Here is a 65248-nt window from a genome sequence, read left to right as displayed (position 1 = left end):
GGGCGCCGCGGCGCTGGCTCTTGCTAGGCTCAAAAGCTCAATAAAATAATAAAATTGCAGCAGTTACAAAGGGGCAGCAACCATCCAAGTAGAAGGAAGTGATTTTGTTTTAAGATTACCTGAGCTAGGAAAAGAAATGTCAATCATTTAGCTACTGTTAGAATCACTATCTTCTCTGGAACTATTCGCCCTAAGAATGTACACCTGAAAAGAAATTATGGGAAAAAGAATATGATATCTCTATGAATTCGTGGGGTGGGGGTGAAGCTTGTTTAGCCGCTCCCACAAAAAGATGTGGATCATACACTAGTTATTACCATTTAAAAGAAAAAATCAAATAAAACTTTAATCCTTATATTTTTAGCTTTTGAATCATTTTAGCCAGTATACTTTTAAAATATTCATTTTGTCCTTATTACTTTCAACTTTCGTTCATTTTAGTCTTTGAACTTAAAAAAATAGTGACCATTTTGGTCCCTTAAAAATGAAAATAGAGTATAAGGATCAAATTGAACATTTTGAAAGTAAACGACTAAAATGAACTAAAGTTAAAAATACATGGACTAAAATAAACATATTTGAAAATATAAGGACCAAAATGAACCAAAACAAATAATAGGAATACCAAAAGGGAAATTATTTTATCATTTGTATATAATAAATGTCATAGTCATATTAATAATAGACGCTAATAGATGTCTATCAGTGTTTATCAATAAATGATAGTAGTCTATCGGTGTATATCATAGTAACATTTTACTATATTTGTAAATATTTTGGTTATTTTATTTTACTATATTTGAAAAGAACCCATTCGAAAATAGTATTTTTTTTAAATTAAAAAAAATGAATGATGAACTTCCAAAGAACCAAAGAAACAACTTTTAAAACCAAAACGTGCTTGGATTGGATAAGTTTTCATTAAGACTTAGTAACCAATATCCTTTTGTGATGTAATCTACCATAAAAAATAAATTAATTAATTAATTAAAAAAAAATCAAAATCCAAGACTTAAAGTTTAGGTAAAACATGAAAAATAGATTTTGAAAATGAGACAGATAAATGGTGAACAGCCACAACCTTATTTTTTTAATGAGAATCGAAGTGACAGTGAACAAAGAATGTGCATTTATACATTAAAGGTACGCACAGAGACGGCAGACAATCAAGATATGGTGGTTCAAAGGACCTTGAAACCAGCAAAGAGATGAAAGGAAAATTACCTTGCATGTTGTAGGTTTAATGAATTGAAAAATCACAGCATCCCCATCTGCCAACTTATGAGCAACTGAAAAACCCTTCCATCCGCCACTAAGTCCTGTTTTTCGTGCTAAATATATTGTTGGATACTCGTCACCATCTTCATCTATTAAAGTCATTACTCCATCACGATTTGGAAGGTGAATCTTGCAGAAATGAGAAGGAAGGCCCTGTGTTTTCAAGTATTTTTCGATTAGATATTATCTTACAGAAGAAGAAACTGTAATTATCCTCTCATTCTATTATAGCCTTTACATATTAATCAAATACTCATACAAGCTTTAGAAAATCAGCCTTCTTTATTGATCTAATATACTAATATTCCACATCCAGTTCAACAAGCTTAACACACAGAGAGATATCGAGAAGGAGGTCATATACTTAAAAAATAATCCTCACAAGCTTACCAGCCAAAATCCACCACTAACATGAGACTGAAGCATTGACTTGATAAAGTTGGGATAATTCGGATCCAACCCAGATTGAAGTTGTTCAGCTCTTTCAAAAGCATTTTTTCTTGCGTCATCCGATGCATAAACCCGATTTGAAAAATCTCTAAATTTAGAAGTCCTACAATCCCCCAAAATGAAAATGAGTGACAATACTACATGATTCTACAAAATGAGAAGTCATTGATTTTCATTTTAAGTTCCTTTCGCGTATATAGATACCTTCTAGGAATCACCACGCGATTTACAACAACCTGCCAGATTAATTAAACAGAAATGAAAACCGAATCAATGAAAAATGAATTTTGAGGATTAAAACCTCTCTCCACATAAAGCAGCAGAAAACTGTAATCCATCATCCAAGTGCGTGCAAAATAGACAAAATGACTCACTTCGGCGTAAACAGGAGCTGACTGTTTCGCTACACGACTGGACCTCCTCACTACCACAAGTTGTTTCTGAGTCACGCGAGGCTTGGTGAGCTTACTCTGCGGATAGATCAAATAGCAAAATAAGCACAATACAAGAATCCATTGAGAAAAAGAGCGTAATAGGAGACAAAGAAACAGAAAACAAAAAACGAAATGAAATTACAGGTGAGGACTTGGAAGGGGAAGAATCGATGAGAGCTTGAGAAAGCAAGGGCAAATTTAGGGCTTCCATTCGCTTCTTGTTTTCTTCGACCCTCTTGCGACGACATTCCTCATATGAAAGGTTTGCGATCCCCATATCTTCTTCTTCTTCTTCTTCTTCTTCTTCCTCGGTTCGTAGGGTTTGGTCTCTGTGCGAAATGGAAATAGGGAGAAGATGAATAGCAGAGAGGACGGAGCTTCGTTATATTTGGGGGAAATTATTATTTCGTACCGAAAATTGATTCGAACGAGTCGACCGTTAACTTTCCACTATTTTTGAAAACCGAGTCGGCGCTCAACTTTTATTTTATTTTAGATCAAGTATAAAAATAAGGGTGGGGTGTACAAACAACAATTATGCCCAAAATAATAAAAGATGTAGTACAATAATAAATATATTAGGGATATGACCCAAATTCGCATCAAATATCATTGATAGCAGCTATCAATGATAGTCATATTGATAAACGACTAAAAAGCCTACATGTAGCCCACCATTTTGCGCTTCTTCTTCCAATTTTCTTAAATTGAAAGCTACACTGATAGCAAACATTGGTGACAGCTACTGATAGCTACTATAAGTGGCTATCACCGATAGCTGCTATCAGTGATAGTTTTCAATTTGAAAAATATTAATACAACCTTGAAATAATAACATTTGACATATTAGCTTTCAATTTGCTATCAGTTATCATTGGCTATCATTGATACACTTTTATCAATCGGAATCAAACTTGAAATATTAACACTTAAGACTATCAGTGATTATCAATGATAGACTTTTATAAATAGTTACCAACTTCGAAAAGAGACTATCAACTTTCAAAGAGATGAACATTGATGTCTATCAATGAGAAGTCTATAAATGACAATCACTGATGCCTACCCAAGTTATAGCACCGATATCATTAATATCATTCATTTAATTGATATATACCTAAGTCATATCACTAATATACAAATATCATTGGTAGCTTCTATTAGTGGCTATCACTAATAGTTTCTATCAGTGGCTATCACCAATAACTTTTAGCAGCGGTTATCAATGATAGACTTTTCATCAAATTGAATCAACTTTTTATATATTTGATATCATCGATATATAGATATCACCTAAGTTTTGTCACCGATATCACTAATGTCACTTATATCGTGGTTACTGATGATAGCTTCTATCGCTGATAACATATCATCATAGATAATCTCTATTGTTCCTTTTTACCATTAAATAACTTGTTGTTATTGTTGATGTATAAAATGTTATTAGTGGTAACTTCTATGCATCTCACTTACATTTTAGTTCAAGATTCAACTTTATTAATTAATTAAATTCACTAAATTGACTATCAAAAATAGACTTCTATAAGTGGCTATTAACTGTGAAAGAAAATCACCAAAGATTAACCTATTAATGACAGAAAATATTAGTAGCAATCACTAATAGACTTTCATTAGTGACTTATCAATTTTGAAGATTAACATTCAAAGCTATGAATGGCCATTATTGAGAAACTTTTATCATGATTATCAATAACAGACTTTTATTAGTAATAAACTTCTATCACTGATATCTATTTAAGTTTGATATCATTAGTACATGAATATGACGGATATCTATCTAAGTTCTATTGCTAATATTATTAATAATTGATATTGGCAATACACAAATATTACAATACGCAAGTACACAAATATTTAAATTTGTGCACTTCATTTTGAGCTTTCTTTGCCATTTTTCTAAATTTATTGCTGATAGACTTTATACTCTTAGGGGTTGTTTGTTTCGTGCGAATCCAATATTCCCATGGGATGGGCATCTAAATTACTGTGTTTGTTTTGCGGTAATGTCATATGCCTAGGCATATTGAGATTCCCCGGCATCTTAGGATGCCCTTAAGAAGTATCTTGAGAATTTTGGATGCCTTCCTAAAATATGGGTTTTCAGATTCCCTGAAGGCATTTAAAAAAAAAATTAGCCCTTTATATATATATATATATATATATATATATAAATATCGCTCTTCTTTATTTTTCATTTTATAATTTAAAAAATATTATGACCTATGTATTTCACTATGTTTTAGAAATATATTCAAATTCAAATTAATTATTTATTTAAAAAATATATTAATGATATAAATAATTTTGTTGAGAAAACCAACAAATAAAATAATAAAACTATATTAATTCAAAATAAAATCAAATTAATGAAAAAAAATATGTTATATAAGTTCAAATTATATTAAGTTAATTATAAATTAATGAATAATTGTAAGGAAATTCTTGGATTTTCTGTAAATTTAAGATATTTCAGAGTAAAAATTCTACAAAACAAACACAGTTATTGAAGGAAATCGAACACGAGGATTTCCATGAGCATCGGAATAGATCATTCCAAATTACAATCATGTATGAACATTACAATTACAGTCGTAAACACAAACATACGGTTATGCAATCAAATGATCAAGAAAAAATCTCTAAACACATTTGCAGACTCGTCTCCACGCTCCTTGATCATGAACGCTTGAACACAACAACCTCGAACGCTCGAACAACACGACCGCTATGCAGCATGAACACCGCAAACTCAAACTTAGCGATCGCCTCGGTCATGAACACCCCAACAGCATGAATGACCTCCACATAACCTCGATGAGTTGAGTATAACACCACCAAGAAGGCTACCTTGGTATTCTCGGTGTGAGAATCCAGAGGGTGATCTCTGTGTGGACTTGGTTTGAGGGAGAAGATGAAGGGTACAACAATCATGTAAACAATTGTGCAAGTGGGAGATGGCTAAAACCTATCGTATAGGTCGATGCCCAATTGTTTAACAAAAGCTAAGCAATCGTTTAGCTCATCGCTTAGTTCTGTGTCTGTCGCTTACAAAACACTACACGATCGTTTACCTTAGTCAAGCTGTTGCTTTGTAAATCTTATTTATTGGCAACTTTCATGAGATTCTTTTTCTGAGAGAGAATTCTCAAAATCAATTTTGCCAAAAACTTACTAAAATTAGGAAAATAATTTTACTTTTATCTCACGGTTACCATGAAACCATCAATACCTCCCACTCAATTAGTTTTAGAGAAAAATATTTAATCCAATAATTAATATTATTATAAATATAATTGATAACCAACTTATCATACTATTTATAACCTATAGTTTTAGTATTTCATCTCATGAAACATATAAACCATAGCTCTTTTTCTATTCCATGACACTTAATGTAAATCTCATTTACATCAATCCTCTACTAGATATATCTCATACATCATACCGATCATATCACATATAATCGAATTACCTCTTGTCAATTTAAATATTTCAAGTCAATACCAAGAACCGATCTTCAACTGAATCCATTGAGCTACCAAGGGGACCTTATGGACCTGTAGCTCGAAGCTCCAATGGTACATGAGTAACTGACTAAACTCTTTAGTCACAGGATCTACCATTCGTTAACTGTCAGGCACTCCACTAAAGACCGATAGTTGAACTCTTCTTACCACAGATATATTATGTGTCCATCTTAACCAATCAGAAGTGCGACAACCCTTCACAGATCGCTTGTAAGTACAGCTGGGCCAATAACAGTTATACCCTTGTAGTTATATCTAACTTCTTAAGTACCACTGATCCCTCTAAAGAACATAAATCATAGTTCTACTATGACTGAGTCATCTTTTCCAAAGAGAAGTTGTGGCCACTATGTTTAAGCCCCGGAATCAGCCCTTAAGGCAGCAATCTCTCTACTTATTCCTGCTTTGGAAAAGGAGTAAATTCCATCTTGTAGATTGAGTTTCCAGCTCCCAGATCAGACAAGTCCCCAAAAAGGTGGGCATGTTGAGTTGTGGCCACTCTCACCCATACTAATCAAAAGACCGCCCTAAAAAACAGGAGTTCCCAAAACACTCAGGATTGAGGTCGTGTCATCTATGATCGTTTAGGTGAGATGTAAGTCTCTAGTATCAACGACGTTATTTACAGAGCTTAGTCATCTTATGATCTGGTCTTATACAAACTCTTTGTATAGGACACCCCCACTCACACGTCTCCACATGAATGGTCAACATCTACCATCTGTAGTAGTTTACAATACTTGTAAATCTCTACAAAGTGGGTCGTATCCGTAGTGTCAACAGGATCAGGTATCCCACCTTAATCCTTATACTATAGACCTATTTAGATTATCACTTAAGGCATGATCCACTTATATATTACATATACATGCTTAAGTTCACATAAAATAACCAAGGAGATTTGTTTATTGGATATGAGTAAATGTCATAATGAAATAACATTTATTTTATTCATCAAACAATGTGTATCATTACAAACAACGAGACTCCATGAGAATTAGGACACTAATCCCAACAATTATCTAGGTATTCAGATATTTTAAAAAATATTTTTACAAAACAAACATGGTTATCGATAGATATCGAACATTTGTAATTTTGGGCATATATAATGTCGGGTATCTAAAGATTTCCAGTATCTACATTCCCAAAAAAAAAGGCCCCTTAAAGTCCTATAAAAAGAAAAAAAAAAAACTATTGGCCTTCTTGATAACATTCTTATTTCTCATTTTTTAGAAATAAACTTGTTTAACGTTTCTTATTTCAAACTTTTAAGAAATGTTTCCAAAAATGGTGCAAATTTGATGACTAAAAAAAGAAGTTTCTTTCAAATCCATCTTCATTTGCTATTGAATCATCAAACTTGATGATTGGTTTGTTGGTATTAAGTCACTTATGAATTATGCACTTTCAAGTCTTGGGATTGAAACTTAGTCTTATAATCCTTTTTTTAATGTAGATGAGGGAGAGAGGGAAAAATGAAAGAAAAAACCAGAGAAATGAAAGAAAATTTAAAAAAAAAAACAAAAAAACAAAAAAACAAAAAAACTGGAGAAGATGTGTAACAAAACAAGAGAGGGTAAAATTGAAAATTTAAAAAATTCAAAAGTTGACTGGTCAACACCTTTATCCTTTACCCTAAACCCCTTTCTCAATTGTCGATGGTTGCTTGCCTTCCTCGTTTGCCATTCGTCATCGATTGTCACTGTCGATAAGCTTCATCAACGAGTTTTTGTCTCTCTCCCTCTCCCTAAACTCTTAGTTATGGTTATCAATTTTAGATTTCCAATTTAGGGGTCAAAGATTCATTCTGGGTTTTTTCCTTTTGTTTTTTTTTTTTTTTTCAATTTCTTCATACATACCCAGACATATCATGCAGAATTGCATGCAGTCGTCTTGTGGAGGAGGAAAATTCTTGGTGGAAGACTCATCCCCATGTGGGTATTCATTCTTCGTTTTGTTTTCTCTTCTCTTTTGAGAAGGACCCTTGATTTTGTTATGATTTTTCTCATAATTTTTCTTGTATTTTTTAGGGTTTTATTGTGAAATTGGAGACAATGCCTGATGGGGATGTGTGTGTTTTATATTGGGGTTTTAATTTATGGGTTGATTATTGTTATGGATATATTGCAGTTGATGCCTAATTGTGACATGGACTCTTCCATGTTCTGAATCTTACAATAAGAGATTAACATTCAATCAACAATTTATTTTTTAAGTAAACAATTCAATAATAATAGGCATAATCGACAATCAATGTCAGATAATAATCAAACAACAATCAATTAGTAAACAAACAACAATCATATGGTAATTGATATCATAGACGATCAAATAACTATTAATATCAAATAGCAATCAGACAACAATCATATAACAAATTAGTATCATTAGCAATCAAGATAAGATAACGAGCAGATGACAATCAATATCAAATAGTGATAATATAGCAACCGTTATCAAATTGTATTTGTAACATTAAGAATTAGTATCAAATTGAAATCAAATTACTATCAGTATCATTGGCTAATTATGAGACAGTAGTTAGATAACAATCATATAACAATCATAGCAATCACTTAACAATCAAATTTTAGTTAGAAGTCACTAAATCAGTGAGAACATTTTTACCTTTTCATTTTAATGTCTAATTTAAAACTACTAACTATATGACAAAAAATAGAGGACAATTAAAAGGCAACTAGAAACTACTAACTAATTGACAAGAAAAAATTAATCAATTACAATACACTACAAGAAAAACCACTTTTCTTGAAGTTTGCAATTTTAAATACTTTGTTTTTATGAAAAAAAATGTCAAGAAATAGGTGATTTTAAAGAAAAAAGTCAAGAATTGTTTTAAAAAAGTGGAGGTTTTCGAAAAATATTGAAAAATAGCGTTGCAACACTACGGATTTTGACCAAAAAATGAAAAAAAACACGCGCCTCACGCAAACTGTGTTGCAACACTCTCAATAGCATTGCAACGCTATGAGTTTTGACGGAAAAATAGCGCGCCTCGCAAACAATGTTGCAACGCTATAAGACAGATTTAAAAGAAATTTTTCAGTCAAACTGCTCATTTTTTCTTTCTTCTCCTCACAAAATTTCTGCAATTCTTGTTGGTTTTTCACTTCCCTTTGATGCATCTTTGTTATTCCATCAATCTTGAAGAGATTCTTCATTGAGGTAAGTAGATTTAGTTTAGATTGGGTTTAATTCTTGATTTTCTTGGTTTGAGGCATAAACTTTCAAAGTTAGGGTTTGATTTTTTTGGTTTGAGGCTTGAACTTTCAACGTTAGGGTTTAATCTCTCATGCATATTCTTGAATCTCATAATAAAACCTTCTTTCATATTGTTCTTGGTTTGAGGTATGAACTTTCAAAGTTAGGGCTTGATTTTATTCCATCAATCTTGAAGAGATTCTTCATTGAGGTAAATAGATTTAGTTTAGATTAGGTTTAATTCTTGATTTTCTTGGTTTGAGGCAAGAACTTTCAAAGTTAAGGCTTGATTTTCTTGGTTTGAGGCTTGAACTTTCAAAATTAGGGCTTAATTTCTCATGTATATTCTTGAATCTACATGTGATATTATAACTTCTAAAGTTATTGACATTGTATTATGGTGCATATGGCAGGACATGCCGATTTAACTGAGAAATTTGATTTGAAGACATTATGTGCTATTGGTATGTTGCATTTCTTCCATTTTTCATTACCTCTAGTCATACATTTTGTCTAGAAAATCACACATTTAAATCTGGCTTGATTACCATTTCAAAAGTTGATTACCTCCTTGGTTTAAATGCAACTTTGGCTGAGCACCTATCTAAAATTAGAGGGAGCAAGGGAAACGGGAATAAAAAAAAAAAGGTAAAATGAAGATTTTTGCTTGCATATTTTTAAATTATTATTTTGATCTTTCTTTTTTATTTGAAGTCGTTTGCACTTTCCCTTTTGTATTGTAGTTGAGTGGCAGCAACTTGCAAGTGTAGTTTTTTTTTTTAATTTTTTATAGAAATAAACTTTTTCCTATGCCGAAAGTCATTCTTTTTGTTGTAACTTGTTACATAGTTACATTTATATTGGATATATTTGTTTGAAGCTCTGTGTCTACAATATTTGTAGGATATTTTACATTGATGTGTTGAGTAAAGTTGGGGATATTTATTTGAAACTTTGTGGACGTTTGAGTTATGAAAAAAGTTCTAGCTTCGTAAAAAGTAATTCGTTTGAGCTGGTGGGCTTTATTTTATTATGTCTAGTTGCTTTTCCTTCAAGAGGTATGATATAAAATTATGATGTAGCTCTCTTGTCCTGAGTTATATACATTCGACAAGTTTCATAGTTAGGTACCATAATACAATGTCAAAGGTAGTTTTGGATTGCTACATGTGATAGTTGTTATGTGGGTAGATGGATAGTTTTGATTGAAGTTTTGGAAATGTATTTTTTGAAACTATTCATATTTGGTTGACTGTAAGAATTATGTTCCTTATATTGTTTTAGAAATGCCCATATGAGTCTGTCCATATTCTTCTAATTAACTTATAAATCCTTCATGGAGTTGTAAAGTTTTATAGGACTTTGTAGGTTGTGATGCTTAAGTTTAGTAATTTTAAGTTGTTTCAATCTATATGTTGTAGTTTTGGTATATTTCTTCTAATTAACTTACAAAATCCTTCATGGAGTTGTTAAAGTTTTATAGGACTTTGTAGGTTTTGGTGTTTAAGTTTAGTAATTTTAAGTTGCTTCAATCTATATATTGTAGTTTTGGTATATTATTTCATTGATATAGGTGCTCAAAGCGACGAGTTCAAGGTGGGCTACATTATTCTTGTGGAGACAGGAGCATAGTGAGCAAGATTCTAATTTTTTTTAATTGTTCTTAGAGGGGATGGGGTTGTTGATCGTACAATAGGAAATGTATTCATATGGGGTTGATAGTTCTTATACTTTTGAAATTGTTCATATGAGGTTGACTATAATGTTGGAATTGTTCATATGGGGTTTATCATATTTTTTTAACTTAGAAATACTTTATGAGGTTGTAATATTGACAATGATAAAAAAAGTGAATTTTTATAAAGAGATATTGGTAGAAATTTGATTGATATATAACATTGAAAATGCGTATATTATTTATTTGATTGGTGAATGTATGTCATATATATTCCAAATGTGGTTGTTGAATCAAAATACATAAGCAATTATAGGTAAAAATGTCAACATTATAGATTTTGCTAAAAAAATCACAGGTAAATTTCTTGACGTTTTTCCTTGTCAAGATTATAGATATTCTTGACATGTTTAACAGGTCAAGAACTCTCATATTCTTGACATTTCTAACATATCAAGTGTCAGTGTTTCCATTTTTTAAATACCACATGTCACTTTTCTTGACGTTTTTAAAACATCAAGAAAATCGATATTATTGACACTGGCTTCCTTGACGGAAGTAATCAAATGGCAATCAAATAGCAATTAAATTCTATGCATAATTCGTGAATTAGTGAGGGGATTTTTTTACTTTTCAGTTTCAATGCCTCATTTAAATTGGTTGGGTTGATCGATATTGCTATTTTTGTTAAATTTATATTGTATGGATATGGGTCTAATTTTTATAACTTATTTTAACATGCTTACAAGTGCCCATTTAAAAAATTATTTACAAAAAAACAAGTGGTCTAGAAAGTATTTGCAAAAAAATGTGATTTTTTTTGTCCTTGCTCATTTAGGTCTTTCATATAGACTAAAATTATACAAATTCAGTCTTCTTTAGAAATTGAATACTAGGAGTGGTCATTCAAACCGTAAAAACCGAATCGTTTCTAAAAATCAAACTGAATCGAACTGAAAACACAAAGAAACCGAAAAATGCGGTTTGGTCTAGTTTGAAGGAATTTTGAAATCGAATTAATTCGATTATATATGTATATATATATATATGTATGTATATATGTATGTATATATGTATGTATATATGTATATATGTATGTATATATATATATATATAATATATATATATATGTATATATTTATATATTTTTAAAAAAAGTAAAACCGAATTTAAAATCGAACCGTTTTTTAATTAAAAAAATTAACATAGATTTTTTTAAAGGTACCAAAACTGAATTTGAAATCTGCGATTCAATTCGATTTAGTTTCACATATTAGAAAATTCGGTTCAGTTCAATTTGATATCTAAATCGAACCGAACTGAACCATTTTCACCCGTACTGAATACTGATACAGTGGACATGTCAACAAATCTTAACAAATACCTCAGCAATACGTGGATAAAATCTCAGACGATTCACGATGTTTTATTTTAATATATATTTTTTAAATTTTTGTCACTTTTAAAGATAATTAATTTTGTATACAATTTGAATTAAATTGGGGAAGTATTCAAGTTGAATTGAATTGGACCATAAGATTAATATTTGAATTTAGTCTTGAATTTATGAATTCAATCTTTTGTAAAAAATGTTGACCCGGTCAACAATCAACAAATCTTAACAAACACCTGAGTGATATGTGGATAAAATCTCAAATTTTTTTTTAAAATAATATATTTTTTAATATATAATGACAAAAATAGGGTAGGAGTGAAAGTATTCTCAAAAATAGGTTTTTAAATCTCGTACCCGGCACACGATTAGCACTAAATCGTGTACCGAATACATGAGTTCCTATCGATCTGGCATGCACAGTCTACCGTGGCAGTTATGTAGCTTTGACTGAGGTAATCGTGTACCGGTACACGATTACCTCAAATCGTGTACCCGATACGCGACTTCCTTCTCCATTAAACCGTGTCGCACCTCTTCTTCTTCCTCATCCGAGTGCTTCTGCCTTTTCCTCCGTCCAGTGTTTGTTTCGTCTTCTCCGTCCAAAATCATCCAAAATCTTCCTCATTTTGCTTCCGTCTTGTGCATCCAAACGTATCATTTTGCCTCCATTTGTTCATCCGTACAAAATTGTCCAAAATCGTCCTCCATTTGTTCGTCTGAACGCTTCTATGGTAAAATTCTTTCTCTATGTTATTTTTCAATATATAATCTTCCTATATATATCATTTTGTTTGCATTTGGGTTGAACTTAATGTGTAGTTTATGGATGCATCATTTATTTGTTAGGTTGAATCTAGAAATATATGTATATATTTGTCTATTTGTTGGGCTGATTTTGTCTAATGTAGTTTATGAACTTAGAAATTAGATTTTGTTGGGCTATTTTTATGGATGATTATGTTTGTCTATTTGTTGGGTTATTTTTTTTTATGATTAATTCGTTGGATGATTATGTATTTGTTGGGTTGAATTTAGAAATATATGTATATGTTTATAAAAATGAAGATTGGTTCATATATATATTATTTTGTTTGCATTTGGCTGAATTAAATGTATGATTCATGGATATGTTATTTTGTTTTTATTTAGGCTGATTTAGATGTATAGTTTATGGATCTTAGATTTGGGCTAATTTAAATGCATAGTTTATGGATCTTAGATTTGGGCTAATTTAAATACATAGTTTATGGATCTTAGATTTTGGTTGATTTAAATGTATAGTTGATGAATCTTAGATTTGGGCTGATTTAAATGTATAATATTTAGATCTTATATGTTGAACTTAGAAATTGAATTTTGTTGGGTTGACATATTAACATATTTTTTGTCAACTATAACAGTTGAAAAAATCATAATGTATATGTCGATGCGTCCAAAGATTTAGTTATTCTTGAACCTGGAAATGATGAGATAGTGACATTGACATTGAAGTTAATGAATTATTTGGAAACGACAGTAGTGGGGAACATGATCTTGAGTTGGTACCGTCGGATATGTTCACCCAAATAGATTGGAAAATTATAAATTCAACACTAGGGTCTACTTTGGAAGAAAGGAATATAGGTGTAGATAATTATAGTTTAATACATAAAGGAATGGTTGTTTAATACCAAAGAAGATTTACAGCTTGCTGTAAAAAAATATTGTGTGACAGAACACTACGAAATTGTTGTAGTTGAATCAAATCAAGATCTTTGATATGTCATATATAAATCATGGAGTGATGGTTGTGCTTGGAGGTTACGGGTATGTCGGCGTAAAACTTGGGATGTTCGAAATCACCAAACTTCGAGGGGAACACTCATGTTTGGTTTCAGAATTGACACAGGATCATTCACAATTTGATTCAAATTTTATGAGTATTGAAATCCAAAATTTGGTTAGAGCTGATCCTGGAGTACCTGTGGCCCTACTCCAAGAAGCAATTAAAAAACAATATAACTATAATGTTAATTATAGACGGATGTGGCAAGTCAAGAGAAAAGCGTTGATTGCTGTGTTTGGTGATTGGGAGAAATCATATTCAGAGCTTCTGTATTGGTTGAGTCTCTTGTTCATTACAATCCAGCAACACGAACAGATTGGAGAAGGGTTCAAATATTGTAGGCCATTAATCTAGATCAACTCATTTTTATGAAAGTGTAAGGGAAAATTATTAACCGCCTTATCTATTGATGCAAACGAACATATATTTCCCCTTGTTTTTGCTATTGTTGAAGGTGAAAATTCGTCCAGTTGGTCATGGTTTTTGTGGGCATTGCGTGAATATATTACCCAAAGAGAGGGTATTTGCTTTATTTCTGATAGACATAAGGGTATTCTTGTTACAATTAATAATGAAGAAATTGGTTGGAGTGAACCTAGAACATACCATCGATATTGTCTTCGCCATGTTGCCAATAATTTCAATACGAAATACAAATCAAAGCAACTAAAAAATTTGGTGTTTAAGACAGGAAATCAACACCAAAGGTGCAAGTTCATTCGGTGCATGAAAGAATTGAAACAATTGCACCCTGAATGTCTTGAATATTTTTCAAACATTGACTTGGAAAAATGGACATAGTCACACGATGGTGGGTATCACTATGGGTGGATGACAAGTAATGCAGCTGAATGCATGAATGGTGTTTTCAAAGGTGCTAGAATGTTACCAATTACTTCTTTGGTTAGGCTAACATTCTATCGCACAATACTATATTTTGAACGCCGGAGACAAGAAATCAGTGAAGCACTCGATCGTGGGGACATATATACAAAATATGCCTTAAAAAACTTAAGATGTGGAAAAAACGAGCATCTGCACATACGATGACATCTATTGACAGGGAAAGTCAAACTTTTGAAGTACAAACTGACATAAGTATGATTTCTCCCTATAAAGGACAATACACCCAAGTTTTGAGCTTGAAATAATGAACATGTTCTTGCAATAAGTGATAGTCATTTAAGATTTCATGCTCTCATGTAATTGCAATTTGTAATTACATGCGTATGACATACATACCACTTATTGATGAATGTTACAAATTGTCTAATTTCAAGTGTTGTTATGAAGGCCGCTTCCATCCAATTCAACACCCAGATTATTGGCCAGAATTATCATTTACAAAAGTTCATCCAAATGCGGACTTAATAAGAGAACAAGGTCGGCCAAAAAGTACGTGCATTCATAATGAAATGGATTGGAGAGAGGCGGGCCAAAAAGTGCGATGTACAGTTTGCAAGAAAGAAGGACATAGGTGTATTTTTTTTTTACTTGTATTTTTTTATGTAATTGTATATTTTATGTACTTATATTTTGTATGTACTTATATTTTTCATGTAATTGTATATTTTATGTACTTGTATTTTTTATGTACTTATATTTTTCATGTAATTGTATATTTTACATACTTATATTTTTCATGTAATTGTATCTTTTATGTACTTATACTTTTTATGTAATTGTTTCATTTTATGTAATTGTATATTTTATGTACTTGTATTTTTTATGTAATGATATTATTTATTAAATTATATCTTTTTATGTACTTTTTATGTTATATTTATGTCATGGATTTTATGTAATGTAATTTGACTTCTTAGGTAATGGAAGCCTGGTCCTTCTGAATCTGTCATTATACAACAAAATACGCATAGTTCACAATCAGTATAGGCATATTCTTCTTCCATATAGTGTTTTGAGTTGTCGGAGAAGGGAGAACGACTGCACAACATACTAATCCATTTGATCACTGCATTATATCCATATGTTCAGCAAGCAGGTTTTTCTTGGGGTTGCACAAATTGGTTTTATCCAGCTTGATTGGCACCTTATTACTGCTCTAGTTGAGCGTTGGAGACCAGAAACCCACACATTTCACCTGCTTTGTGGATAATGTACGATTACACTGCAGGACGTTGCCATACATTTGGGTTACGAGTGGACGAGTAACCATTGATAGGTTCACTACAGTATGACTGGAAGAATATTTGTGAAGAGCTCTTACGTGTTCTACCAGATGATCTGAAAGGATCAAGATTGAGTATCCCCTAGTTGGCGTCCCAGTTTCCAAAATTACCTCCTAATGTCGACAACATCAACGTACGTAAGTATGTACGAGCATACATCATGCAGCTTATTGGAGGATTTTTGTTTGCTGACAAGTTAAATACTCTAGTGCATCTCATGTTCCTCTCACTACTGTCTGATTTCGAGCACGCTGGTACGTACTCGTGGGGTGGTGCATGTCTTGCATGGTTGTATAGAGAACTTTGTCGGGCTTCCAATGCACAAGCGTTGGAAATAGCAGGGTCACTGATATTACTACAAGTATAGGCTTATGACATATTTCCAATTATAGCACCACAAGTCCAGCTACAGACCCCAGATCATCGTCCACTTAGTGCCAGATATTATTTCATTTATATATTTATTTCGTTACCATTTTATGTAAGAATATAAATTAATTATATTTTTTATAATTTTAGATGGAGTGGTGTATTAGTTACCTCTGAACCGTCAGCAAATATGTTGCTCATGTACAGAGAAATATTTGACATGCTGATGCACAATCAGTTAGCAAATGTAATATATAAATGAATATTTAAAACATTTTAGATGTATACTTATTATTATTTGGACGGCATACACATGTGGTCATCTTTACCTGATTATTGTCGTGATGGTGAAGACATCTGGTTGACCATTAGCCCTTTTATATGCTTCCATATAGTAGAGTGACATCATCCAGATCGTGTATTGAGACAGTTCAGTCTGCGATAAACGATACCTTCGTTGTCCTATACACTCCCAACATTATACCAGATCGATTTGAGAGGTAAGCACGACCAAGACTGGCGTCGAATCCATACGGAATATTTATCCTACTGGCATGGACGACATGATCGTTGTGCATAGGGAGAATTAACAAATGGGCCAGTTGTATCAGACGACTACTTTTCCCTGGTATAATTCAATCACGAGGCGATTTATCATACCTAAAGGCGCTTACTATTACTGCATAGTAAGAGATTTAAAATCAGACATTTTCCATATATATGATATAAATATTGTTTAATATTTTTTTTTATTATTATTGTACAGAATAATTTTATCGGTGATGTTCAACAATATTCAGTGCAGAACAACTTACCAAACTGGGTTCAATGTGTCAGCAAATATTAGTCAACGTAAAAGGTATTATTCAACAAACAAGACGACTTAATGTTGCTGATACCGATCGAACGAAGACGTATTCGTCGTAGACGACAGCGACAACAGGGTGAACCTAATTTAGAGGGACACGAAGACAACCCCATGAGGGGTAAGGGCCAGAGGGGTCGTTTTTAAATTTCATGTAAACTTTCATTTTCAAATTGTAAATTAAAGAACTAATCATAAATATTCTTTAATATCATGACAATTTTTTTAATATGAGTGCAAGATAATTATGTTTTCATTGTAGATTAAATATATAATTAAGTTTAATAATGAAGTGGACCCATGCCTAAAGTCTTAATATTGTTGTACATCTCCAATTAAAAAAATTAGTCAACACACTTTAAAAAAAAAAAAAAAAAAAGAAAGAAAAGAAAAGAAAAGCAAATTATGGACCGGGTCCACAAGTTTGCATCTAACCGATCAACCAGTCAGCCGACGTGGTGCTGACTGGATTAAACGGTACTCGTGTAACAGGTACATGAGTTTTCACATGGCAATCGTGTACCCCGTACACGATTTCATTATCCCAATTTTGTCAATAGTTTCGTCAAACACCTATTTTTAGAAAAAGTTTCCATCTTATCCTATTTTTGTCATTATATATTAAAAAAATATTATTTTAAAAAAAATTCTAAAATCTCAGACGATTCACAACGTTTTATTTAATATATTTTTAAAATTTCCAGTCATTTTTTTTAAAGACGGAATTAATTTCGTAGACAATTTGAATTAAATTGGGGAAGGATTCAAGTTGAATTATATTGGACCATAAGATTAATATTTGAATTTCATTTTGTTTTTGTTTTTGTTACGTTCCGTCTTTCAGTAAGACGGAATCAAATTTTTGTTTTAAAAAAATTGTAAATCAAATGGTAATAAAAGTGGGATCACAATAATAAAAAATTTGTAAAATTGTAAAAAAGTGATTAATTATAATAAAATTTCATATGCTAATTAAAATTTGATCTGTGTGGAATTTACCATTATAAATATTCTTGAAGTGAGAGATGATATTGCATATCAAATTTCAATAAGTGAATATCTAGAGTTTCTATATTGTTGTTATCTCTTAATTCATTGAAATCCAACAACATTAGTTGACCGATTTTATCTATTTGCTTTATCATTCACATTCATTCCAATTAATACCTAATCGATTGGGTCTCCTCGAACAACATAAGTGCGTTGGTTTTCCCATAATTCTAGTTGAGGAGTCAAATAGTTGACCTAATCTCGTTCATATTGACAACGTAAGTTATTCAAGTATAATAGTTTATCTTATCGTATTGTCTAGGGATTTATTGCATGCAATCGAATGGTTACATTGCGCGATCATATAAGTATCATTCTATTTAAAAAAACTAATAAAAAAAAGTATCATACATGTAGGTCAATCATCTCACAATCTATATATGGATTTAATGATCAATATATGACCTATTGATTGCATAACGATAGTATTGATGAAGGTCAACATCAACTGTATGAAGTTATTTTAATTGTAGGTTCTTTGGGCGTGATCGAAGTGGTTCATTTTTCACTAGTGAATAAAAGTATTTTGCTTTTAACGTTACATTCCTTAAACTCATTTCATATCATAGTTCAAATATGAAAAAATAGTGGTCTTTCAATTATTTTATTTAAGATTAATTGGAATAGACGTAACATCGAAGCAAATAAATAAAATTGGTCCACTAACATTGTTGGGTTCCGATGGTTTAAGGGATGACAACAATATAGAAACTTGAGATATTCACTTAAAAATTGAGTAAATTCTGTAGGAAATTTGAATGTCATCTTCCACTCCAAAAATATTTATAATAGTAAATTTCAGATGATAAACATAAAATTTAATTGATCAAATTTTAATTAACATTACAAATTTTATTATAATTAATGATTGATTTCAAATACTTAATTAATAGTTTATTATTGTGATCTCTCTCTTAAATGTTAAATTTTATCGAATTTCACACGGATATTTTATTAACATTTGATTTACAATCTCATAGTGATTAAAAAAAAAATTATTCCGTCTTTCGCACAGGGAATAAAATACAAGACTAATTCTGCTTTTGAAAGTAACGGAAATTTAGAAAATAACAACAACAACAACAATAATAATAAATGAAACGCTGTGAATCGTATGAGGTTTTGTCCACGTGTCACTGAGGTGTTTATTGAGATTTGTTGATTGTGTGAGTATTAAGTAGAGCTGGCAACGTGGTCGGGACGGAGTGGGGAGGGGTTTACCATCCTTGTCCCTGATGGGGGAATTTACCCCATACCCACCCCCATCTCCGTCATTTGAAAGCAGGGATGGAGAAATGACGGGGACGGAGGCGGGGATTCCTTGTAGGGGAATAGACCCATTTCCCGTTTCCCCTTTGTTGAAGACTTTTTTTTTAAAAAAAAATTTTCCAAAAATTTTCTTTGATTTGGGCTTGTGCACTTTAGTTGGTCTTAGATTGAGCTAAATTAAAAATTAGTATATATATATTATATAAACTAAAATATCTAATATAATATTTAAAAACTTAATCGGGCAGGTCGGGGTCGACGTCGGGGACAGGGTAGGGATACCCCCATCCCCGATTCGAGGACTTTAAGGAGGTCCCCAATTTGATCATATCCCCGACCAAATTGGGAATTCCTTGTCCCAATCAAGGCGAGCCCCGCGAGGACTCGACCCCACAGGAGTTTTTGCAACCCTAATTTTCAGCTAGGAGGCACAAATACTTCTAAATCGATATCAGATATGTATATGTGATTTAAAGTATCTGATTTTTTTAATTTTTAGATATGTTAAGGGAATTTTTAGATACGTGAAGGGATACACTAGGTTTTTTTTTTTTTTTTTTTTTTTTTAAATTTAAGCCCAATCACTTTAAAAGTCCAACTCACAAACCGTTTTATTTTAAAGTCCACTCTAACAATTCAAAACAAAATAGATTAAAAATGAAAAAAACATTAAAAAAATAAAAATCTAAAACATTAAAAGAAAAACCTGAAAGGTAATTAAATCTTCATTCTTCTCTTCACTCCCACTATCTAAATCATGATTTACATCCCCTTCATCCTCAATTTCATTCTTCAATCTTCATCTTCAACTTTTTTTTCTATTTTATGTTTTAATCGTTCGACCACCACTCGACGTTGCTGGAAACTTTTTTTGTTTTTTTTTTTTTTAGTTTTCATTCTCTTCTTGAATCTACTTTAATATAAATTAAAATAAGTATTATAACAATTAATTGGGCACTATATATCTTCAACGTATCTATATCTTAGTTTTTTAAAAATTAGCATATCGTCATATCCGTCCGTATCTATACTTTTTAGATATTCAATCTATACAAAAGACCGAAATGAGCAAGGACAAAAAATCACACTATTTTTACAAATAGTTTCTAGACCTCTTGTTTTTTGTAAATAATTTTTCAAACTACCCTATTTTTATACTAAATCCTTTTATTTTATGTTAAAATTATGTATCGTTATTAAAAAATATATATTTTAGGTTAAATTTTTTTAATTATTTTTTAAAAATTATTTTAAGTTAAAATTGTTCCCTTTTAGTGATGTACTTTTAAATGTCTATTTGTTTATATTCCAGAAATCATAAGATTAATCATTATAGACCATTTATTGTTGATTTTTTTTTCATATATATATATATATATAAATCACGTAACTTTTCCTTTATAAATTGTGAAATTATATTCATACCGTATCTTTTCTTATATGAAAATTATTATTCTTAAGTCAATTTTGATAAAAATTAAGTTTGAAAAGTTAAATTCAAGATTTGTTGATAATAAAAAAACTAAAATTAAACAATTGAAAGTATTTGGACTAAGATGTATAAGGACCAAAATGGTAGTTTAATCAAAGTATAAGAACCAAAATGATAGTTTAAACATTGCTTAATTAACCTATTTTATTGTTTCGTGTATAAAATAGTTTCATGTAATTTAAGTAAAATTATACAAAATGGCTCCAAATTTTAAGGTACGTTTTAATTATGTCTCCATGGTCTCAGATTTAATTTATACCCTGAACATTCAAAATAACTATTACATCAAATTTACTAAGAAAATAAGTTAGTTATACCCTGAGGGGTTTCCAGTGGGATGAGCCCCTGTGTAAGCTATAGATTTTGTTGATCCCCAACATAATAGTCATATTCAGCTGACACAAGATTGTACAAGACACATATTGCCTTTTATTCCAAAACCAATTCTGAAAAATGTTGTTGCATTATGTGCCCTTCCCCAGGCCTCTTCAATTCTCACCTGAAATGAACTGAAGCATTTTCAAAATAACCTTAGAGGAGGAGATCATGATCTTACACCAAGCATCATCATGCACCCAGACAAAAACTGGGAGGTCAAAAGAGCTTCTCAGAACCACTTAACCAATTAGAATTATCTTTAGAAGTATGTATTTGATATTTAACTAAGTGGTTTTGAAAATTAAAAAATATTCAAAACAGTTTAAAATGATATTCTTCTGAATTGTTTGCAAGAAAATTGCTTCATTTAGAAGCACCAACTCTGAAATTCCAAACTTATTTTAAGTAATTTCAGGCTGAATGTAGACGGTAAAGACGGAACTAATTAGCAAGGTCCCTTTGGTAACCATTTTGTTTTTTGTTTTTGTTTTTGAAAATTAAATATGGACACTACTTCGACCTCTAAATTTCTTCTTTTGTTATTCACTTTTCACCCATGGTTTAAAAAAACCAAGTCAAATTTTGAGAACTAAAAAATGTAACTTTCAAAAAGTTGTTTTTGTTTTAGAATTTGGCTTAGAATTTAACTATTGTACTTAAGAAAGATATACATCATTGTAAGAAATGTAGATGAAATAGGCTTATTTTTAAAAATAAAAACAAAATGGTTATCAAACAAGCCTAAGTAATTTTATTTTAAGATTACCTGACTTGGGATAAGAAAGTAAATCATTTAGCTACTGTTAGAATCACTATCTTCTTTGGAACCATTCGCCCTAAAGATGTACACCTGAAAGAAATAATAGAAAAATTAATATTATGTCAATGAATTCATGCGAAAAAACAAAAACCAAATAAAAAACAAAACAAAACATATGCAATTCCTAAACATCTGAAAGAGTAAGGGGCCTTGTATTATTCTGTTTTCAATCTTTAAAAACATCTTTTTCTACATGGTTGATGGTAACACTCCCCTCTGTGTTGTAATCCACAGCTGAAGATATCTATAAATCTTAATCTTAGACAAAATTCCAAAACTAAAAATGGATAAATGTTATACCCAGTAGCTATAAGGAGCATGAAGATTTTGTAATCCACGTCCAACTGTTATTATGATGTAGTCACATTGTAATAATGTCCATACATGGAGACCAATATGTAGTGCTTGTTACAGAAAACGTATGCAGACAAGACAAAGGTTGAAGAATTTTGAATCCAGTAAAGAGATGAAGTGTAATCACCTTGCAGGCTGTAGGTTTAATGCGTTGAAAAACCACAGCATCTCCATCTGATAACTTATGAGCAATTGAAAAACCCTTCCATCCCCCACTAAATCCTGTTTTTCGTGCCAAATATATTATTGGATACTCATCACCATCTTCATCTATTAAAGTCATTACTCCATCATTCTTTGGAAGGTGGGTCTTGCAGAAATGAGCAGGAAGGCCCTGTGTTCAAAAGCATTTTTTTTCCAATGAAATATGATCTGATTGACTAATATCACATCCAGTTCAACAAGTTTAACAAACAGAGAGAGAGAGAGACTAGGACTTTAGAAGGACATATGCTTAATAGATAATCCTTACAAGCTTACCAGCCAGAAACAACCACTAACATGAGATCGAACCATTGACTTTATACAGATGGGATAATTTGGCTCCAATCCAGAATGTAACTCGAGAGCTCTTTCGAAGGCATTTTTTCTTGCTTCATCCGAAGCATAAAACTGCTCCGGAAAATCTCTTGCTCTGGAGATCTTATAATCACCCCAAAAAAAAAATTAAGCTAGTAACAATGCTCTTAAATCATCAATTGACCCAATAATTTAAGTTAGTGGATGAAATTAAATTTAATTATATATCATCTAACAAATAGAATCTTTTATCTTTGTTTCTAATTCGTTTTCAGTACAGATACCTTCTAGGAATCACCACACGATCAACAAGAACCTGCCAGATTAATTGAAAAGAAAAGAAAACAGAACCAGTGAAAAAGGGATTTTGGGGTCTAGAATATCCAAACCAAAGAAGAAGAAAAAACAACAGTAAACCCTAGTTTATCAATCTAAGTAGGTTAAGCATACTACTAATGACTTACTTCAGCGTAAACAGGGGTTGGCTGTTTCGCCACGCGACTGGACCTCCTCACCACCACGAGTTGTTTCTGAGTGACGCGAGGCTTGGTGAGCTTACTCTGCGGATAGGTCAAGTAGCAAAATAAGCTCAGTACAAGAATCCATTGAGAAAAAAGAGCGTAATAGGAGACAAGGAAACAGAAACAAAAACGAAATGGAATTACAGGGGAGGAAGACTTGGAAGGGGAAGAGTCCAGGAGAGCTTGAGAAAGCAAGGGCAAATTTAGGGCTTCCATTCTCTTCTTGTTTTCTTCAACTCTTTTGCGACGACATTCCTCGTATGAGAGGTTAGAGATCCCCATGTTCTCTTCTTCTTCTTCTTCCTCGCTTCGTAGGGTTTGCCGAATAGCCGAATAGCAGAAACGACGAGATATCAGTATATTTCGGAATTGGGGAAATTTCGATTTCGTACGGATAATTGATTGATAGTCGACCGTTAACTTCCCACTGTTTTGAAAAAATAGCCGGAGGAAAGTATTATTTATAAATGTACAGTAATTTGAAGGAAAGGATAGAGTAAATTACGCTTTTGCCCCCTCACATTTGAACTCATTGTTTATTTGGTCTGTCAAGCTTCTCTAAACTAATGGAGATATTGTTCATCACTTGTATATCTATAATCTTTATTTGGTTATTGTGGGAATTTATTAGAGACGTCCACAGTTCGTCTCCACCCTATTTCATTCTCTGTCCCCATTTTCGACTCTGGTCCCCCCTCGACTCTTCGTCTCCGTCTCTATCCCCGTTTAGTCAACGGAGAGAAAATTCTCCTTGCTCTCTCTTCTATTTACCGTCTAATTAGGGAATCCCCACCTCGAGGGCTGCAGTCCGCAAGATAAATAGATATCTCTAAACTTTAGTTGTATTTCTAACATAAGGAGATGTTCTTTTCCATATTCATTCCTACCCAAATTTTGAATGAGAAACATCGTTCCTCATTTTAATTTAGTCTAAACTTGTGTGTCTATATATCTAAAATGAAGAAATCATTAAATTTGGATGAGGAAGTTCATTCCTCCCTTGTGAATGACTACAGTGGGAGAGGACTTTTGACCACGTATATAATGGTGAATGACAATGGCTAGAGAAGAAAGGAAGGAGTTTCACATGGGAAAAAAAATTGGTGCAACTGGGCTACCTCTATTTTCAGCCCAGGTTACATTCAATGAAAAAATGACACGTTGCCATTTTGTTTTTTTAAATAAATTTTTTTGTCTATTTTTTCTTTGTGTGTCAAATGTAGTCTAAGTTGCACATAATCATTTCGTTTCACATCTACCATCCATCTCATCACCTACAATTTTTTTTTTAATTATTTTTAAGAGTATATTCATTTTGATTTTTCAGTTGGATTGTGGTTTTAGTTCAACCACAATATGTGAGGTAGAGATTCAAACTTTTGATCATTTGATAAATGAGATAATCACTTGATCTTTGCTCAAATTTAGTGTGAATATTTACTTTTCTGTCCCCCTTTTTAAGGCAAATGTAATTTATACTTCAAAGCTTTGAGGGTTATATCAATTAACCTTGAACTAATAATGATATCATTTTAAACTCCCAACATTCGTAACAGTATCAATTTACACCATACTCCAAATTTTATTTGACCAATGTCATGTAAACCTTATAATTTAAGTAAATTAAACTCCTAAATTTTTATAAATCAATCCATTTATATTCTTTATTTTAATTACCTTTGAAAATCACTCATGCATTAATTTTCAACATTTGTAGATTTCTTCAAAGGTTAGTTTTACAAAATGGATTATTAGAGTTGATGCATGAATGTTTTTTAAAGGAAATTTTTGTGTAAGAGTCTAAGCATTTGTGAAAGTTTGGGGGTTTAATTGATATAATTACAAATTTCCACAAGGGTTTTCCAAGCGTAACGTAATGGAGGGTGTAAAATGATACACTTACAAAAGTTTATAGTTTAAATTGATACAATTATTAGTTCAAGACTTAAATTGATACAATCCTTAAAATTTAGAGGTACAAATTGATATTTTCCATTTTTATATATTAAACTAAACCCTTCCATAATTTTCATTCCTAAAATAATATATATTTTTATCATATCTTGAATCTCTCGATCATATTTGTATTGTGGCAAAAAATAAGTATTTTTTAAAAAAGTACCGTTTTGAGTTTTTTATAACATGTGAGATGAATGATTAAAACTTTTGACCTCTTAATTAAAAGTATATATCTTAATAAGTGGAGTTATGTTTAGATTGACAAAGAAGGTAGAATCAAATTTTATGTTATTATTTTGAGTGTTTTAATTTTCTTTTGTACATATTTTTTATCACCTTAATCTATCCAAAGTAACTGACCAACTTAAATTATATAAATAAATTCCAAAAAACAAAAATCCCCTTAGGGCAAAACTATAAAAGAGACAATATGGCTACATAGAAAGTTTCCACCTTAGTTCTTTATTGAAAATGAGGTTTTGCAATTCCTATTGAAGTCCAATATCAAATTTCTTTAATTTGATAAACTTCCCTTTCATCATCGCTTTAGGCATTCATGAGACAATATATGACCCTAATATCGGAGTGTCAAAGAAATTTATAGGAGATATTAAATTTTAAGTAGGTGACTATCAAAGATTGAACCCATACCTCTTAACTATTTATACTATCGATATTTCGATAGATAATAAAGATAAAAATGGAATGTCACAAGGACATCTACATCAATAAGTGATTTTGAAATAATGTAAATTGATAAACATTTATGCCTTGTATGGTAACCATTTTGTATTTGTTTTTATTTTTAAAAATTAAACATATTTCCTCTCTATTTTTTACAATGATTTGCATTTTTATCAAGTACAATAATTGAATTCTTAGCTAAATTCCAAAAACAAAGACAAGTTTTTAAAAGCTACTTTTTATAATTTTCAAATTTTGACTTGGTTTTTTAAACTATGTAAAAAGTAGATAACTAATAAAGAAATTTGGACGTAAAAATAATGTTTATAGGCATAATTTTCAAAAACCAAAATAAAAAATCAAATGATTACCAAATGAACCTTAGTTTTTATCTTTTAGTTTGAAAAACAAGCATGCAAACATTAATAGCCCCTATATGTTTCTTTGTTTTATCATTCACTTTCTACTAGCCAGTTTGAAGATACGTGCAATGCATATGATAAAAAATCTTTAGAACATTAATTTTTAAATGAATATACTTCTAATTAAATTTAAATAATAAATATCTAATCTGAAAAATTTTAAAGTAATAAAAGAGATAGATTCACAGACTTTCAACAATACAAACACACATTCAGAGACTTTGTTGATGTATACAGAAAGAATGCGAAAATTTTAACTTAACTCCATTGATAGTTTTTCAAGTGCTTCAGATGGAAGAGGTATATACAAGCAATCTTGACCATCAGAATGCCTTCTGATTTTCACCAACTCGTGGTCTTTAAATTCGGTCAGATGAGAGTTCAGTGTTACCTGGCTGCTGACTAGGAAGCGCTCCCGACAAATCGCATACAGTTTATTGATTGGCATACCTGAAAAATTGAGATGATACAATAAGTTATTTCGATATTTAAAGTGTTTAAAACCAATGAATATTATCAGATTAACTTCAATTACCTTCTTCATCAGGATGAGATAGCTGATGTTCTATAAGAACTTTAAATACACTTTGTGCATTGGGTGTCAAACTCTGTAAAACTATTGTAGCAGTTTTGGCACTTTGAGCAGTACCACCATGTGCAAGAATCAAAGGGAAGAACATTCCTTCAATTTTGTAAGGGGCAAATGTTGGAACGTGATACCATAACCAGTTAAATTGTGTGTGAACCATCTTCTTGTCCCACACTGGAGAAACCAGAATTCATGATTCAGTGAGATAAAAATCAATGAAATAGTGCAATTTCCAATGCTTCATACAATATCTTCCTGCAGTTAATTTATGTTGCAGTACTTGATGATCTCACAAACTGTGCAAAGAGATGAAAATCTAATTTCAATAAGGATAATCCAACTTTATCTACAGAACATTGTATAGAGGTTATGATTTCAGTAACATCCCTTATTTCTGTTCTTTGAATTCTCACTGTAAAACTTGAGAATCCAAAGCCTGGTACTTCAACTTGCAACAAAATCTAATGTCTTACCAATCTAAGCATAGTTCAGCTAGTTTAGGCATATACCCTCTATCCAAGAGGTCAGAGGTTTGAATTTCATAATCCCACATGTCTGTATATGCAAAGAAAAACTATGACATTTTCCTATGTAACAAAGTTGCACCTCTACAAATAGCAATATGCAATAGAGACATAGGTGGTGTTTGAAACTCATATTTCATGTAAACATTGATGAAAAGAAAATGCATATGCTTACAAAGAGGTGAATTCACGTGGTCAACGGAGGCAATAATTCGAACATGGGAACAAGCAGCAACTCGTGCAAGATACTCTTGCGTTTCGGAATCTCTTAATCCAGGCCCATCAATATTGTGTATCACAACACAAACAAAACAATCCTTGTCTTCCTCATTTGATCCATTCAAAAATGTAAACAGATCGTCCATTGATCGCGATGTAAATGGCTGATGAACATTAGGTGTGCTCCCTGATGCACTTTTGGGTCGGGATTTCAACTGATCCGACAATACTTCAGCTATGGCTACTATAACCTACACGATAAATTGCAAGACTTTAGTGACACAGAAAATAAATTTAGTATGTCTATATATGGATAGCCATTGCCGAAAGTGTACCTGCTTAATATTCACTGATTGAAGATAGCCATTAACAACTATTACAGAATAATCCGTCAATGCTGTCGAAGCAAAATCTTCAATCAAAGCCTTCTTAGACCCAAATCCATACATTAGAAGGCCAAAACCACATCTGGACCACAGGAAAGAGAAACATAAAGCGAATTTACAAATGGAACGGAACAAATAATTTAAATGAACTTCGATAGCAAAATAAGTAATTTCAAATCCGGAAGTAATTTCGAAGAAATTACAACCAGAGAGCTTCAATCTAACAATACTACAGTTCAACTATCGTAATAATGGCGCACCTGAGCTCAAATACCCATTTCGAGTACAAACTCTTGTAGCTGGATATCAGAGCCGCAATCTCTTTCTCATGCGTAGGCTCAATATTCGCCGCAGCCGCCCTCAATTCCTGATCGTTAATTTCTTCTAAATCATTTTTCTTAGACACGAACAAATTAAAGTAGTTTAATTTGATGACGCACCTGTTCGTCGACGACGTCGATGTCGGCGAGTTTTCCAGAAGATTTCTTTTTGGAGCCGCCCAATTCCTTAGCCAGAAAATAGTTCCTTTGAAATGCCAACTCCTCGTCGTCCAAATCATCGATCTCCATGATAAAGATGAATAGTAACGAAGAATTGCAATGCAACCGATTACAATTGCTTCAAGAAGAGGAGGGGAAATGGCTGTTGTGGACCGAACCCTAAAGAAAGCACCCTTGTTTTCCCGCCATTTTTAGGTTTCAATCAACATACGTCAAGCTCAAAGTCCACGATTGGACCACACCCGTTTACACCACGGTTGAGTTTACATAATGGGCCCAACTACATACTCCAAAGCCCACAAGTTCGGGAGATTATTGAGTAACTAATTTAGTCAAAAAAAATTAAAAAATGGAAGATTAAGGGTATGTTTTGTAGGCAATCTAAAAATAAAAATTTGAAAATAAAAATTCAATAAGAAGAGAGTTGTAGTTTGTATTTTCTAAATACATGTTTGGTAGCATATTCATAAATAAGATTTCAATTTAAAGTAAACAATTGTATAAAATATAATTGGTAATATTATGGGTGGATTCTAGAATCAAGGGCAAACAGTGGAGAACAAAGAGAAGAATGAAAGAGTGGGTTGAAGAAAAGGTTGGGCCTGGTTGGCTTCGGTCCCTGTTGAGGCCGAGCCCAAAGGCCAAAGGCCCAACATAAGCTAGGCCTAAAAGGGATGAACCCCTACGCGCCTGGAAAGGATGTTGGGTCAATCGGCTTCGGTTCGGGAAACATTCATAAATAACCTGTCCAATCAGAAACCCTTATCAGATAAGAAATAAGAGAAGGAACCTATAAATACATCATTATAACTCCATACGAGATAACTGAACATTTTGACTTATTCTTAATTTTATAATTCTCTCATTGACTTAGGCATTAGAGCAATGTTTCTTTGTTTTTTAGGTCTGCTCTTTCCTAAATTACAAATTTATCGTTGTTGTCACGTGGAGGTCAGATGCGTTTTTCCTTGACCAAAATTCGGCATCAACAGATGGCATCATCTGTGGGACGAGAGTGATCTATCAATACAAAATAAAGAATCTTTGCAAAGTTAAAGAAATAAATGCTACGATTGCTTAGTTCCCATAAATCATGATAAAAAAAATTTTTGAAGACGGAAGCCATGGGTGAATCAAATCCCCATGACCAAAATCAAAGGAAGCCAACGTGTCAAAGAGTCAAGGTCAAATTTAAGACGTCTTAGGCCAAGGCTACCAATGCCGAGGTTGAGAATACCAAGGCAAAGACTGGGGAGACCAATGTCAAGACTGAAGCAACTAATACTAAGATCGAAGAGCCAAAGCCAAGGATGAGGATGAGACCGAGGCTACTAGTGTTGAGGCAAAGGATATCAAACTAAGGCCAAGGTGACCAAGTTGAAAAGAATAGCTAAGGCTGAGGCAACCAATGTCGAGGCCGAGGAGACCAAATTGAGGCAAAGAACCAAGTCTGAGGGTGAGGCTCAAAATTATTAGCAGCGTATGAAGTTATGTTTCACAGGGGGCTAATCGAGGCCGACCCTAAGTGCATCAAAGAACAATATTTTCACCATCCAAACACATCTAAACACACCCATGTGCACTATAGAAGATGACTGAGACCGAGGTCAAGGCCAGGGTTGAGGCCAACGTTAAGCACATAAGGGCTAGAGATCACCCATCCTAACTTCTAGAAGGTTGTGAGAACCCTACGTGTCTAAGGTTGAGGTTGAGGTCGATGCCGAGGCTAACCTGTTGAGGTTGAGGCCAAGCTAATCGACAAGATCACGAAGCAGCACAAGAAACAATGTACCTAAGTAGGGTTTATAATGTTAACTCATAACTCATAACTATAAAATAACCAAACCTCGAGACCCAAAGAGTGTGGGTTAATGTTATGAGTGAATTTGGAACAAGTGATGTAATTGACATCTAGCGCAAAGTCAAGAAGAAGCATGACACGAGCTGAAGGTGGCAAATAAGAACAATAATGGGTCTAAAAAAGGGGGGGTTGGCTAAAGCTTGGCCAAGCCAACATGCTCAGCCTTAGTCGAGGCCAAGGCTGACCCTTGCCAAATGCCTAATAGTGCCAATTTTACACAAACCTCGGTCCAAGAGATCATCTTAAGCTCGAAATATTGCAAAAAAAAAAAAAAAAGACACTCGATTGAGGTCAAGGCCGAGGCTGACCCTTGTGAAATGCCTAATGGGGTAAGTTTTATGTATACCCCCGACCCAAGAGATCATTTTAGGATTAGGATATAGTAAAAGGAAGAAGTTTGATTGTGTCCAAAACCAACCCTCGCCAAATTCCTAACGGTTCAAGTTTTACATATACCCCGACCCAAGAGATCATCTTAGGCTCAAAGTATTCCCAAAAGAAGACATTCAACCTCGACCAAGGCTAAGGCTGACCCTTGCCAAGCATAAAATCGAATGCTTCTCTTGACCCGTTAGGTTATCTAACTATCATAAAGCAACTAAAATTAATGGTATATAGCTACACATGGTAGTGACTCCAAGCGACGATGGTAATGACAAGCACGGAAGAATACGTGAGCAAGATGCAACTTCATGTTAGTGAAGTTAATTCCAAGAACACAATAGGAGTGATTATGATTGAAATATGATGAAGGTGCTAAATGTATGCCAACCTAGTTGGGATACACCGGGTGCTGATCCACACTATAAGAAAAAATAAAGAATAGAGAAAAAGTTCATCTCCCCGTTTGTTCTTTTTGTTATATTGATGAATGATTGATAGTGAGAAATGAAGAAGGTGCTATGTGTATGTCAACCTAGTTGAGATACATTGGTGCACCTACTAAACCACTCCCTAAAAAAAAGGAGAGAATAGTTCATCTTCCCCTTTGTTCTTTTTGTTATATTAATGAATGATTGGGAGTGAGATATGATGAGGGTGCTATATGTGTGTCTGTTGGGGTTGATGTCCCAAATCTCGTAGGGTCCTGTAGTTTGTAAACACTTGTATGAAAACTCTTTGTGATGTAATAATATGAGATATTTTATTCACTACAGTCTATGAAATATGATATATTTTAGTTGCATTAACCACAAACTAATAAACTAAGATGTCTGGTTATCATTGTAACTTAAGCATGTATGTGGAGATATACAAGTGGATCATGCTTTAAGTGATAACCTAAATGGTCTATAGTATATGGATAAAGGAGGGAAACCTTATCCTGGTGACGCTACGAGTGTGGCCGTTTTGTAGATGTTACAAGTGTTATAAAGTGCTACAAATGGTTTAATCCTGACCATTCATGTATTAGACATGCAAGCGAGGATGCTCTATAGAAAGGAGTTTGTATAAGACCGGACCACGAAAGTTTAGTCTCGTTATATAACTGTTGGGGTTGATGCTCTAAAGTCTCGTGTCTTGTAGTTTGTAAACAGTTTGTACGAATGCTTGTGATGTATAATATATGATATTTACTTCACTTCTTGACTTTGCACATTTGGAAGTTTTATTTGCTTTACCACAAACCAATAAACTTAAAATCCCTAATTGTCTTTATGTAACTTAAGCATGTATGTGGTGAGATACAAGTGGATCATGTCTTAAGGGACAACCAAAATGGTTTGTAGTATATAGATATAGGAAGGAAACCTTATCTTAGTAACGTTACGGACGTGGCCTGCTTTGTGGAATAGTTACAAGGGTTGTGACTTGCTACAGATGATCTGATCCTGATCATTCATGTGCGAACGTGCGAGCGGGGGAATCCTATACAAAGAGTTTTTATAAGACCTGACCACGAAGTGTTAACGTCTCATCATATAACCCCATTCATGACAAAGACTTCACTTCACTAGGATGACCATAGTTAACATGACCTCAATCCTGAGTGAGTTGGGAACTCTTGCCATTGAGGGCAGTCCTTTGATTTGCTTGGGTACGAATGACCAGAGCACCGACTCAAACCTACCACTTTGAGGATTCGTCTGATTTGGGAGCTAGGAACTCAGTTACACAAGATGAAGTTCACTCCTTCCCTGAAGCAGGGGTAAATAGATAGATTGCTCACTTAAGCGCTGATCCCGGGGCTTAAACGATGTGGCACCACACACCTTCTCATGGTCCGAGAGGTGTTCACACATAGTAGGACTATGTTGTATTGTTCATTATAAGGATCAGTGGTACTTAAGGAGTAAGATATAACTACAGGGGTAAAATGGTAAATTGGCCCAGTTGTACTTACGAGCATATGTGAAGGGTCATCGTACTGATGATTGGTTATATCGGATGGACATAGAAATATATTTGTGGTAAGAAGAGTTCAGCTGTCGTTTTTTAGTGGAATGTCTAGCAGTTAACGAATGGTGGATATCGTGGCTAAAGAGTTTAGTCAATTATTCACGTACTGTTGGAGCTTCGAGCCATAGGTCCATAAGGTCCCCTTGGTAGCTTGGATACAAGTTGAGAATCAATTTTTGGGTCAGTTTGAAATGTTCAAATTGACAAGAAAGATTCGATTATATATGATATAATTGAACTAGTTAATTATATATGATATAATTGACTTTATGTATGAGATACATTAATTTGGAGGAAATTGGATATAAATATGATTTATATCTAGTGGAGGAAAATACCATGGTTAATATATGATATTAAACCATAAATTATGAATATAATGTGATTATATTTTATTATTTATTAATTGGACAGTTATGGGATAATTGGTCGACGTCTCTTTTGTTTTCGTAACTGATGAGTAAGATGAAGAATCATTTTGAGACGCTTAAATAGCTCACGGTATGTTGCTATTCTAGAGGGTCATCGCTAGTAAATTATAGCCTATACGATAGTGTTGTTTAACCTGAACGATTGCTTACACCCGCGCACGCTACTTACTAAACGATCGCTTATCTTTTACTAAACGATCGTTTAGCGCCCGAGCTTTACTAAACGATCGTTTAGCGCCCGAGCTTTACTAAACGATCGTTTAGCGCCCGAGCTTTACTAAACGTAGACGATCGCTTATCTTTTCCTACATGATCGTATACTTCAACTAAACGATCAATCATTTTGTTTGTACGATAGATGAGTCTTTGTCCCACTTGCTTGATCATTGTATACGATCTCTTTTCCTCCTTCCCTTTACCAAATCCGAATAGAGCCCATTCTTTGGATTCTCACTCCGAAAATATTGAGGATTCCAAGTGGTGGTGTCGTCCCTTTTCTTTATCTGTTCGTGTGGAGACTGTTCATGGTAGATGATTGAGTATTGCTAAACAATAGCTTGTCGTTCCAGCGAAAGCGAGATTTGCTACGAAGAGAGTTTTTAACTGGTAAGTTTACTTGTTCTCTTGTTTATTTATCTCTAAGCATGTCGGTAATTTAGTATTATGATGTATATCTGTATATGTGAATGTAAATGTGGTAATTTTGTCACAATGCTTTTGGAAAGATCCACTTCCGCTCAGAGGTACTCTTGTATAAGAGTTCCTTCAATAATGTCGTTCATGACAGAGACTTTCATTTCACTAGGATGACTATAGGTAACATGACCTTAATCCTGAGTGAGTTGGGAACTTCTGCCTATGAGGGATGTCATTTGATTTACATGGGTGCGAGTGGCCAAATCGCTAGCTCAAACCTACCACTTTGGGGATTTGTCTTATTGGGGAGCTGGGAACTCAGCTACACAAGATGGAATTCATTCTTTCCCCAAAGCAAGGTAAATGGACAAATTGCTCCTATAAGGGCTGATTCTGAGGCTTGAACAATATGGCACCACACCTTCTCTTGGCTCGAGAAGGGTTTACTCATAGAGGACTATGATGTATTGTTCATTAGAGAAATCAGTGGTACTTAAAGAGTTAGATGTAACTATAGGGGCAAAACGGTAAATTGGCCTAACTATTCTTACGAGCGATTTGTGAAGGGTCATCGTACTGTTGATTGGTTATATCCGATGGACACAGAAATATATCCATAGTGCGAAGAGTGCAACTGACGGTCTTTAGTAGAGTGTCCGATAGTTAATGGATGGTGGATATCGTGATTAAAGAGTTTAGTCAGTTATTCACGTATCGTTGGAGCTTTCCATAAGGTCCCTTTCGTCTTGATAACTCAATGGATTCATGTTGAGAATCAGTTTTTGGGTTAATTTGAAGTGTTCAAATTAACATGAGGGAATTTGATTATATGTAATTAAATTGATTCAATTATATGTGATATAATTGATTTGATATATTAGATACATTAATTAGAGGAATTAATATTAAATGTCATATAGGAGAAAAATAACTACGGTTTATATATTGCATGAGATGTGATATTAAAACTATAGGTTATAAATATAATATTTATTTATAATTAAATCAATTATGAGATAATTAGTTTCGGTTTTTTCTTTTAATAACGAACTTAGTGGGAAGTTGTAATCAGTTATGATAACTGATGGATAAAATGAAAATCGGTTTCATTTTTTCATTAGTGAATGCGCATAAAGAAAAAGTTATACGATAGCCTTGAGAGAGTAAATGATCGTGCATTGACTTTTTCTATACGATAGTCGCTCGCTACTACACGATTGAGTACCCAAGTTTACATGATAGACTCCTGTCGTCTCCCACTTGTTCGATCGTTTACACGATCGTTTAATTACTCCTTCCCTCTACCAAATCCATACAGAGCCCACAACTCCTGGATTCTCACACCGATAATACTAAAGTAGCCTCATGGTAGTGTCTACTTGCTGTTCGAGGGTCAAGGGTCGAGTGTTACTCGATTGTGTTCGAGGTTATTCCAAAGGAATTGCATTTGTGCTAGTGAACGTCCGTGCTATTGGATCGAGGAAGTACGAGAAGAAAAATTTCTTCAAGGGTATGTTCACTCAATCTCTTGTATTTTCTTCTTGAAGCATGCTGCAATTTAAAGTTTATGCATAACTATTGTTATTTGATTGTAAATGTGTATCATACTCCACTAAACATGTTTCAGCAACTAGTAAATCATATTTACCTTGTGCTTCTTTTGAGGCAGGGGCCTGAGGACATTCCTCAATTAAGACAAATCTCAGGTCATCTATTACTAGTGTTGAATTTCAAATTTTTTTCTATGTTGAGTAGTTGTCGCCGTTTAGTTTTTCATAAGCTAATAGTTGAACTAAAGAGCTAATCATGCTGGAAAAAAAAACATATCCTTTTTAGTAAAAAAAACATTAATCTTTAAAATCCAATCAAGTTTAGGAAAAAAAAAGTACCCATCATTATTATATTTGAAACAATATTTCAACGGTTTAGAATAACCTTCACCAAGGGGTGATCGACTATTCCTCCATTGAACCAAGACTTTCTTGACTAGATACTATCACCAGAATAACTCTTATTCTTATAGTAACTTAGTTATCACTACTTTAGTCAAGAATTTACTAACGCTTGGTAATTCTCGTAAGTGTGACCCTCCATTTTCAGACCTCAAAGATCGAAATCATTATGCTCCCGAAGTTGGAAAGACAAGAATGAAAACAGACCTGAGAGACCCTATATATTTCTAGTGTTCGCGGAGTTCCGAATCCTATAATATAGCCCTCCGATTAGTAAGGTCACTCCAGGGCAAACATGCAAGCGCATTATAGGAATTTCACGGCGCGACCTAATGGAAGAGACCGTAGGATGTGTGGACACACTTCTTTCTCCCACTTACTATGAACAACTTCCCCTATTCACCTTGGTATTGACTCATGCAAACACTTTCCAAATGGAGTCCACTCCTAGGGCGCCCAAAGCCAAACATGAATCTCACGGTGTGAACTCTTAGGGACGCTAGAGCTAAAAGTACATTACTTCTCTCCAACTGAAGTGTTCTAGACGGTTAGGGTATAAAATACTTAGCGATACATTTCAGCTAACTTAAACATAGCCTAAGTCTAGATGATTCATCCGAGTATAACTTTTATACTGGATTTTTAACCTACACTATCTAGGTGATAAACAAATTTTATTACCTCATGCCGCTCACGCATGCTCATAAATCCGGTTTAACCTAACTCAGACGCCGACTCGATCTCCAGGTATTAGGTGTTCCGTGAACCGTCAACTTAAATACCTTCAACCTTAGTCATTTTATCTGACTTTTTGCCAAGATCTTGCCAGGTGAGTTTTCTTGTAACTTCGGTTTTACAAGATATCGACCTAATTTCTATGAAAATTGGGATTGCTCGATGGTTAACTCTAAGTGAGCATGCATCTTATCTTTATTATAGATTTTAGAAGTCTAGGTTATTTTATAAAAATTATAAAATAAATTATAACAATTATAACCCTAGAGAATTCATCTATAACATGCTTCTTTCAAACAAAGATGTTTTAATATAACACTTATATTAAAACTAAGCATGCATAGTATATATTTTATAACACTTATAACATATAACAAATGCATGTTACATGCTTTTCCTATGGTGGGGTTTTAAAACTATATGGCATACTATATGCACACATAATCAAACAACATTATACATCACATGCATAATAGGTAAACAACACTAAAGTGGACCGATTTTGGCATTAAAAACAAAAAAATAACTAATTTATTACAGAAAATAGCAACCAGCTTCCTGGAACCGGCTTCAAACACTTTGAACCATTTTAAACCACTCAGAAACCACTCGAACCGGCCCAAAAACACCAAAAACCAAGTTGAACCAGTCAAACAGACTGGTCCAGACTATCTGGACCGGCTGATCAACGTGGGCTGAAACGGTCAACAGAAGTGCGGGCGGTTCGGGTCGAACGGAAAGCGCGGCGAGCAGAGCCGCGAGCAGGCGGGCGGAAAACCAAGTCGGTGCACGAGCACGCGGGTCACACGCAGGCAACGCATGAAGCTGCTTCGAACCGGGTCGAAACTCGAGCTGGCGGGTCAAGTGGCTGAAACGGGTCTGGAATCAAAATTCCTTCAATTTTGATGCTGTCCTCTCTCCCGAAACCGAGCAATTACAACCTAATTTCAACTCTAATGACTAACAAATTTACAGACCCTTTTTCACGCATTAATGCTCATAAACATGTGAGCAATTACAAATTTCCACAAAATTTAAAGAAAAACAATGCCAAAATCATAAAAAATCCACTTTAGTCCACATTTCATTCAACATTTGAAAGAAAAGAAAAAACTACCCACCAAAAGCAATTGAGCGTAATTAAAGTATGCTCTGATACCACATGATAGAACACGAGACATACGCAGCGGAATAAGGATCTAATTACACTCTAATTGCTTTTAATTAAAAGGAAATTAGCATGCAAAAGTATAAAAAAACAGTAAACTAAAAGAGATAGAATACTACCTTTGTAGCTCCCGAAAAATGCTTTTTCTTGCTGAATCTCGACCCGAACTCTTCCGGACCACCACTAAAGTTTACCCGCTATTCTCTGGACTCAGAACCGGGTTGTGGGACCTGGTGAATGAAGGAATTAAAAGAGAATAAAGGGAGGTTCAAGGTTAATGTGAGAAAAAGGGATTTTTTTGATGAGAATTTGAAAACAAAAAATTATTAAAAAAATTAGCTTGCTCAAAGAGAAAAGAAGAAGTTTATTTCAAAAGAAAACTTCTTTTTATAAAACTATTACAATCATCTAATACGTGTAAAAACTCACCAAAGATCAAAACCTTACAAAGCACTAAACCAAAGTGGGTTATGTGTCATTCTATAATGTTTACACATAGTCCATTTAAGTTAGTGGGATTATCCAACAAAAATGTTGGATAATTCCACTAACTCTTAGTCAAGGGCAAAATGGTCTTTTTCAATTTGGTCAAAGTCAAACTAACTTTCCCTAGTGAAAAAGTCAACCCTATGACTTTTTACAGTTTTGACCCTATTGACTAATTTTAACCTTCTGAACATGAATCCGCATTCATATTTTCAAAATTCAAATCACAGTTGAATATAGAGCGCCATATAAAAAACCGATAGCAATATCGCATATATTTGTCGGTTTTAATCCCTTTTCGTAATTCAAACAATTCGAATTAATCCAACATACTGTTATAAGTTTAATCCATATGAGCTAGTAGGGGGACCTAATGGACCTATAGATCATGGGCTCCAACAATCCGAGATTAACTGATAAAAATCTTTAACCTAATTAATCAACATTTGTTAACTAACGGGTCATTCCACTAAAGTTCCGTAGTTGCACTCCCCTCACTGCAGATATGTTTCTATCCATCTAATATAACCATAACCAGTAAGTCAATCTTTCACAGGTTGTTCGTGGTCTTGGCTGGGTCAAAATATCGTTTTACCCCCGAGAACACTTCTTGTTTCTTCAGTCCCATTGAACCTCTAAAGAACAATTGATTTGTGGTCCAACCAACAAATCCAATTCCTCTCAGCCTAGTGAGAGGGTAGGGCCCCTTGTTCTTATTCTGAAGTTAGCACTTAAGGGAACAACCTATCTACTACCACTAGAGACGGGTAGGAGTGAAGTCCGTCTTGCACTCTATGTCCCCAACTATTTACCCGGTCTTACCCTTGAAATGGGAGGCTTATTGAGCCAGCGCTGTTAAGCTACTCTCACCCATGCAGATCTAAGGATAATCCCAAATAAACAGAAGTTCATAGTTAGCTCAGGATTGAGATCGAGTTACCTAGGTCATCCAATTTGAATTAGTCAGTTTTATACAGTAAACAGTGTTATAAAGCAAAAGTGACTAAGTCGTGGTCCAGTCTTATACAAACTCATTGCATAGGATGCCCCCACTCTCATATCTCTATATGAACGATTCAGGATCACATCGTTTGTATTAACTACAAAGTGGGCCGCATCCATAGTGTCCTCAGAATAAGGCGCCCAACCTTATCCCTATACTATAGACCATTTTAGGCTATATACTCGAACTTGATCCATGTTTTATGTCATCACATAAAATTCAAGTCTACATTAAATAGCCTCAAGACCTTAGTTTATTGGATTTAAGATTACAATTTCAATAAAAATTTTATCGAAAAACAAAACAGAATATGTTTATCAATTTACAAACTACAAGTTTTAAGACATAAAATCCAACATCCAATCCTTGCTGAAAAAAAAGGAGAAGACAGTTGGTGGTAAATGTTGCTTCATTATCTAAAGAGTTCCTCTGAGGTTCGACCTCAGGAACTAAGTCTGCACCTTCTTCTTTCGGCACTAACAAGTGGAAGAAGAAGAAGGGTAGTAAGGGGAAGGGGAAGACGCCAACTAACCCACAACCTGCTACTTAGCAGGTTAGGCAACCAACTTCGGTTGAAAAAGAAAAATGTTTCCACTGTAACCAGGATGGGCACTGGAAGTGGAACTGCCCACACTGGTTAAAGAAGTGGAAGAACACAAAGGCCAAGACCAAACAAGGTAAATGTGATTTACAGGTTTTGGAGACTTGGTTAGTGTAGAATGATGATTCTGCCTGGATTATAGATGTTGGGATTAGTGTCCTAATTCTCCTGAAGTCTTATTGTTTGTAATTATACACATTATTTATGAATAAAATAAGTGTTATTTCATTATGGAATTTACTCATATCCAATAAACAAAGCTCCATGGTTATTGTATGTAAAGTTAAGAATGTATATGAGATATTCAAGTGGATCATGCCTAAAGTGATAGCCTAAATAGGTTTGTAGTATAAGGATTAAGATGAGATACCTGATCCTGGTGACACTATGGATACGACCCGCTTTGTAGAGGTTTGCAAGTGTTGTAAACTACCGTAGAAGGTAGATCCTGACCATTCATGTAGAGATATGCGAGCGGATGTCCTATACAAAGAGTTTGTATAAGATCGAACCACGAGATGACTAGACTCTTTATATAACGTCGTTGATACTGGAGACTTACATCTCACCTAAACGACCATAGGTGATATGACCTCAATCTTGAGTGTTTTGGAAACTTCTGCCTTTGAGGGTGGTCCTTTGATTAGTATGGGTGAGAATGGCCAGATTGCCAACTCAATGTACCTACCTTTTTGGGGGCTTGTCTAATTTGGGAGCTGGGAACTCAATTACACAAGATGTAATTCACTTCTTCCCTGAAGCAAGGGTAAATAGATAGATTGCTCCCTTAAAGGCTGATTTCGGCGCTTGAACATAGTGGCCATAACTTCTCTTTGGAAGAGAGGACTCAGTCATAGTAGGACTATGACTTATGTTCATTAGAGGGATCAGTGGTACTTAAGGAGTTAGATGTAACTACAGGGGCATAATGGTTATTGGCCGAGCTGTATTTACGAGCGATCTGTGAAGGGTTGTCGCACCGTTTATTGGTTAAGATGGACACATAATATATCTCTAGTAAGGAGAGTTCAGCTGTTGGTCTTTAGTAGAGTACCTTGCAGTTAACAGATGGTGGATCTCGTGACTAAAGAGTTTAGTCAGTTATTCACGTATCGTTGGAGCTTCGAGCTACAGGTTCATAAGGTCTTTTTGGTAGCTCAATGGATTTAAGTTGAGGATCAGTTCTTGGTTTTTATTTGAAATGTTCAAATTAACAAGAGGTATTTCGATTATATATATGATATGATCGATATGATGTATGAGATACATCTAGTGGAGGATTAATGTAAATGAGATTTACATTAAGTGCCATGGAATACAAGAAGAGCTATGGTTTATATGTTTCATGAGATGAAATATTAAAACTATAGGTTATAAATATATTATTATAAGTTAATTATCATTTATAGTTATAATAATATTAATTATTGGATAATTATCTCTTTTTCTCTCATAACCAATTGAGTGGGAGGTTATTGGTGGTTTCAAAGTAACCATGAGATAAAAAGGAAAAATGTTTTCCTAAATTGGGTGAATGTTAATTTGAGATTTCTAATCTCAGAAAGTTCTCACGGATAGGTTGTTAAGTGAATCAGATTTACTAAATGATAGCTTAGAGAGACTAGACGATCGTGGACTGTTCCTACACGATAGACACTCAGCTGGACGATTAGCTAGATGATCGCATAGCTTTTGATAAACGATTGGCCATCGACCTATACGATAGGATTTATCTTCTCCCACTTGCTCAATCATTTACACGATTGTTCTCCTCCGGTCTCATCCTCTAACTAAGTCCACACAGAGCCCACACTCTAGATTCTCATACCGAAAATACCAAGGTAACCTTTTTGGTGGTGTCATACTCAACTCGACACAGTCAAGGTTCTGTGGAGTTTGTTCGTAGTGTTTGGAGTGTTCGTGACCTTGGTGATCGCTTTGTTCGAGTTCGCTGTGATCGTGTAGTGTAGTGGTCGTATTGTATGAACATTCGTGTGTTGCTGTGTTGTTGTGATTGAACGTTCGTGATTAAGAGATCTTGAAGATGAGTCTTCAAAGGTATGTGAATTGATGACATGTAGAAATGCATGTTATCTTAGGCCTTTTACTTAAAATTATGATGGTTGTTAGGCAGAATATGCAGCAATCATGATAGGAATTCACGAGAAAGTGAGCTTGCGTCGATCAACATGATGAATCTCAGCTAACCCATTATTTTGCATCTATTATGCATTCAATGTTCTATTTTTGTAGCTAATGCAGGAAATAAACGCAAATGAGAAAACTGGACTACCGCATAGACGACCACATGCGGAGAAACACTCCATCACAAAGCCAAACGCATCGATCAACGCATAGATGTTGCAGTAATCAACCGTATGCGTCCATCGCATGGGAGTTGTGCTTGTCGGGCGATTGCAGTCATTGTGTAGAGTTGCGGCATTAAGCGAATGCGCTCATTGAATGATTGAGGCTGCGTGGCAACGTAAACTAATGGGATCAATGTTAGGTAGGTGGAATGAACGCATCAATGCATCTACCTCGAGAAAATCCAAAGCTGATGCTGACATTTCACCTACCACGCCGTTGGTGGTAGAGGTTCAGAAAGGACTAACGCGCCGAATGTTAGACTCAGAGCAGTTCAATTAATGCTGTCGGTGACCCAAGCTCTATAAATAAAGGCCGATGAGCTGAAATTCAAGTTATCTAGGGGAGGATCCTTGTGAACTGGGGACTTTCCCCGCGATCCAGACAAAATATGTGAGAAGACGTTTGAGAGTTCTTCACCTCCTTCATCCATTCCGAGTGACGATCGGAGCCTTTGATCGGAGCTAGATCTCGAGAGAGTCAGCTCCTTCGCCCATCCATGGCACCACCGGCAGCCTTAACACACATCCGCTGGAAGCAAAGTTTTGCTTCCAGCCGGTCATTTCTTTTTCCTTTCTTTTCCTATATTGTATTGTATGACATTTTGTGGTTAAGGAATTAATACAACTTGTTTTCAATGCACTTCTTTGTTTCCTTCAACTCTATCTCCATCTTCTTTGCTTAGCATTTTTACTTTCATTGCAACACTTAGTGGGATTACTTGGGTATTGCGTACTTAGTCATGTGGAGTAGAGATATGAAACATGTAACAACCCATCGAGAGGTGTGCGTTACATGAGTGTGGAGTAACCTTATTTTCTTAGTATGAAGCTGCTGCAACACCTGTCTATAGGCTAACATATTGCTTTTCTATGAGTAAAGTCAGCAAAAATCAACTGCCCGGGAGGGTAAGTGGTTGGACGCATTAAGCAATGTATGCGTTGTTCACTAGAGATAGTAACAATCTTGCGTCAACCAAGTTCATGCGATTGTCTTATAGTATGTATGCTTCATTCGTCCATTATGGATACTCGAGAGGGTAGTCTAAGGGCAAGATCTAGGCTTGGGAAGGTCAGGTCAGAATCTCGGCTCGAGAGTCAGATTAGAACGCATAACACAAGAGATAGGAGCTTAGGAATAAGCACTGTTTGTTATTAACCCATCGCATGCATCCTAGATATAGGATACGATTGTGTGCGGTCACCGCAGTGTTGTGTGCATTTTACATCATCGCATAGGAAAAGAGTAGAGACTTAGGAAGAAGCTCTATGGACACTTTTGCATTCAACACATGCATCCTAGACTTAGGAGCACCGTATTTGCATTGGAAAATGATTTGCTGTGCATGAGTGTAGCATGATCGCATTGGCTTGCGTTGACTAGGGTTGCAATGAGAACATCTTCGCATTTTATCTATTTTCCCACACATTTATTTCATGTCAAGGTTTGTCGTATCTCTAACTTTCATGCATATTCTCATTGCGTTGTCTGTTAGATAGGAGTAGGAGTAGGATTAACTTAGCAACATCAAGTAGGATTAACTTAGCAACATCCCTTCCATTCTTTTATTTATACCGCCGCATGCACATCACCACAGACATATAGCTACAAGTCCTTGTGTTCGACCTCGGATTACCTGAGAAACCTGCGTTCGTGTTATACTTGGTGTGAGCACAAGAAAACTTGTGGCAGAACGCATGGTCATCGCATACATTCATTAACGCATTATCAGTCCAACACATGACCATCGACGCATGACTATCAATGCATATCTTAGAAACATGCATCACATATCGCATCCACGGGATTTTGGTTGTTGAGTAAAATTGACCTCCTAATTTCCCGCCATCAGGTTTTTGGCGTTGTTGCAGGGGATTTGGTAGCTAAATGTTTGTTAAGTTTTGTGTCTCTGCAAGCAAACTTTTTATCTTGGGAGTATTGCAACTTGTGCAACCAGGTTGCAAACAATATTGAAGTGTAGGCGATACGCTGAAAGCCAATGTTGGCCCCAAGGTAGAAGGGCAATCAGTCGAAAAAGAGCTGAAGGTGATTCTAAGCACATGACGGCTTAATGCACCCAACAATTTCTGGAAGTTTCAATGGTCAAGGCAGCTTGACCCGAGCAGTTGAGAGCCATCTCTTGCATGGAAGACTCCTTGCGATGACAATACTCCAATCTTTCCAGGGATATCTTCTACTCTATCTTTACTTTGCTTTCTTAGTATAGGTTTTTTTTTTTCATTGTTATTTTGGATATATGGATACTTCCTTGGATGTGGTACGTTTGCTCTTGTAGGTACAACAATAAGTCTCCTCGGTTCGTAGTTCAACAGAAGAATTCCTTTCACCCTTCAATGCATGGCTTCAATCACGTGGATTCCAACACATAATCACATGTGTTGTTCCGCCTAAGGTCTTTTCTTGTTATCTTGTATGCCTTATCCTTTTGAAATTCTCTTTTTTCCGATTGTACTGTTTTGCGATGTTTCTATGATGGTACGTATAGTTCACCGCATTTTCTAACTGATCAACGCAAGGCATTCTTTACTTTCATTAGCTTCTTCAAAATTTGAAAGTCTTAAGTTTTATTTTGTTCAAACCTTTGTTCAAATATTTATTATTGCATTCTTGTAATTCTGTTTTTAGCTTTGCAGTGAGAACGCTACCAACCTCTAAGTTTGAGGGTGGCAGCGGTCTCGGAGAATTGCGTTCATTATATTGCGATGATTTGAAAAAAAAAAAAAAAAAAAGTGAAGTGAGCTTTTGAGAATAATAAACTCCACTGTCACGCAATGGGAACCCATGTTTGAGACAAGAGTAAGTGTGAAAGCCCACGCTCGAAAAGTTGGGCAATGTCCGCATGACCACACGTGCGGGCAACCAAAAACGTAGGCAATTCGCCGGATCAGCGCATAAGCGTAACTTCTCTGTCCGGCGCAAGCCAAAAACAAACAAGAAAAGAGTTAATTGAATTCGATGGAACGCGCCAAAGATTGGATGTCCCGACATGACACAATTGGGGTAAGACCAAAATGAAGGGTACTAGGTTCACAAACGACCGGATATGATAGCCAACGCGCATGAGAAGGAGATGCAAAAGCTTTTGAAGTCTTTTTGAATGAACGCATCGTCCAAAAGCTAAACTAGGTACAATAAAAAATTATAGCGGTGAATGATTAAAAGCTTTTGAGTAAAGGCGTTGCCGGATCTAAACTTAGACAAGAATCTTTTTTAAAAAAGTCAGCCCAAAGTGGGGAGAGCAATTTCCATAGGCGGTGATGGCCGTTGTCAGAAGGTGTGTGTAACATTATATTCTGAGAAGCTGGTCATCGGCAAAAGGAAAGCATGAAGGTGAGTGAATTTTCTTCGAGTATAACGCTGACTAATCGCACGTGAGGACAAGCATGATTTAAGTTTGGGGTGTGAATGCATGCAGAAATGCATGTCATCTGTAGGCCTTTATATTTAGAATTTATGAAGGTTGTTAGGCAGAATATGCAGCAATCATTTGAAGAAATTCACGAGAAAGTGAGGCTTGCATCGATCAGCATATGAATCTCAACTAACCCATATTTTGCATCTGTTATGCGTTCAAGTTCTATTTTTGTAGCTAATGCAGGAAATGAACGCAAACGTAGAAAACAGACTACCACATAGGACGACTGCATGCGAGAGAAACACTCCATCGCAAAGTTCGAACGCGTCGATTAATCATGGATGTTGCGATAATCAGCCGATGCATCATTCACATGAGAGTGCGCTCGTCAGGCGATTCGCGGTTCATTGTGTAGAGTTGCGGCATTAGCGGAAATGCGCTCTGAATGATTGCGACTGCATCGGGCAACAAAAAAACTAATGGGATATCAACGCAAGATAGGTGGAATGAATGCATCCAACGCATTCTAACCTCGAGAAAAGCCAAAGCTGATGCTGACATTACCTACCACGCCGTTGGTGGCAGAGGTTCAGAAAGGACTAACGTGCCGAATGTCAGACTTAGAGCAGTCCAATTAATGCTGTCGACGACCCAAGCTCTATAAATAGAGGCCGATGAGCTAAAATTCAAGTTATCCCGGGGAGGATCCTTGTGAACCGGGGACTTTCCCCGCGATCTAAACAAAATGCGTGAGAAGACGCTTGAGAGTTCTTCACCTCCTTCATCCATTCCGAGTGACGACCGGAGCCTTCGACCGGAGCTAGATCTCGAGAGAGTCAGCTTCTACGCCCATCCATGGCACCACCGGCAGCCTTGACGCACATCCGCTGGAAGCAAAGTTTTGCTTCCAGCCAGTCATTTCTTTTTCCTATATTGTATTGTATGACAATTTGTGATTAAGGAATTAATACAACTTGTTTTCAAAGCACTTCTTTGTTTCCTTCAACTCCATCTCCATCTTCTTTTCTAAGCATCTTTACTTTCATTGCAACGCTTAGTGGGATTGCTTGGGTATTGCATACTTAGTCATGTGGAGTAGGGATATGAAACATGTAGTAACCCATCGAGAGGTGTGTGTTGCGTGAGTGTGCGAGTAACCTTATTTGCTTAGTATGAAGCTGCTGCAACACCTGTCTATAGGCTAATGCATTGCTTTTTTATGAGTAAATTCAGCAACAATCAACTGCTCGGGAGGGTAAGTGGTTGGACGCATTAAGCAATGTATGCGTTGTTCACTAAGGATAGTAACAATCTTGCATCAACCAAGTTTGTGCAATTGTCTTGTAGTATATATGCTTCATTCGTCTATTAGGGATACTCGGGAGGGTAGTCTAAGGGCAGAATCTAGTCTTGAGAAGGTCAGGTCAGAATCTTGGCTCGAGAGAGTCAGATTAGAATGCATAACATAAGATATAGGAGCTTAGAAATAAGCACTGTTTGTTATTAACCCATCACATGCATCCTAGAGATAAGATACGATTGTGTGCGGTCACCGCAGAGTTGTGTGCATTTTGCATCATCGCATAGGAAAAGAATAGAGACTTAGGAAGAAATTCTATGGACACTTTTGCATTCAACACATACGTCCTAGACTTAGGAGCATCGCATTTGCATTGGAAAATGATTTGTTGTGCATGAGTGTAGCATGATTGCATTGGCTTGCGTTGACTAGGGTTGCCCTCGCAGTCACTCTTAAGGGTTGCAATGAGAACATCTCCACATTTTATCTATTTTCCCACACATTTATTTCATGTCAAGGTTTGTCGTATCTTTACCTTTCATGCATATTCTCATTGCGTTGTCTGTTAGATAGGAGTAGGAGTAGGATTAACTTAACAACATCCCCTCCATTCTTTTATTTATACCACTGCATGCACATCACTGCAAACATATAGCTACAAGTCCTTGTGTTCGACCCCAGATTACTCGAGAAACTTGCGTTCGCATTATACTTGGCGTGAGCGCAAGAAAACTTGTGGCAGGACGCATGGTCATCACATACATTCACTAACGCATTATCAGTCCAACGCACGACTATAGACGCATGACTATCAATGCATATCTTAGGAACATGCATCGCATACCGCATCCACAGGATTTTGGTTGTCGAGTAAAATGGACCTCCTAATTTCCCGCCATCATGAATTCTTCCCTTGATCGTGTAGTAAAGTAGGTTATAATTTCAATTTATGCATAATTGTATGTTTCCGTTTGTGACTGTAATTGTTGTTGTTCATATACGATTGAAATTTGGAAAGATCCTTCCACTGCTCATGGAAATCCTCATGTCTGATTTTCTTCAATAGACTCTGGGGCCACTAACCATGTTTGTTCTTCTTTTCACGAGATTAGATCCTGGCGGCAGCTTGAGGCTGGTGAGATGACGATGTGAGTAGGCACCGGCCACGTCGTCTAAACTGTGGTAGTTGGGGGCCTCCGGTTGACTTTATAGAATAGATTTATCATTTTAAATGATATGTATGTTGTTCTCGAGTTAAAAAGGAACTTAATTTCTATAAAGTCCTTGCTAGAATGTAAATAAACTCTTACTTTTTCAGTTAATAAAGTGTTTATTCTGAAAGATGGTGTTGAGATATGTACTTTGAAAGATGGTGTTGAGATATGTTCCCCTTTACTGGAAAATAATTTGTATGTGCTAAGGCCGTTAGCAACAAATTTCTTCCATAACATAGAGATGTTTAAAAATGTCGTAACTCAAAACAAACGACTTAAAGTTTCTCCTAAAGAAAATGCCCAACATTGGCACGTTCGATTAGGGCACATCAATCTCAATAAGATTAAGAGGTTGGTGAAGAATGGACTTCTAAACGAGTTAGAAGAAAGTTATTTACCTGTGTGCGAGTCATGCCTTGAAAGCAAGATGACTAAAAGACCTTTTACTCAAAAAGGTTATCGAGCCAAAGTGCCTCTAGAGTTAGTGCATTTAAACCTTTGTGGTCCAATGAATGTGTGAGCTAGGGGAGGCTACAAGTATTTCATCACTTTTACTAATGATTATTCGAGGTATGAGTATGTTTATTTGATGCAACATAAGTCAAAATTCTTTGAAAAGTTCAAAGAGTTCAAGGTTGAAGTTGAAAATGCATTAAATAAATGGATTAAGACAATTCGATCTAATCAGAGTGGAGAGTTTTTAGATTCTGAGTTCCAGAACAATTCGTTAGTACATGGAATCGTTTCTCAACTCTCAGCACCTGGTACACCTCAGTAGAATGGTGTATCAGAGAGGAGAAATGAAACCTTGTTAGACATGGTTTGGTCGATGATGAGTTACGCTTCCTTACCGGACTCATTTTGGGGTTTTGCAGTAGAGACTGCAGCTTATATCCTCAACTGTGTTCCTTCCAAGAGTGTTGCCAGAACACTTTTGGAGTTGTGGAATGGGCATAAAGTTAGTTTGCGTCACTTCCGCAACCGGGATTGCCAACATTTATGCTTGAGGCTAATCCTAAGAAAATGGAACCTCGTTCGAGGCTGTGCCTATTTGTAGGCTACCCCAAAGGGACACGATGCTGGGTTTTATGTCCTAAAACTCGTGGTTTGTAAACAATAGAACTTATTCTGAAAATTCAATAAGTTGTTATTGAATATATTGTTTTTTTTTCCGAAATCCAATAAACCTAAGTCCCTAGACTATTATATGAGTACTTGAACTTTATGTGGAGACAACAAGTGGATCAGGTTCGAGTAAATAGTCAAATGATCTATAGTATATGAATAAGGTTGGGTGCCTTATTCTGGTAACACTATTGGATGCAGCCTACTCTGTAGTTGTTACAAAGAATTGTAAAGTGCTACAAGCGAAGTGATCCTAATTCGTTCATGTTGGGATATGAGAAGTGGGGGTGTCCTGTGCAAATGAGTTTTTTGCAAGATCGGACCACGAAACCAGTCACTCTTACTTTATAACGTTGTTTATGTTTAAGACTGACTATTTCAAAGCGATGACCTAGTTAACTTGACCTTAATTCTGAGCTAACTATGAATTTCTGTTTGTTTGGGATTATTCTTTGATCTGCAAACGGTGAGAGTAGACCAATTGTCTCTACTCAATAAGCCTCTCATTTTGGGGATAAGATCGGATGAATAGCTGGGGACATAGGGTGCAAAACGGAAGTTACTCCTACCCGATTAGGGTTAATAGATAGGTTGTTCCCTTCAAGTGCTGATTCTAGGTCTTGAACAAGAGGTCTCGCCCTCTCAATGGCCTTAGAAGGATTCGATTTGTTGATTGGATCACAAATCAATCGTTCATTAGGGGATCAGTGGGACTTAAGGAACAAGAGGTAATTTCGGGGGTAAATAAAGATTCGACCTAGCCGTTATTACGAACAACCTGTGAAGGGTTAACTTACTAATCATGGTTATATCGAGTGGACATAATATATCTACAATGAGGGGAGTTCAGCTATGGACTTTAGTGAAATCACCCATTAGTTAACAAATGGGGGTTAGATCGATTTAATGAGTTTAGTTGATTAATCTCAGATCGTTGGAGCCCATGATATGTAGGTCCGTGAGGTCCTCCTACTAGCTCATAAATGGATTAGCTCTAGAATAGCGTGATAAGTTAATTTAAAGTGTTCAAATTAAAATTAAATGAAATTGGAGAAATAATATTTAAATATGATTTAAATATTTGAAGATGGAATTGTGTAAAAATTAATTTAATATTTGATATTAAATTAATTAGAATTATTTAAATTGTTTAAATAATTATTTATTAATTTTGTTAAGAAAATTAATTTATGAAATTAATTTTGTAAAATTAATAATAATTTTCAATTTTATTAAAAGAATTGATTTGTGAAATCCATATTTATCAAAATTGAAAAAGAAAGAAAAAACACATAATTGAAAATTTATTTTCTCCATTGTCTTCTTCCAAGTAGCTCACTAACAACCCATCTTCTTAAGTCTTCATTAACTCCCAGCATGAGCTGCAACTCATGCAGCAAATCTCTTTGCATGAATGTTTGCAATATATTGAAGAGATTGGAGTGATTTTGAAGTAATGCAACCGATCAAATTTTTCTGAAAAATTCGAGAGAAGAAGGGTATTCTTCATTCGGGTTGCAGCTGTGAGCTTGTCTCTGAATTCCCTTAATTCAGGCTTATTTTAAGTCACACAACTCAATCTAGAGCACCAAGAGGATAGTAGAGAAGATCTTGGGGTGGTCTACAACAAGATTCAGAGGAGATTTGCAGTTGAATTCAAGCTTTGAGGAAGTTCTACAAAGGTATGTCACGAAACCCATTTATTTCTGCTGAAGCATGCTTTCATTTCTGCCAAAATTAATGAATTAGAGTGCTTATGAATCCTGGTCACTTCTGCTGCACGATGGTACATTCCAACACATGAGGAGGTTACTTTTATGATCCTAAGGAAAACAAGGTGTTTGTGTCGACAAATGCTACCTTCTTTGAGGAGGATCATATACAGGAGCACAGTCTAAAAAGTAAAATTGTATTGAGTGAACTTTCCAAAGAAACTACTGAAACTTCAACAAGAATTGTTGAAAAGCCTGCTACATCAACAAAAGTTGTTGATGGACGTTCATCTAGTAGGTCAAATCCACCTCAAGAGTTGAGGGAACCTCGACGTAGTGGGAGGGTTGCAAACCCACCTGTTCATTATATAGGTTTAACTGAAATCCTGGCTATGGTAGCCGATGCGAGGTTGGGGATTTGTTGCCTTACAAGAAAACAATGGAGGATGTTGATAGAGATGAATGGGTCAAAGCCATGGATCTCGAGATGGAGTCTATGTACTTCAACTCAGTATAAGGTCTTGTAGATCAACCTGATGGGGTTACACCTATAGGTTATAAATGGATCTATAAGAGGAATTGGGGTACTGATGGGAAGGTGCAAACCTTTAAAGCTAGACTTGTGACAAAGGGTTATACCTAGGTGGAGGGAGTTAACTATAAGGAGACTTTCTCGTCTGTTGCCATGCTTAAGTCTGTTCGCATCCTCCTGTCAATTGCCTCATATTATGACTATAAAATATAGCAAATGGATGTCAAGACTGCCTTCTGAATGGTACTCTTGAGGAGACCATTTACATGGTGCAGCCCGAGGGATTCATAGCCCAAGGTCAGGAGCAATGGTTTGCAAACTGAATTGATCCATTTATAGACTGAAACAGGCATCTCGATCTTGGAACATAAGGTTTGATATTACGATCAAATCTTATGGCTTTGACCAAAATATTGATAAACCTTGTGTCTACAAGAAAATCATCAACAATTTAGTAGTTTTCATAATGTTATATATAGATGATATCCTACTCATTGGGAATGACATAGGTTTACTGACATCAGTTAAGAACTGGCTAGCGACCCATTTCTAAATGAAAGATTTGGGAGAGACTCAGTTTGTTCTTGGGATTTAGATCTTTGGGGATCGAAAGAACAATGAGCTAGCATTGTCTCAAGCATCGTCATTGACAAGATGTTGATCAAGTACTCGATGTAGAACTCCAAATGGGGCCTTTTGCCTTTTCAGCTTGGAGTTACATTGTCTAAGAAGCAGTGTCCTAAGACACCTTAAGAGGTTGAGGAAATTATACGGGTCCCCTATGTATATACCGTTGGCAGTTTGATGTACGGGATGTTATGTACTAGACCTGACATTTGCTACATGGGGATAGTCAGTAGATATCAGTCTAATCCAGGATAGGATCACTGGACAGCCGTCAAGAATATCCTCAATTATCTTCGGAGAACGAGGGACTACATGCTTGTGTATGGTTCTAAGGATTTGGTCCTTACAAGATACATAGACTCTGATTTTCAGACTGATAAGGATTCTCGAAAATCCACTTCAGGATCAATGTTCACTTTTAATGGAGGAGCTGTAGTATGGCGAAGCACTAAGCAGAGGTGCATCGCTGACTCCACTATGGAGGCCAAGTATGTAACGGCTTGTGAACCTGCTAAGGAAGCCGTTTGGCTCAGGAAGTTCCTAACTGATCTGGAAGTTGTTCCAGACATGTCTAGAACCATTGCCTTTATTGTTATAATAGTGGTGCTGTGGCGAATTCAAGAAAGCCCCAAAGTCACAAGCGCGACAAGCATATAGAGCAGAAATACCATCTCATCAGAGAGATTGTGCATCGAGGGGACATGATTGTCACGAAGATAGCTTTGAAGCACAACGTTGTTGATTCTTTTATGAAGGCTCTCATGGCTATAGTGTTTGAGGGTCACTTATAAAGCATGGGTCTACGGAACCATCTACGACTGGACTAGGGCAAGTGGAAGATGTTTATACTGGGCTTTTGTGCTCTACTTTATTGTTTTGTACTTGTAATTATCTTGTACACCCCACTAGCTTTAGGACAAGTGGGAGATTGTTAGGGTTGATGCCCTAAATCTCGTAGGGTCCTGTAGTTTGTAAACACCTGTATGAAAAAACTCTTTGTGATGTAATAATACAAGATATTTTATTCACTACAGCATATGAAATATGAGATATTTTAGTTGCATTAACCACAAACCAATAAACTAAGATCCCTAGTTGTCATTGTAACTTAAGCATGTATGTAGAGACATACAAGTGGATCGTGCTTTAAGTGATAACCTAAATGGTATGTAGTATATGGATAAAGGAGAGAAACCTTATCCTGGTGACGCTACAAGTTTGGCCCACTTTGTAGATATTACAAATGTTATAAAATGCTACAAATGGTCTGATCCTGACCATTCATGTATTAGACATGCGAGCGGGGATGATCTATACAAAGAAGTTTGAATAAGACCAGACCACGAAATGTTTAGTCTCGTTATATAACGCCGTTCATGACAGAGACTTTCATTTCACTAGGATGACCACAGGTAACATGACCTTAATCCTGAGTGAGTTGGAAACTCCTGCCTATGAAGGCGGTCCTTTGATTTGCATTGGTGCGAGTGGCCAGATCGCCGGCTCAACCTACCACTTTGGGGATTCATCTGATTGGGGAGCTGGGAACTCAGCTACATAAGACAAAATTCACTTCTTCCTCGAAGCAGGGGTAAGTAGATAAATTGCTCTCTTAAGGGCTGATTTCGGGGCTTGAACAATGTGATGCCACCCTTCTCTTGGCCCGAGAAGGGTTTACTCATAGTAGGACTATGATGTATTGTTCATTGTCGATCTTTAGTGAAGTGCCCGACATTTAGCTGATGGTGGATATCGTGATTATAGAGTTTAGTCAGTTATTCACGTACTATTGGAGCTTCAAGCTACAGGTTCATAAGGTCCCCTTGGTAGCTTAATGAATTCATGTTGAGAATCAGTTTTTAGGTTAATTTGAAGTGTTCAAATTAACAAGAGGAAATTTTATTATATATAATCAAATTGATTCTGTGATATAATTGATTTGATGTATTAGATACATTAATTGGAGGAATTAATATTAAATGCCATATAGGAGAAAAATAATTATGGTTTATATACTGCATGAGATGTGATATTAAAACTATAGGTTATAAATAGAATATTTATTTATAATTAAATCAATTATGAGATAATTGGTTTCGGTTTTTTCTCCTAATAACCAACTTAGTGGGAAGTTGTAATTAGTTATGGCAACTGATGGATACAATGAAAATCGGTTTCATTTTTTCATAAGTGAATGCGCATAAAGAAAAAGTTATACGATAGCCTTGAGAGAGTAAACGATCATGCATTGAGTTTTTTTATACGATAGTCGCTCGCTACTACACGATCGAGTACCCAAGTCTATACGATAGACCCTTGTCTTCTACCACTTACGCAATCGTCTACACGATCATTCAATTCCTTCTTCCCTCTACCAAATCCATACAGAGCCCACAACTCCTGGATTCTCACACCGAGAATACCAAGGTAGCCTCTTGGTAGTGTCTACTTACTGTTCGAGGGTTGAGGGCGAGTGTTATTCGATTGTGTTCGAGGTTATTCCAAAGGCATTGCATTCGTGCTGTTGAGCGTTAGTGTTGTTGGATCGAGGAAGTACAAGAAGAAAAAGTTCTTCAAGGGTATGTTCACTCAATCTGTTGTATTTTCTTATTGAATAATGATGTAATTTAAAGTTTATGCATAATTGTTGCTGTTTGATTGTAATTGTGTATGTTCTTTTATAATGGGATATGGAACGATTTGCTTTCGCTCATTGGTTCTCTTTGTTTAGAGTTTCTTCAGTGTCAACCTAGTTGAGATATATTGGGGCACCTATTGAACCAAAAGAGGCAAAAGGTTTCAGTAGGATGGAATTATCTAGCTTTTTACATCGGGGAATTTCTACTTCAAATGGTTTAATATGAGTATAATGTGGATTGAATATTATCGTGATAACATAAATACGTCGGCAACATTTAGCAATTTTTGTGGACAATCTTGAATAAATATATGCTTCACTAATGATAGGAATATATTTGAATCAAGTTGATGCCAACAAATATTATACCATATCATATCAAAACTATGTCAATTCATGAAGTTTTGACTTCGGACTATACAAAATAGGAGGTCAAGGGCGACTCTATGAATAAGAAAGCTGAGGTCGACCTAAGTCAAAGGGAATCTGAGGCCAACCCAAGTCAAATAGAAGCCGATGCCGATCCAAATAAAATGAAGGTTAAGGCCGACCCGATCAAGCAACAAAATAAAGATCCACTCATTTATTGATAAAGCCATACAACAAGTACAAGAAAGGAGAAACTAAACATCCAAAGAAATAACAAACACGAAACAAAAATAGAACCACATATTAGTCGAGAAGAGCCTCAAGCATCAGCATCAACATTATTATCAAGAGAGTGAAAAGCATAAAGGATCCAAAATCCTGAGTCAGAATCCTGCATTTTGGAATAGGTTTTAGTTTCCATAAATTTTTATTCAAGACACACAGTGTCAGAAAAAAAATACTCAACTATCGTAAGTTTAGACTGAAGAGATGATACGTTGGCTTTGGAAGATTGAAGATCTGCCTAAGAGTTATAAAAAAATGGTTGAGGCAAGCAATGTTAGATTGAGCATGGGTTAAATTATTCACAAGGTACGCAAGATTCCATCAAATAGTTGATACAGTTAGCCATGCTCATGGTCAAAGTAGCAATACGAGAGAATGACTGAGGAAGGAAAGACAAGGGAGGCCATTCAAAGTTAACAACCTAAAATGGTTCACCCTCCCTTAACAAAAGACGAAGATGGTCGAAAAACAAAAGGGGGCCGAGGCCGAGATTGATGGAAGAACTTAAAAGACAGAAGATGATGAAACCATGAGAAGAAGCGAGTCCAAAAGAAACTAGTATGTGATGCTGAACCAAAGTAAGACCAAAACGACGAGATTCATCAAGGTGACAAACAGAGTCCAAGAAAGAAGCTAAGCTGAAAGATCCTCTATATGTATGAGGTACTGCACATAAAAAACAGTAGGATTAGAAAGTTGAGGAATCAAGCAAGGTGACTCCAACAAAAGAAAAGAAACAGTCTCAACTTACTGTATTCCCTAAACCTTATTGAAACTGCATAACGGGAGCCTTCTGGCCAAGAAAGAGTCAGTTCCCACTAATTCAAAACCAGTCGTTTTTCTAGTTATTTATAGAGAAGGGACCATTTATAACAACTCCACTTGTTAGGAACAATGTGAGCTGGGGCTAATTGAACCAATGCCAGGAAAATTTAGAGGAAAAGTCCATTTGACTTCCATCAAAATAATCATAGATACTTAAGCAATAGTTATCATCACTAGCCATGGGAAAGGAATTTCAAAAAAAAAAAAAAAAAAAAAAAAAAAAAAAAAAAAGTGCAAAGGAAAAAAGCCCACATTAAGAAAACTGGACTCGAGATGAATGAAGAGATGAGGTATGTGCGAATTGGGGCTTAGGGTGGTAATATAGAGAATTGAAGAAGTAAGAGGTCGGCCTTAAAACCAAGGCCGAAGATGAGAATGAAGACAACTTTGTTTCAAGAAAAGGAAAAAAGAAGAAAAATGTGAGAAATCAAATATTAAAGCCGAGGAAGAAGTCTAGTAAATACTCCCTAAAACATAGCAAGACAATATAAAAATCTAACTTCCAAAGTGATGTAATACAACAATGCCTAAGCATATGAGGCAAGAGAAAACATAACATAATAGTTCAAGAACATCACGAGGGACAATGCAATAGGTAAAGAGAGGAGAGTTCAATTCTAAAGATGCAAGTTTGAAGACAACTAAGTCTGGTCGGCCTTGGTTTACAGTCGACTAGGGAGAGGGTGACATGTGTCGCCAGAAGGATTGAAAGCAAATTTCATGAATAGTAGTAAAAGTGCAAGCAACTCAATCGATGGTGGCAATATAGCTGTAGCTGGAAAGGTGAGGCAACAAGGAAGATTGATGCAAAGAAGCTACAATCTAGCCAAAAAAAAAAAGGGAATTTTTTAAGAAAATAGTGAGCTTAACATCACGAGGGGCTTCACATAGGGAGCTTCAAAATGGCTGGAATAAACAATAAAAATCAGATGAAGGAAGAGCTACATAACAGATTGAGACGAGAAGCGACAATAAGTCAAGGAAAACGATAGGAAAGAGATAATAGTTAGCAAGCTACGATTAAAAAAAAAAAAAGAAAAAAGAATGCCAGGAAGCTAGGATTTAACTGAGTAATATTCCAAGCCAACTTCTGGTCCACTGACCACTCAAGATTAGTTGAGTAAATAACTTGTTGTCGGGCCTATCCTGGAGGTAAATCTGACACGATTTGGCACATAACTTCGTCATGAGATGGACAAACACGTTGGAAAATAGGTAGGACCTAAAAAATGTTTGGCTTAATAGGCCCGACAACCCCCTAGCAGGTTCAAATTTGATGGAGTTGACATTCAACATGCGGAAGCATTTAAGGATCTAAGCACTCTAACTACATCAATTTTAGTTAACTAGTATGCATGTTCATAGTTTTCAATATTTTAGGGTTTCTAGTGAATACCTTTGATGATACCTCCAAATTACTTGAATTCACCACGAATTTCTTCTTTGATCTCTACAATAGACCACCACAAGAGTTTTATCCACTAATCTCAGGTTTTAGATTGAGTGGTGGAACTCAAATTGAAAGGAATTGATGTGTTTTTTTTTTTTTTTTTTGGAGTTGAGGTAGAAAGGAAAAACTGTTTTTTCTTTTTCTGATTTCATGTTTCATCAATCCCAAATCTAAACTTAAAACCTCAATTTATAATTGTTAATCATGCAGATCAGATTAAATGAGATAATGCCACTTACTTTTCCATTAAAATTAAGTGGCATAAGGTGTTTAAAGGAAAATGTGGGATTATTCCACTTCCCTTTAATCCAATCTTAAATGTGAAATTGAGTTAATTGATATTAAAACCAAAATTATAAATATGAAATTCTTAAATTCAAAATCAAATATACAAATTTAATAATTTTGAATTTCATAAGTTCAAAATTTAATAAACTAATTTGGATTATTTATTAAACCAATTTAATTAATTTAATTTAATATAAAATATTAAATTAATACAACATCTCATTAAATATTTAAATCATATTTAAATATTGTCAACTCTCTAAAATCGTAATGTTTAATTCGATAACTAAACATCAATTATATTAAATATAATAATCCAAACTCTAAACCGAGTTTGAATATTGTAAATTCTCTCAACAAGCTATTCTAAGGTTTAATCCTATTATGAGCTAAGGTTTAATCCTATTATGAGCTAATAGAGGGACCTAATGGACCTACAGATCATGAGCTCCAACGATTTGAAATTAATTGGCTAAACTCTTTAAATCGAATTAATCAATATTTGTTAACTACCGAGACATACCATTATAGCTCAGTAGTTGCACTCTTCTTACTGTAGATATATTTCTGTCAACTTGATTTAACTATAATCAGTAAGTCGATCCTTCATAGGTTGTTCATATTCATAACTAGGTTAAAATTACCGTTTTACCTCTGTAATACATCTTGCTTCTTAAGTCTCTACCTCTGTAATACATCCTACCAATAAATTGAATCCTTCTCAGTTACGAGAGGGCGGGGCTTCTTTGTTCAAGACCAGGAGTCAACACTTAAGAAAACAATCTATCTACTAACCCTAAAACGGTAGGAGTGAATTCCATCTTGCAGAACTATGTTCTTAGCTATCTATTTGTTGGGGTTGATGCCCTAAACTCTCGTAGGGTCCTGTAGTTTATAAACACTTGTATGAACAAACACTTGTGATGTAATAATATAAGATATTTTCTTCATTGTTGTCTATGAAATATGATATATTTTATTTGCATTTACCACAAACCAATAAACTAAGATCCCTGGTTGTCATTGTAACTTAAGCATATATGTGGAGATATACAAGTGGATCATGCCTTAAGTGATAACCTAAATGGTCTGTAGTATATGGATATAGGAGGGAAACCTTATCCTTGTGACACTACGGATATGGCTCGCTTTGTAGATAGTTATCAGTGTTGTGACGTGCTATAGATGATCTGATCCTGATCACTCATGTGGAGACATGCAAGAGGGGGTGTCCTATACAAAGGAGTTTGTATAAGATCGAACCATGAAGTGTTTAGTCTCGTTATATAATGTCGTTCATGACAGAGACTTCATTTCACTAGGATGAACATAGGTAACATGACCTTAATCCTGAGTGAGTTGGGAACTTCAGCCTATGAGAGTGGTCTTTTGATTTGCATAGGTGCGAGTGGTTAGATTGCCAACTGAAATCTACCACTTTGGGGATTCGTCTGATTGGGGAGGTGGGAACTCAGCTATACAAGAAGGAATTCACTCTTTCTATAAGGCATGGATAAGTAGATATATTACTCCTTTAAGGACTGATTCTGGGGCTTGAAAGATGTGGCGCCACACACCTTCTCATGACCCGAGAGGTGTCCACTCATACTAGGACTATGATGTATTATTCATTAGAGGGATCAGTGGTACTTAAGGAGTTATGTAACTACAGGGGCAAAGTGGTAAATTGGCCCAACTATACTTACGAGCGATATGTGAAGGGTCATCATATTGTTGATTGGTTATATCCGATGGACACAGAAATATATTTGTAGTGAGAAGAGTGCACTTATCGGTCTTTAGTGGAGTGCCCGACAGTTAACAGATGGTGGATCTCGTGACTAAAGAGTTTAGTCATCTATTCACGTACCATTGGAGCTTCAAGCTACAGGTTCATAAGGTTCCCTTCGTATCTTAATGGATTCAAGTTGAGAATCAGCTTTTGGGTCAGCTTGAAGTGTTCAAATTGACAAGAGGGAGTTTGATTATATATGATATAATTAAACTGGTTCAATTATATGTGATATAGTTGACATGATGTATTAGATACATTATTTGGAGGATTTTGATATACATATGATTTATATTAAGTAAAGGAGAAAAGGACTATTGTTTAAATGTTACATATGATGTGATATTAAAACTATAGGTTATAAATATAATATAATAAGTTAGTTATTATATTTATTTATAATTAAAACAATTATACAATAATTGTAGGCAGTTTCTCCTTTAACCATACATGAAGTGGGAGGTTATGTTCACTTTTCATAACTGAAGGATAAAATGAAAAATGTTTTCATTTTGAAAGGATCGCTTCATTAAGTACATTATCAATCGTTTAGCAAACTAGAGACTGTACGACAACCTTCTAAGCGAGAGCCTAAACAATCGTGTACTAATACCTTCGACTAAACGATCGTGTAGCATTTTACTAAACAATCGTGTGGCAAGCGAGATTCACTAAACGATCGTGTACCTGCTAATTTTTACTAAACGATCAAGTACAAAGTCTATACGATAGACAATTCACTCTCCCATTTACTTGGTCGCTTAGTTCGATTGTTGTTTCCTCCAACCCTCTACCAAATCCTATAGAGCCCACACCTCCTGGACTCTAACTCCAAGAGTACCAAGAGTACCAAGGTTACTGAGTAGTGGTGTCCGAGAGGTTACTTGTTTGTGGAGAAGATTGTTCATATTTGACCAGACAATTGACTAGACGATCGTAGAGACAACGAGAGGTTTCTGATCCAAGTCATCATTGGTTTGTATGTTTGTGAATTCTTGTAATTCTATCACAATGAATTTGGATCGATCGTGCTTCCGCTCATGGGTTCTCTTTGATAAGAGTTCCTTCACTATCCGAACTTACTCTTAAAATGGGAGGCTAATTGAACGGTGATGTTGAACCACTCTCACCTATGCAGATTAAAGGATAATCCCAAATAAACAGGAGTTCATAGTTAGCTCAGGATTAAGATCGAGTTACCTTAGGTAATCGAATTGAAATAGTCAGTTTTAACAGTATATGTTTATCATAAAGAAAAAGTGACTATTTCGTGATCCGGTCTTATGCAAACATCTTTTGCATAGGACGTCCCCACTCACATGTCTCCACATGAACAACTTTGAGATCACATTGTTTGTATTAATATACAAAGCGAGCCATATCCATAGTGTCCCTAGAATAAGGTATCCAACCTTATCCATATACTTATAGATCTTTTTTGGCTATATACTAAAACTTGATCCTCTTTTATGTCTCTTCATAAAGTTTAGGTATTCATATTATAACCATGGGTTAGTTTATTGGATTTAGTAATGAATGCAATTCAATAAATTTTTCAATAATGAAAGAAATCTCAATAATATCTTTATTGTGAATATAATATGTTTAATGTTTACAAACTGTGAGTTTTAGGATATTCCCAACAACTTTCACTTAGACTAAAACTCCAGCGAGTTTAAATATTTACATATTTATAATATTGAGTATGAGAGAAAAAATACAATGAACCAAGACATCTATATACCCATGAATTCTCTCACTTGCCCTAGATTCATGAAGCTCGTAATCCTAGTCCCACTAGGTGACCCTCGAACACTTTAGCCATGAGAGTTTTGGTAAATGGATCAACTAAATTGTCTTTTGAAGCTATTTACATGAAGATCACTTCTCCTCTGTATACTATCTCCCTGATGAGATGGGACTTATGTTCGATGTGCTTTCCTCGTTTATGGCTTCTTGGTTTTCTTGAGTTGGCAACTACTCCACTATTATCACAATATATGGTGATTGGTAGTGCATATTTGGAACCACTTCCAAATCTGTCAAGAACTTTCTAAGCCATACTGTTTCTTTGGCTTCTTCGCATGTAGCTACATATTCAGTTTCCATGGTGGAGTCAGTAATACAACTTTTTTTTAATGCTTCTCCATATTGTAGCTCCTCCGTTAAGAGTGAATACTGATCCTGAAGTAGATTTCATAGAATCTACATCAGTTTGAAAATCAGAATCGACGTATCCAATAAGGATCAAATCCTTAGTCCTATACACGAGCATATAGTCCCTCGTTCTTCGAAGATACTTGAGGATATTCTGAACAACAGTCCAATGACTATATCTAGGGTTGGATTAGAACCTGCTGACAATTCCGACAAGAAAGCATATGTCTGGGCATGTGTACAACATAGTGTACATCAAGCTCTCGAATGCTGATACATTAGGGATTCTTTTCATATCCTCAACTTCTTGAAGTGTCTTAGGACACTGTTCCTTAGACAAATGAATTTCATGTCTAAAAGGTAATAAACCTCTTTGGAATTTTGCATTTTATATCTTGAGAACATTTTTTCAATATAAGATGCTTGAGATAGTGCTAGCATTATATTCTTATTTCGAACTATTTGGATTCCAAGAACATACTGTGCATCTCCTAAATCTTTCATTTGAAATTGTGATGCTAGTCATCTCTTGATGTCAGCAAGGAATCCTACTTTATTCCCAATGAGCAGGATATTATCAATATATAGTACCAAAAATGTTACAGTCTTGTTGACTATTTTCTTGAAAACACAAGGTTCATCAATGTTCTTTTCAAAGCCATAAGATTTGATCGCAACATCAAACCTTATATTCTAGGACTGAGATGCTTGTTTTAACCCATAGATGGATCTATTAAGCTTGCAAACTTTTTGCTCTTGACTTTGTACAATGAACTCTTCTGGTTGAGATATAAATACTTTCTTCAAGATAACCTTCGAAAAAGTTGTCTTGAAATCAATCTGCCATATTTCATAATCATAAAAGGCGGCAATGGATAAACATAAAAGTATTATGATAGACTTGATCATGCAACAGGAGAGAAGGTTTCCTCATAGTCTACCCCCTCTCTTTGAGTAAAACCCTCTACCACTAGTTTAGCTTTGTAGGTCTGTACCTTACTAGCTTGGTCTCGTTTTCTCTTGTAAATCCATTTATAACCAATAGGTTTTACCCCACTTGGTAGATATACAAGTTCCCATATAGAATTGAAATACATAGACTCCATTTCAAGGTCCATGGCTTTTATCCATTAGTCTTTATCTACATCTTCCATTGCCTGTTTAAAGGTCAATGGATCCTTTAAGACATCATCAGGTATGACGATCTGAGTTTCTGTTAAAACCATGTATCGGTCAGGCTGTTGAATAACCTATGTCGAGGTATTCTCAATTCTTGAAAATGACACGATGGACTAGTTTCATCAACAACTCTTGTTGAAGGACCAGCTTGATCAACAACTTTTATTGATGTATCTATAGATTATTTGGACATCTCACTTAATACTAGTTTATTGCGAGGTTGATGATTTCTTACGCGGTCTACCTTTAAGAATGTAGCATTTGTCGATATAAACACTTTGTCTTATTGAGGATCATAAATAGACCACGTTTTGTTTCTTTGAGGTAGCCTACAAATATGCATATGATAACTTGTAGAAATACAAGTTATTTTTGCTTTTAAGTTGGAACAACTAAGGTTTTTAATGATAGATTCTCCTCATTTTTAGAAAAAACGCATGGATTTATTCAAACATTAGCAAACTCATGCAAAAGAAGTTTTATTACTAAACATCGCGGCACTAACGCATTGTATTGCAGGATTTCAACGTAAGGACTAACGCTAATGCATTAAACAAGTGCCGCAGGAAAAGCTCTAACGCATGGACCATGCGTCGAAGGGAGTTCAACGCAGAGAAGATTCATTGCTCTAGGCTGATTGTGTCACATCACCACTTGCAAGTATGGGCACTTGCAGTAGGCGGCGTCTGAAAAGCTTCCGAGAGTCAGGCAACTAATCAGGGCATGGACTTTAATGCTAACCAGGACATGGACTTTAATGTTGCCCATTCACCAAGTGGATGTAACCAACGCCTATAAATAGATGAAGTCCCTCCAGAGTTAAGAAGTTCAGAAATTATAAAGATCCTTACTCTCTGTATATTGTAGTCATAATCCTAGTTCTGTAGAGGCTGTGCTGTGGTGCTAGACGATTATAAAGGTTGAGAACCACCACCACTGCCAGTCAGGGAGCAGAGGAAGCTAATCTTGAGAAAGACACTTCATCCAATTCCTAAACAAGTGATTGTACACAACGAGATTGAGCCAAAGAAATACAAGAGATTGTATTCTTTGGTTTGACTCAGTTTCCTTCTTCTCATTTATCACTTTCATTCCATTTGATTAAATATTGCTTTTGTAAAGACTCTCTGTTTCTTTATAAAATTCATATGTTTGATCCATCATACTTGCCATTGTTTATTTCTTGTTTATGTTGAATGCATTAATACTTTATGCACAACTTCATTCTAAAGCTCAAGCCAACTTGACAAATTGGTAAAAGCATCTTTAACTTAGATTGTTCGAAAGAATAACTAAGTTGCATTAAGTAGGACACCTAGTACAGCTAGAGATAGACTTACTAGTGTCTATTGCATTTTGTGTTAGACGCATGCATCCTAGAGATAGGCTTTGTATGTTAATCGCATTGAGAAATGTTGAATGAAGTCTAACACATAAACAGAAGATAAGCAAACCATCTCATCTCATTCACATCACATCCTAGTTGTGTACACTCATCTTAGACCGACGTGTCCACTTACATTAAACTTCATTCTCAAATGATCCATCACTAACTACTTAACTCTTTTGCATCTCTTACACAAGCACAGCAATTTAGTGTAAATAACACATTTCTCACATTTATTTAGGAAAACCCCTACAGTAGATACAACGTGAGGTCTGCGTTTGGTTAATTGAATCCCTGAGTTCGATCCTGGACTTACCAGGAACCTAAATTAGATTTATACTTGGGTCTGGTTTAGGAAAACTTGAACATCATTAGGAGTTGTGTGCGTTCTGTGCATATATCTAACGCCTAA

At 35.1% G+C, this 65248-nt stretch overlaps 3 protein-coding genes across 4 annotated transcripts in view; all 3 read right to left on the bottom strand.

Moving 5' to 3' along the window:
• LOC120075992 (B3 domain-containing protein At5g42700-like) overlaps nt 1-2548 on the bottom strand; it is a 2980-nt gene extending 432 nt beyond the window's left edge. The window contains exons 1-6 of the mRNA XM_039029762.1: nt 2305-2548; nt 2103-2198; nt 1933-1964; nt 1669-1831; nt 1225-1431; nt 120-204 (exon numbers count right to left, since the gene is read on the bottom strand). Of these exons, the coding sequence (XP_038885690.1) occupies nt 148-204; nt 1225-1431; nt 1669-1831; nt 1933-1964; nt 2103-2198; nt 2305-2439 (690 nt within the window). The 5' untranslated portion in view covers nt 2440-2548 and the 3' untranslated portion in view covers nt 120-147. The remainder of the gene's footprint in view (nt 1-119; nt 205-1224; nt 1432-1668; nt 1832-1932; nt 1965-2102; nt 2199-2304) is intronic.
• Nucleotides 2549-21273: 18725 nt separating this feature from the next.
• On the bottom strand, nt 21274-24330 carry LOC120075986 (B3 domain-containing protein At5g42700-like). Of its 2 annotated transcripts, none has more exons than XM_039029752.1 (7): nt 23802-24330; nt 23601-23696; nt 23421-23452; nt 23098-23251; nt 22745-22951; nt 22210-22293; nt 21274-21564 (listed from the first exon to the last, which is right to left on the bottom strand). In XM_039029752.1, the coding sequence occupies exons 1-6, from the start codon at nt 23937-23939 to the stop codon at nt 22237-22239; spliced, it is 684 nt and encodes a 227-aa protein (XP_038885680.1). In that variant the 5' UTR covers nt 23940-24330; the 3' UTR covers nt 21274-21564; nt 22210-22236. The 2 variants fall into 2 exon arrangements, with proteins under 2 accessions (XP_038885680.1, XP_038885679.1); XM_039029751.1 differs by having other exon boundaries at nt 21274-21574; nt 23802-24328.
• Nucleotides 24331-26896: 2566 nt separating this feature from the next.
• LOC120075997 (origin of replication complex subunit 2) lies at nt 26897-29136 on the bottom strand. The gene is made up of 6 exons (XM_039029766.1): nt 28881-29136; nt 28701-28807; nt 28390-28522; nt 28011-28305; nt 27258-27485; nt 26897-27172 (listed from the first exon to the last, which is right to left on the bottom strand). Exons 1-6 carry the CDS (start codon nt 29007-29009, stop codon nt 26976-26978), a joined length of 1089 nt encoding a protein of 362 aa, XP_038885694.1. The 5' UTR covers nt 29010-29136; the 3' UTR covers nt 26897-26975.
• Nucleotides 29137-65248: the final 36112 nt, after the last annotated feature.

This window comes from Benincasa hispida, chromosome 4, assembly GCF_009727055.1.
Source record: "Benincasa hispida cultivar B227 chromosome 4, ASM972705v1, whole genome shotgun sequence".
In the NCBI taxonomy this organism is placed as follows: domain Eukaryota; kingdom Viridiplantae; phylum Streptophyta; class Magnoliopsida; order Cucurbitales; family Cucurbitaceae; genus Benincasa; species Benincasa hispida.
Note: the sequence above shows the minus strand (reverse complement) of the source record. Positions and strands in the feature narration are given on the sequence as shown.

What these genes read in the sequence shown, in the direction of transcription:
- LOC120075997 (XM_039029766.1), bottom strand. Translation starts at nt 29,009, where the DNA reads ATGGAGATCGATGATTTGGACGACGAGGAGTTGGCATTTCAAAGGAAC. An exon ending in AAATGGGTATTTGAGCTCAG is followed by an intron (nt 28,523 to 28,700) that starts GTGCGCCATTAT and finishes CCTGTGGTCCAG; the next exon opens with ATGTGGTTTTGGCCTTCTAA. An exon ending in ATCTCATCCTGATGAAGAAG is followed by an intron (nt 27,173 to 27,257) that starts GTAATTGAAGTT and finishes TCAATTTTTCAG; the next exon opens with GTATGCCAATCAATAAACTG.
- LOC120075986 (XM_039029752.1), bottom strand. Translation starts at nt 23,939, where the DNA reads ATGGGGATCTCTAACCTCTCATACGAGGAATGTCGTCGCAAAAGAGTT. An exon ending in CGTGTGGTGATTCCTAGAAG is followed by an intron (nt 23,252 to 23,420) that starts GTATCTGTACTG and finishes TAAGATCTCCAG; the next exon opens with AGCAAGAGATTTTCCGGAGC. An exon ending in TTAGTGGTTGTTTCTGGCTG is followed by an intron (nt 22,952 to 23,097) that starts GTAAGCTTGTAA and finishes TTTTGAACACAG; the next exon opens with GGCCTTCCTGCTCATTTCTG.